The sequence below is a fragment of the Rutidosis leptorrhynchoides genome, chromosome 4 (assembly GCF_046630445.1).
Source record: "Rutidosis leptorrhynchoides isolate AG116_Rl617_1_P2 chromosome 4, CSIRO_AGI_Rlap_v1, whole genome shotgun sequence".
In the NCBI taxonomy this organism is placed as follows: Eukaryota; Viridiplantae; Streptophyta; class Magnoliopsida; order Asterales; family Asteraceae; genus Rutidosis; species Rutidosis leptorrhynchoides.
In genome coordinates, this window is record NC_092336.1 from 611,885,257 (window position 1) to 611,954,707 (window position 69,451).

Genomic DNA, 69,451 nt, shown 5'->3' on the forward strand with positions numbered 1-69,451 from the left:
TCATGCAAAATTCTGGTTCTCTAAGACCAACGCTCTGATACCAACTGAAATGTCCCGTTCATATTGATTATAAACGTTCTATATTAATTGATTTCGTTGCGAGGTTTTGACCTCTATATGAGACGTTTTTCAAAGACTGCATTCATTTTTAAAACAACCATAACCTTTATTTTATCAATAAAGGTTTCAAAAGCATTACGTAGATTATCAAATAATGATAATCTAAAATATACTGTTTACACACGACCATTACATAATGGTTTACAATAGAAATATATTACATCGACATATGTTTCTTGAATGCAGTTTTTACACAATATCATACAAACATGGACTCCAAATCTTGTCCTTATTTTAGTATGCAACAGCGGAAGCTCTTAGTATTCACCTGAGAATAAACATGCTTAAACGTCAACAAAAATGTTGGTGAGTTATAGGTTTAACCTATATATATATCAAATCGTAACAATAGACCACAAGATTTTATATTTCAATGCGCATCCCATACATAGAGATAAAAATCATTCATATGGTGAACACCTGGTAACCGACATTAACAAGATGCATATATAAGAATATCCCCATCATTCCGGGATACCCTTCGGATATGATATAAATTTCGAAGTACTAAAGCATCTAGTACTTTGGATGGGGTTTGTTAGGCCCAATAGATCTATCTTTAGGATTCGCGTCAATTAGGGTGTCTGTTCCCTAATTCTTAGATTACCAGACTTAATAAAAAGGGGCATATTCGATTTCGATAATTCAACCATAGAATGTAGTTTCACGTACTTGTGTCTATTTTGTAAATCATTTATAAAACCTGCATGTATTCCCATCCCAAAAATATTAGATTTTAAAAGTGGGACTATAACTCACTTTCACAGATTTTTACTTCGTCGGGAAGTAAGACTTGGCCACTGGTCGATTCACGAACCTAAAACAATATATACATATATATCAAAGTATGTTCAAAATATATTTACAACACTTTTAATATATTTTGATGTTTTAAGTTTATTAAGTCAGCTGTCCTCGTTAGTAACCTACAACTAGTTGTCCACAGTTAGATGTACAGAAATAAATCGATAAATATTATCTTGAATCAATCCACGACCCAGTGTATACGTATCTCAGTATTGATCACAACTCAAACTATATATATTTTGGAATCAACCTCAACCCTGTATAGCTAACTCCAACATTCACATATAGAGTGTCTATGGTTGTTCCGAAATATATATAGATGTGTCGACATGATAGGTCGAAACATTGTATACGTGTCTATGGTATCTCAAGATTACATAATATATAATACAAGTTGATTAAGTTATGGTTGGAATAGATTTGTTACCAATTTTCACGTAGCTAAAATGAGAAAAATTATCCAATCTTGTTTTACCCATAACTTCTTCATTTTAAATCCGTTTTGAGTGAATCAAATTGCTATGGTTTCATATTGAACTCTATTTTATGAATCTAAACAAAAAAAGTATAGGTTTCTAGTCGGAAAAATAAGTTACAAGTCGTTTTTGTAAAGGTAGTCATTTCAGTCGAAAGAACGACGTCTAGATGACCATTTTAGAAAACATACTTCCACTTTGAGTTTAACCATAATTTTTGGATATAGTTTCATGTTCATAATAAAAATCATTTTCTCAGAATAACAACTTTTAAATCAAAGTTTATCATAGTTTTTAATTAACTAACCCAAAACAGCCCGCGGTGTTACTACGACGGCGTAAATCCGGTTTTACGGTGTTTTTCTTGTTTCCAGGTTTTAAATCATTAAGTTAGCATATCATATAGATATAGAACATGTGTTTAGTTGATTTTAAAAGTCAAGTTAGAAGGATTAACTTTTGTTTGTGAACAAGTTTAGAATTAACTAAACTATGTTCTAGTGATTACAAGTTTAAACCTTCGAATAAGATAGCTTTATATGTATGAATCGAATGATGTTATGAACATCATTACTACCTTAAGTTCCTTGGATGAACCTACTGGAAAAGAGAAAAATGGATCTAGCTTCAATGGATCCTTGGATGGCTCAAAGTTCTTGAAGCAAAATCATGACACGAAAACAAGTTCAAGTAAGATCATCACTTGAAATAAGATTGTTATAGTTATAGAAATTGAACCAAAGTTTGAATATGATTATTACCTTGTATTAAAATGATAACCTACTGTAAGAAACAAAGATTTCTTGAGGTTGGATGATCACCTTACAAGATTGGAAGTGAGCTAGCAAACTTGAAAGTATTCTTGATTTTATGAAACTAGAACTTTTGGAATTTATGAAGAACACTTAGAACTTGAAGATAGAACTTGAGAGAGTTCAATTAGATGAAGAAAATTGAAGAATGAAAGTGTTTGTAGGTGTTTTTAGTCGTTGGTGTATGGATTAGATATAAAGGATATGTAATTTTGTTTTCATGTAAATAAGTCATGAATGATTACTCATATTTTTGTAATCTTATGAGATATTTCATGCTAGTTGCCAAATGATGATTCCCACATGTGTTAGGTGACTCACATGGGCTACTAAGAGCTGATCATTGGAGTGTATATACCAATAGTACATACATCTAAAAGCTGTGTATTGTACGAGTACGAATACGGGTGCATACGAGTAGAATTGTTGATGAAACTGAACGAGAATGTAATTGTAAGCATTTTTGTTAAGTAGAAGTATTTTGATAAGTGTATTGAAGTCTTTCAAAAGTGTATAAATACATATTAAAACACTACATGTATATACATTTTAACTGAGTCGTTAAGTCATCGTTAGTCGTTACATGTAAGTGTTGTTTTGAAACCTTTAGGTTAACGATCTTGTTAAATGTTGTTAACCCAATGTTTATAATATCAAAAGAGATTTTAAATTATTATATTATCATGATATTATGATGTACGAATATCTCTTAATATGATATATATACATTAAATGTCGTTACAACGATAAACGTTACATATATGTCTCGTTTCAAAATCATTAAGTTAGTAGTCTTGTTTTTACATATGTAGTTCATTGTTAATATAATTAATGATATGTTTACTTATCATAATATCATGTTAACTATACATATAACCATATATATGTCATCATATAGTTTTTTTACAAGTTTTAACGTTCGTGAATCACCGGTCAACTTGGGTGGTCAATTGTCTATATGAAACCTATTTCAATTAATCAAGTCTTAACAAGTTTGATTGCTTGACATGTTGGAAACATTTAATTATGTAAATATCAATCTCAATTAATATATATAAACATGGAAAAGTTCGGGTCACTACAATATATATCAAAGTATATTCAAAATATATTTACAACACTTTTAATACATTTTGATATTTTAAGTTTATTAAGTCAGCTGTCCTCGTTAGTAACTTACAACTAGTTGTCCAACGTTAGATGTACAGAAAAAAATTGATATATATTATCTTGAATCAATCCACTACCCAGTGTATACACGTCTCAGGCTAGATCACAACTCAAAGTATATATATTTTTGGAATCAACCTCAACTCTGTATAGCTAACTCCCTCATTACTGCATATAGAATGTCTATGGTTGTTCCAAATAATATATACACATGGGTCGATATGATATGTCAAAACATTTTCATACGTGTATATGGTATCCCAAGATTACATAATATATTAGAATACATGTATAATACAATATAAGTTAGCTAGGATATGATTAATATAGATTTGTTACCAATTTTTACGTTGCTACAACAAGAAAAATTATCCAATCTTGTTTTACCCATAACTTCTTCATTTTAAATCCGTTTTGAGTGAATCAAATTGCTATGGTTTCATATTGAACTCTATTTTATGAATCTAAACAAAAAAAGTATAGGTTTATAGTCATAAATATAGGTTACAAGTCATTTTTGTAAAGGTAGTCATTTCAGTCGAAAGAACGACGTCTAGATGACCATTTTAGAAAACATACTTCCACTTTGAGTTTAACCATGATTTTTGGATATAGTTTCATGTTCATAAGAAAAATCATTTTCCCAGAAGAACAACTTTTAAATCAAAGTTTATCATAGTTTTTAATTAACTAACCCAAAACAGCCCGCGGTGTTACTACGACGGCGTATGTCCGGTTTTACAGTGTTCTTCGTGTTTCCAGGTTTTAAATCATTAAGTTAGCATATCATATAGATATAGAACATGTGTTTAGTTGATTTTAAAAGTCAAGTTAGAAGGATTAACTTTTGTTTGCGAACAAGTTTAGAATTAACTAAACTATGTTCTAGTGATTACGAGTTTAAACCTTCGAATAAGATAGCTTTATATGTATGAATCGAATGATGTTATGAACATCATTACTACCTCAAGTTTTCTGGATAAAGGTACTGGAAATGAGAAAAATGGATCTAGCTTCAAAGGATCCTTAGATGGCTTGAAAGTTCTTGAAGCAGAATCATGACACGAAAAACAAGTTCAAGTAAGATTTCCACTCGAAATAAGATTGTTATAGTTATAGAAATTGAATCAAAGTTTGAATATGAGTATTACCTTGTATTAGAAAGATATCTTACTGTAAATAAGAAAGATTTCTTGAGGTTGGATGATCACTCTACAAGATTGGAAGTAAGCTAGCAAACTTGGAAGTATTCTTGATTTTATGAAACTAGAACTTGTAGAATTTATGAAGAACACTTAGAACTTGAAGATAGAACTTGAGAGAGATTAATTAGATGAAGAAAATTGAAGAATGAAAGTGTTTGTAGGTGTTTTTGGTCGTTGGTGTATGGATTAGATATAAAGGATATGTAATTTTGTTTTCATGTAAATAAGTCATGAATGATTACTCATATTTTTGTAATTTTATGAGATATTTCATGCTAGTTGCCAAATGATGGTTCCCACATGTGTTAGGTGACTCACATGGGCTGCTAAGAGCTGATCATTGGATTGTATATACCAATAGTACATACATCTAAAAGCTATGTATTCTACGAGTACGAATACAGGTGCATACGAGTAGAATTGTTGATGAAACTGAACGAAGATGTAATTGCAAGAATTTTTGTTAAGTAGAAGTATTTTGATAAGTGTCTTGAAGTCTTTCAAAAGTGTATGAATACATATTAAAACACTACATGTATATACATTTAACTGAGTCATTAAGTCATCGTTAGTCGTTACATGTAAGTGTTGTTTTGAAACCTTTAGGTTAACGATCTTATTAAATGTTGTTAACCCAATGTTTATAATATCAAATGAGATTTTAAATTATTATATTATCATGATATTATGATGTACGAATATCTCTTAATATGATATATATACATTAAATGTCGTTACAACGATAATCGTTACATATATGTCTCGTTTCAAAATCATTAAGTTAGTAGTCTTGGTTTTACATATGTAGTTCATTGTTAATATACTTAATGATATGTTTACTTATCATAATATCATGTTAACTATATATATAACCATATATATGTCATCATATAGTTTTTATAAGTTTTAACGTTCGTGAATCACCGGTCAACTTGGGTGGTCAATTGTCTATATGAAACCTATTTCAATTAATCAAGTCTTAACAAGTTTGATTGCTTAACATGTTGGAAACACTTAATCATGTAAATAACAATTTCATTTAATATATATATATATAAACATGGAAAAGTTCGGGTCACTACAATATGAATGGGACATTTCAGTTGGTATCCGAGCGTTGGTCTTAGAGAACCAGAAATTTGCATTAGTGTGTCTAAGCGAGTTTGTTAGGATGCATTAGTGAGTCTGGACTTCGACCGTGTTTACTTGAAAAACGATTGCTTAACATTTTTTTGTTGAAAACTATATATTATTAACATGTAAATATTATGTGATATATTAATCTCTTAATGTGTTTGATATTGTGTGATATATGTCTACCTCTAGTACAAATTCCATTGACTCACCTAATAATAATGAAGAGTCAAATATATATTGGGAAGACTCACAAATTCTCGAAGAGGAACCGGAAGAAGAGGAACCGGAAGAAGAGGAACCAGAAGAAGAGGAACCGGAAGAAGATGAACTGGAAGAAGAAGAGGTTCCGGAGGAGGAAATATTAGAAACCACTGAAAAATAGATAAATAAAAGAAAACCCTCAACCAATGGACCAAAATTAATAATGGTCAATGGTGTTTCCACCGAGGAAGCAAAATATTGGGAAGACTACCAATTTTCCGATGAATCGGAACCCGATGAGGATTCCGATGATGTTATAGAAATTATCCCGACCCAATTTGAAAAGGCAAAAGAAAATAATAAGGAAAAAGGCATCAAAATAGAGAAACCTAATTCCAACCTCGATGACCTCTATGTTAACATGAAATATCCCGATGGAAAATACCGTCAACACCCGTATTTCTTAAGTTTTAGCTATAACCCGGGAACATCTAAGCCACCAGGTTTTTCTAGACCATTTGTGAAAAGAACGACTCGTATTAGGGGAGCATTATATCCCTAGGAAATTAGCGAAACAAACCAAGTCCGAAGAAGAAGAAACAAGTGAGTCGGAATAAAGAGTTGTAATAATGCGATGTAATATAAGTAATATAGTGTGCTTGTGCTTTTATGATATATGTAAAAATTGCTTGTATTATTTGTTAAGTATCTTTTATGAATTTAACTCTCGTCTATTTTTACAGTATAAAAACACAAAATGGATGTTAAGGATAGACAACCAAAAATTTTAGAAGACCTACCCGGGGATATGATTGATGAAATCTTGTCTAGAGTCGGTCAGAATTCGTCGGCACAATTATTTACGGCAAAATTAGTTTGTAGAACATTTGAAGAATGGTCCAGGCATGCCTTAGTTTATAAAAGGCTTTCTTTTGAAAGATGGGGTATATCACATTGGGGAGACCTTAAGTTACGCCGTGTTTTCTTTAAAGCGTTAAATGCGGGGAACCCAAGTGCAATTTTACGCTACGGGTTAAGAACCTATTTTGACTCAACATATCCCAACATAGGACTTCTTGCTTTAGAAAGAGCTTCTAACATGCAACATAAAGAAGCATGTTATGCTTACGAGTTATTGATTTTTGCTTCTCACCAAAGTGAGAAAAAGAACATCGGATTACAACTTTTAAATAAAACCTTCCCACAAGTGACGGATTCGGTAGTTAGGGTGAGAAACAAGGTTTTTATATTGTAATGGGGCTGTTGGGCATTACGAAACCCTCGTCCTTTTGACGACGTTACAACATACTGCCTAGCCAATGGTCACAATGGTTATCTTCCACATAACCAAGGATGGGAAATAATATTAGTGCAACCAGAATGCATGACTTGTTTCTGGACCTATGAATTACGTATCTTTATTGCTTTAGTGGAACGACTTGCGTTAAACTAGAATTGTCTTTGCAATTACCTTGTATCAATGTTATTGTGTGCTATATTTCATGCTATACGTAAAATAGCGGTATTGTAAGTTTGTAAAATATTGTATAAAAGTTTGAACGTGAGATATTATTGTAATCAGTTTCTCATATAGAATTGTAGTAGTTGAATTGTATTTTAGCTATTAAGTATGAACTTAACGGGTAGGTACTACCCGAATTAAAACTTATAAAACGCTAATATGAAGAAAAAGCTTTTATAAATAAGTTCATATTATGCTATGAAATACTATTGACTAATCTTAATATTCTATATGATTAACTCATTTCTTTTGGCTATTTTTGAAGGAAATGACACCGACTACTCGACACACCATAAATATGAGTGAAGAAGAATTCCGTACCTTTCTTGCTGCAAACATAGCCGCAGTGCAGGCCGTAATGCAAAATAACAATAATAACTCTGGTTCTAGCAGTGGAACTAATTCCATAAGAAATCGTGTAGGATGCTCCTACAAAGAATTCACTGCCTGTAAACCTCTAGAATTCGATGGAACCGAAGGACCAATCGGATTGAAACGGTGGACCGAGAAGGTCGAATCGGTGTTTGCCATAAGTAAGTGCACTGAAGAAGACAAAGTAAAGTACGCTACGCATACCTGCACAGGTACTGCGTTAACATGGTGGAACACCTATCTCGAGCAGGTGGGACAAGATGCTGCTTACGCACTACCGTGGTCAACATTCAAACACTTAATGAACGAGCAGTACCGTCCCAAAAATGAGGTCAATAAGCTCAAGGTAGAGCTTAGAGGGTTACGAACACAAGAGTTTGATATTACCATGTACGAACGATGATTCACAGAATTGTGCCTATTGTGTCCGGGAGCGTTCGAAGATGAAGAAGAGAAGATCGACGCATTTGTAAAAGGGTTACCAGAAAGAATTCAAGAAGATGTGAGTTCACACGAGCCCGCCTCCATACAAAAGGCAAGTCGAATGGCTCATAAACTCATAAATCAAATTGAGGGAAGAATTAAAGATCAGGCGGCCGAAGAAGCCAACACGAAACAAGTCAAGAGGAAGTGGGAAAAAACAGTGACAAAAGTCACCAACACAACAACAGTAACTATCGCTTCAACAATCAACACAACAATCACAACTACAATCGCACCAATTTTCGCAACAATAAACGCAACAACAATAATCCCAACAACAACAACCACTACAACCATCGTCCCAACAATAATAACAATCGCAACAACAACCATCTCAATAATAACAATGGCAACAAAAACTAGAAAATTCCGTGCAAAAGGTGTAAAGGGTACCATCCGGATATTTATTATTCGGTAACATATACCAAGTGTAATAGAATGGGGCATAGTGCGGCAAAGTGTGAAGTTTACGGACCAGGGAATAAAGGAACAGAAAATGCCAACATTATTTGTTTCGGATGCGGAAAGAAGGGCCACTACAAAACTAGGTGCCCAAATCAGGAAAATAAAAATGGTGAAGGACGAGGATGAGTCTTCAACATTAATGCGATAGAAGCGCAAGAAGACCCGGAGCTTGTTACGGGTACGTTTCTTATTGACGATAAACCTGCTTATGTTTTATTTGATTCGGGTGCAGATAGAAGATATATGAGTAGAGATTTTTGTGCCAAATTAAGTTGTCCATTAACGCCTTTGGATAATAAGTTTTTACTCGAATTAGCAAACGGTAAGTTTATTACGGCGGATAAAATATGTCAAAACCGATAAATTAAACTGGTTGGCGAAACATTTAAGATTAATTTGATACCAGTAGAGTTAGGAAGTTTTGATGTGATAATTGGCATAGACTGGTTGAAAAAGGAGAGAGCAGAGGTTGTATGTTACAAAAATGCGATTCGCATTGTACGAGAAAAAGGAAAACCTTTAATGGTGTACGGAGAAAAGAGCAACGCGAAGTTAAATCGTATTAGTAGTTTGAAGGCGCAAAAACTAATAAGAAAAGGTTGCTATATTATTCTAGCACACATCGAGGAAGTCAAACCCGAAAAAAAGAACATAAGTGATGTTCTCGTTGCAAAAGAATTTCCCGATGTATTTCCGAAAGAATTACCAGGACTACCTCCACATCGATCCGTTGAATTCCAAATAGATCTAGTACCCGGGGCTGCACCGATAGCTCGTGCGCCATATAGACTCGTACCTAGCAAAATGAAGGAACTCCAGAGCCAATTACAAGAACTTTTAAAGCGTGGTTTCATTCGACCAAGTACATCACCTTGGGGAGCTCCTGTTTTGTTTGTCAAAAAGAATGATGGTACATTCAAGTTGTGTATCGACTACAGAGAGTTGAACAAACTTACCATCAAAAACCGTTATCCACTACCGAGAATCGACAACTTATTTGATCAACTACAAGGCTCGTCGGTTTATTCGAAGATCGATTTACGTTCCGGGTATCATCAAATGCGGGTGAAGGAAGATGATATTCCAAAGACTGCTTTTAGGACGCGTTACGATCATTATGAGTTTATGGTTATGCCGTTTGGATTGACTAACGCACCAGATGTGTTCATGGATCTCATGAACCGAGTGTGTGGGCTATATCTTGACAAGTTTATTATTGTTTTCATCGATGACATCCTTATCTACTCAAAGAATGAGCAAGAACACGAAGAACATTTAAGAAAAGTGCTAGAATTGTTGAGGAATGAGAAACTGTATGCTAAATTTTCAAAGTGTGCATTTTGGTTGAAAGAAGTTCAATTCCTCGGTCACATAGTGAGCCAAGAAGTTATTCAAGTTGATCCGGCAAAGATTGAAACTGTTGAGAAATGGGAAACCCCGAAAACTCCGATGCAGATATGCTAATTTTTAGGATTGGCTGGTTACTACAGAAGGTTCACCCAATATTTTTCCAAAATAGCAAAACCCTTGACAGCATTAACGTATAAAGGGAAGAAATTTGAATGGAAGGATGAGCAGGAGAAAGCGTTTCAATTGTTAAAGAAAAAGTTAACTACGGCACGTATATTGTCATTGCCTGAAGGGAATGATGATTTTGTGATATATTGTGACACCTCAAAACAATGCCTTGGTTGTGTATTAATGTAACGAACGAAAGTAATTGCTTATGCGTCCAGACAATTGAAGATTCACGAACATAATTATACGACACATGATTTGGAATTAGGCGCGGTTGTTTTTGCATTAAAGACTTGGAGACATTACTTATATGGAGTCAAAAGTATCATATATACCGACCACAAAAGTCTCCAACATATATTTGATTAGAAACAGCTGAACATGAGGCAACGTAGGTGGATTGAACTATTGAACGATTATGACTTTGAGATTCGATACCACCCGGGGAAGGCGAATGTGGTAGCCGATGCTTTGAGTAGGAAGGATAGAGAAAATATGCGGGTAAAAGCTATGAATATAATTATTCGTACTAACCTTACTACTCAAATAAAAGAGGCGCAGCAGAGAGTTTTAAAAGAAGGAAATTTGAAGAAAACACCTCAACCGAGAGTATGAACCAACCGCACTTCATCTACGGAAGAAAAGATTGATGCATATAGTTATGCACCTGAAAACACTCGGAACCTGTGTAAACGTTTAACACGCATCTGTGCTAGCTTCTTTGGCATTGTTATTACCGAAAATAACATTGCAATTCTTTTTCAAATTAGCCAATTTTGTCACACCTCCAGCAAATCAAATTCGATTTTCATTTGGATTAGCCTTATTATAACTTGAAATATAAGTTGCCTTTCGTCATCATTATCGGAGAATCGTTTATATTCTACCACATTAGCAGAAACTTACCAACAATTTCATTACTTATTGGCTTAAGTCGCTCCGAAGAACCATTATATTTGTTCATTAAAACCCTATCATATACTCATCCGCACCTTGTAACGAGAGTTGCCATACCAATTACTAGAAAAGCAATCAGTATTTTGAATCTCGCAGTGTTTCTACATCAACCGATACATATAACATTTACCTCTTAGAATTATGATCTTCCATTCTAAAAAGCACCCAGTCTACAAATCAATACTCGAAATACTGAAAAAGTTGAATGAAGCAACAAAAACTGTAAACGACCTTAACAGTCGAAAGTGATGATAAAGAATAGTATGTTGGCAAAGCTTAGAAAAGTTGGAACAGGAAAATGGATTGAGCAAACCATGAAGGAGACTCTGAACAAATCACAAGGACTAAACTTGTACATAAAGAATCCTGATGATTCTGTTTCTGATGAAATCTTTAGTGAATACCTTACTCCTTAATCGCTCTAAATCATCGTGAATGAATTTCTTCATCACAATTTGATTATGAAATTCTAAGATATGGGGTAACTCATAAAATCTCAACCGCTTATCATCCACAAACAAGTGGACAAGTTAAAAATACAAACCAAGCTTTAAAACGTATTCTAGAGAAAACCGTAGGATCAAATCCGAAGGAATGGTCCATGAAATTAGAGGATGCACTCTGGACTTTTAGAATAGCCTACAAAACTCCAATTGGTACCACACCTTTTAAACTCGTTTACGGAAAAGCATGTCATCTTCCAGTAGAAATTGAGCACAAAGCATTTTGGGCTTTGAAGACATGTAATCTTGATTTGCATGAAGCCGAATGTCTACGGTTAAGTCAACTAAACTAATTAGAAGAATTAAGACATGAAGCATATGAAAATTCGTTAATCTATAAAGAAAGAATGAAGAAATGGCATGATAAAAGAATCAGAAGTTCAAAAGAATTTAAAGAAGGAGGCCAAGTTCTTCTTTTCAATTCACGATTCAAGCTATTTCCTGGAAAATTGAAATCAAGATGGTCTGGACCATTCATAGTCAAAAGAGTTTTCCCATACGGAACAATAGAGTTAATAAATTCAAATGGGATTGAATTTAAAGTTAATGGTCACAGAGTTAAACATTACATACATGGTCCGATGGAAGTTGACAATGAAGATATTCACAATTTCGACACCACAGCTAACTAAGTGTGGGAAGATTCGAGTCTTTTAAGGATAATATGTATTTCTGTTAGAGTTAGATTTTCTATTTTCGTGTAGTTCTCGAAAATGGAATCCACATGGTCTTTCCCTAGCAGACCCTAAAGAACTATTATTCCCCCATTCTGAATTTTTATTTCTTTTAGGTTTTACGAGATGAATAATTCCTTTGATCTGAACCATGGTCTACTATTACACGCGATGATTACTAAACGTAATAATGACACCCTTCCGAGTGAATTGGTATCATTCATAAGAGGCAAAATGGGCGGAGTAAGAAAAGAACTCAGGAACAATCATCATAAGATACATTTTGGTAAAGGAAAATCAAAATTCGCTACAAAAAGAAGAGCACGACACCTTGAAAGATGTTATAAATGCGGAAAATGGTCACACGAAGGTAAATGTTCAAACAATCAAACATATTCAAATACCGAATTTGTTACTCTATGCAGAGAAGGACCGTTCATATGTTTAGAAGAAAAGATATTGAAGAATCGAGGTTACTCTTATGTAGCTATGGAAAACCAAATCACACGACTCTCCTATGAGTCAGCTAAAGCAGGTCTCTGAGAATTCTTTCTCACAGGTAAGTATGTACAGTTTTTATTTGTTTTTATTTATTGCTTTTAACCTTTTGATAATAAATGCTAAATCGTTCGCTATAAAGTATTAAATTGATATTCAATAAAATTAGGTATGAGAAACCGAAATTATTGATATCGTACAAAAATTTATTACATCACTGCGAAATTTACCGTTTATTCTTAAGGTATAAATATCTTTAATCAATCAACCCAAAATATTTCAAAAATTCGTCATGAGTAAAACTAGGTTATGGAACCGAAATTACTTTACCCAAAAGAAGGACGTATATTTTTGATAATATTTGATTGATTAAAGTGGGATAAAAGACCAAAAAGATTTTTAATTTTAATTTTTACCTTGTTTTTAAAATTAATATATAAATATTAAATTATTAATGTAAATTTTTAAAACCAATATTATTAAGTTTTTAAATATTTTAAAAAAAAATTAATATTTTTAATATAAGTTTGCAAAATTAATGTATAAAAATATTAATGATATTTATATGAATTTTTAATTTTACACATTTTAAATTTAAGTTTGGTGTGAATTTAAAAATAAAAATTTACTTTATTTCATTAAGTTAAAAATTTGATATTTAAAATTCGTCGTGAGTTGAAGACTAGGTCGTTGAACCGAAATTGCTTTACCCAAGGGAGGGACGAGAAATTTTGTTATCATTATTTTTAATCTTATTGATCTAAAGTATGCTAAAAACATTGAAAAACCCAAAAATCTTTGCTTTTAAAACGACGCTGAAAGAGTGACAAATTTTAAAATTTTGTCGAGAGACGAATTAGGACAACGATCCGAAACGCCCTCATTCTTAAAAAAAAATTTTAAAAATTAATTAATATTTGTTTTATGAGTTAAGATTTTTATATATAAAAAAAAACCACTTCAAGATCGCGGAGCTTTAAGGGCATATGCCTTCGAGATCGCGGAGTTGCCAAAATTCAGAAAGGATAAACTGGTCGATAGACCAGTTTCTTCACACACACCACACATATTCTGCGAAAAAACCCACGAAAAAAACACCCCAAAAATCGCAATTTTACACCGTTTTTCATCAAATTTGTTGCTATATAATGATGTGGAGATTCCTACCTAGAACCCTTTCAAGAAGAATGGTAATTCCTACATCCAAATACCCTTTAATTTCGAATTTGTAGTGTTCTTGATAGAATTTTTACCTAATTTGAATTTGATGATTTCTAGCTTGATTATAGTTAAATTGCTTGTATATTATAGTTGTATAACCTGGATTGATGCTATTGAACATGATTTGAAGCCAAAAACTTCAAAATTTTTAGAAATCTAGGGTTTGTGTTCTTGAGTAAAATTGGAGCTTTTTGATATAAACGAGTTATGGTCGATTTTTGTTATGAATTGATGCTAAATTAAGTAGTGTAACATGTTTGAGGTGTTAATTGATCCAAACTTTGATTACAAACATGATTTTTGAGCCAATTTGTTGACTTTTTAAGTCAAAATTGAATGAATTTGATTAATTTGATATGAATGCCAATTGGAACTCGTTTAATTGTTATAATGATTCTTTTTGACATGTTTTAGAAGTTACATGCTTATGGACATTGTATACATTCTCATATTTGTTTATTTGAAAAAGTATAGAATTGATAAAAATATGAAAATGTGTATAAATTTGATTCTAATTAAACATGTCATTTTAGTTATTTTTATTTGTTATTTTGCTAACACCAATGCATTTTTGGATGCACAAATTCTTTTTTGTTTAATGTGTTTTGCAGAATGAACGAGGTGAATCTTCATCCGCGCCACAAAACTTTAATACTTATAATGAAGATGACGAGGATCAAGATTTCAGTGAACAATACAAACAAAATCAACCGCACCCTTTTATTCCATTGTCACGTGCAGTTGAAGCAAATCTACACCCGAACTTAGTTTTTGATAGATTTTGGACAGAGTATCCAAAATTCCAGTGGAACTTAAACATTCTGCAACCCAAGAGTGTTGAAGTACCCAGGTTAATAGATTGGGCACCGTTAGAAACAGTGGGATTGACCGAGCCAATAAGAGAATTACTTACACAAAGGTATGGTAATTCTACTTTCAATGATTGGATTAGTCTATTCACTATACGTAGACCTGTGTATAAGGAATGGTGCGTTGAGTTATTAAGTACTATTGAACTAAATGATGAAGTAACTAGTTTAACGGATAGAAGTTTTATTAGATTCTTATTAGGAGGAATAATGTACCACATGTCTTTATTAGATATGGCTGAAGCTTTGTGTATTTATACGCCTGAAGAACTATTAACTAACGATTGTAGACAGTTCATAAGTAATGGTAGAAGGGTTGATCAGGATTTTGATATGAATGAGTTGTGGAGTAGAATGACTAGCCATAATCATTTTCGTGGAGGTCAATATTCTTATATTGATATAGATAGAGCTGAGCTTAGGGTAATCCATAGATTCATTTCCAACTCTATTACACAAAGGGGTAGAAATAAAGATAAAGTGAATGAAAATGATTTATTTTATCTGATGTGTATTAGAGACCCACAGAGCTTTGTAAATATTCCTTATTGTGTGGGTTATTATTTGTCGGAAATGATAAAGGGAATCCAAAACAATAGTATTATAGGAGGTGGTATTTTGTGACTTTAATTGCCGAATCACTCGGTGTGGATATTACTCGGGGAAGGGAGTTAGTACAAGTACCCCTTCCTCATGATCAGATTGATATGCGGGTATATGCTGGTGCAAAGGTTTTATTGAAAAGAAATAATGTTAAACATCCATATCAAGGGAGTCATCCACAGGTCGAAAGAGTTCAACAGCAAGGTAATGCAGGAGGGGGGAATCAGATGACAAAAATGCAAATTTTTATGGCTCAACATGAGTATGAAATGGCTAGACAACGAGCATTTCAAGATTGGCAGTATCATCAAAACCAAATCATAAGTCATTGTGCACACATAAATACAAACTATATTCCTACTCCAATGCCCGTATTTCCTCCCTGGACTATGCAGACCAGACCACCGTACCCTACATATGACCCAACTCAAGCATTCTACAGCATATACGGCTATGAATGCGATCCCTACTGGCACCATCCTCATCAACCCTAATTTTATTTTATGCATATTTATATTTATTTGGTAACTTGTAATTTTATACTTTTAATATTTCTTTTGATACTATAATATTTTTTATAATTTTCTAACTTTTATTATTAGATTTTAATAATTTTTGAAAGTGGGGTGATATACCCAACTTCAAAAATATGTATATATATGTTTGTAGTTTATCTCATGTACAAAACAGAGTAAAACAACGCATTTTCAAAGACTGGCATTAAGTTCAGCAAAAGCAACTAATTTTGACCACAAGATGCAAAATATATGAGAAATAACAACAGATGGAATGAACAAATGAAGTGCACCATTTATCATTGAAAGCATACAACAATACATTTGGAAACTTTGATAAAATTTAATCATTTTTCTACACTAATCACACTCAATAATTTAAATTATTACTGATTTTTTACAAATGAGGGCATTGCAAGATCTTAAGTGTGGAAAGGGATTAAATTCTTTCGGATTTTTAAAATTTTAAATTTAAACACTTGGTTACCATTAAAAATACTAGTAACGCAGTAGTTATATTAGAATCTAGTTCTCTCTGATAATAAAGAACAGCCCTAGTCTTATATACTGACTACCCAATTCTAGTAAAAAATTTCAAAAATTTTCAATTAAATGAACTCAAAATCATGTTTATACATATTTATGAACGATAAAACTAGGTGTTAACACCGAAATTATTGTTACCTCGAAAAGGACATAAATTGAGAAACAATCCAAAATGTTAGAATTCATTTAAAATGGAATAGAGGAAAATAAAAAGGCAAAGAAAGGAAAATAAAAGCCAAGTGTGGAAAAAATTTACCAAGTTATTTAAAACATATATCACATATTTTTGTACAAATAATTAAAGATACTTTTGTTTTGGACGATATTAATCGGTTTTACCCAGTTTATTGTAATATATATAGAATTTATAAGGAAGTAAAGTTTTCCGAGAGAAAAAGACACGCGCTTCTTGATTTAGGTCAGGAAGTTGTCGTCCAGACCAGCTGTAGGTTGACGAAAAACCTTGAAAAGTTTTCTCGAAAATCAGCTGGAAATCCACGGACCTCAGCATCAAACAGGGTCGCCAAGTGGTCAGACTTATCCTAACCATGAGAGGATCTATCTCGTACAATGGGGGGCACCGTGCAAATTAGGTTATAAGACTAATGAATCAGATCCCCAGAAAGGATAATCTCCTTAAAGATCAAAAATCAGATTTAAAAACTGATATTACTCAATCCTTGAGATTAACCTTAAAGAATGAGAATTACAAACTCATGGAATTCAATGATATCTAAACTCGAGCTTGAACGAGAAAATATTTTGATCAAAATTACAAACCGATTTATTTTCTGAAAACCCATTTTTAATTCGTTCATTACCATTGAACGTAAAATCCTAGGAATTCACCTGGAATTCATTAGGTCACCTGAACCAAATCGGGTGTCAACCGTAAGAACGGTGGTTGCATAGCATGGTCAAAGACAGGACCTTGTGCCAGACCGAAAAAATTATAGGGTGATCTTTACTATTGCTCCTACAAAGGATAGTAATTGCATCCGATACGTTATAGACCATAATCAAAAGCATGTCACGGGACATTGCCTTAACAGTTGCTTGTTCAATGCTTTCCTTTACAACCGGACGGTAGTTTACTGAAAGGTAATATACGGAGCAAGTAAACTGGACGTGTTGCTTTCCCAATACAAGGTTAGCAAGTGGGTGACACAAAACCATAAGTTTTGAGCTAAAACTTTCAAATCTGAAACCCACAAAACCTACAAAAACATTTTGCAAACACCAGTGAAGGGTTATTCCGGAAAACTTATCTAGGGTAAAAGCTAGATTGAATTTTCAAAAAGATCAAATGTTTTCATAAAGATCCAATTTCCTAAAGGATCTAAATTTTTATAGTCATGTGGGACTGTAAACCACATCGTTACTATCATTGTTCACACTGCCGTATAGAAATCACTGATGTACAAAGCGTGAAGAATAAAGAAGTGATTCAAGTATGTTTTTATTTCAAGACTATATTGCTTGAGGACAAGCAATGCTCAAGTGTGGGAATATTTGATAATGCTAAAAACGAACATATATTTCATAGCATTATCCCTCAAGAAAGACAAGCTTTTAGTTGTAATTGTTCTATTTACAAGTGATATTCGTTTAATTAATAAAAGGTGAAAACAAAAGACAGATTCGACGATTTGAAGACGCAAACGACCAAAAAGCTAAAAAGTACAAAGTACAATCAAAGTGGTTCAAGTTATTGATGAGAAACGTATAAAAGTTACAAGAATACAAGACGCGAAACGCAAAGTACAAGATATTAAATTATACGAAAAGGCGTTTGAAAATCCGGAACCGAGACATGAACCAACTATTAAAGTGCAACGCAACGAACAAAAAATTACAAGTCAACTATGCACAAGAATATAATATAATATATAATTAACTATATATATATTATATTATAAAATATTAAGCAGCCCACGTTGAAATTACCTGGATGAGCTGGATACAAGAGCTCCGCGATCGCGGAGATATAAAGGAGAAAAGCTTCGAGATCGCGGAGTAAACCAGGACACAATTGGCCTATAAAAGCTCGAGCATTCTGCCAAATCCTTTACCCCTTTCTCTTTCTTTCCTCTTACGTAAAAATATATATATATAATTTTAATTTTAATTTTAATTTAAGTTTAATAATAATAAGGTTATGTTAGCGAATGTTTAAAGTTTCTAAATTGAAATTCTGCCCGTGTAACGCTACACTATTATTAATCATTGTAAGTTATGTTCAACCTTTTTAAATTAATGTCTCGTAGCTAAGCTATTATTATGCTTATTTAAACCAAAGTAATCGTGATGTTGGGCTAAATATTAAGTTTGGGTAATTGAGCTTTGTACCATAATTGGGGTTTGGACAAAAGACCGACACTTGTGGAAATTAGACTATGGGCTATTAATTAGCTTTATATTTGTTTAATTGAATGATAGTTCGTTAATTTAATATAAAGATTTACAATTAGATGTAATTATAAATAACCACATACACTCGATCGGACACGATGGGCGGGATATTTATAAGTACTAATAATCGTTCATTTGACCGGACACGGGAATGGATTAATAGTCAATGGACTCATTAAAACAGGGGTGGATTACATGCAAGGACACTTGGTGTAATTGATAATAAAGTATTAAAACCTTATTATAGTTTAAGTCCCCAATTAGTTGGAATATTTGACTTCGGGTATAAGGATAATTTTACGAGGACACTCGCACTTTATATTTATGACTGATGCACTGTTATGGACAAAAACCATATGGACATATTGAATAATCTAGGACAAAGGACAATTAACCCATGGTAATAAATTAAAATCAACACGTCAAACATCATGATTATGGAAGTTTAAATAAGCATAATTCCTTTATTTCATATTTTATCGCACTTTTATTTACTGTCATTTTATTTATCGCACTTTTAATTATCTTACTTTTTAATTATCGCACTTTTAATTTATTGTCATTTTATTTATCGCACTTTAATTTATCGCACTTTAATTATTGTCATTTACTTTACGCTTTAAATTAAGTTATATTTATTTTTAATACATTACATTAGGTTTTAACTGCGACTTAAGACATAAAATCGACAAACCGGTCATTAAACGGTAAAAACCCCCTTTTATAATAATAATAATACTACTTATATATATATATATTTATACAAATATAGTTTTTAAAAATATAGCGTTAAACTTGACTAGTTCCCTGTGGACGAACCGGACTTACTAAAAACTACACTACTGTACGATTAGGTACACTGCCTATAAGTGTTGTAGCAAGGTTTAGGTATATCCACTCTATAAATAAATAAATAACTTGTGTAAAATTGTATCGTATTTAATAGTATTTCGCAATAAAAATATAACTATTTCATATACACCTCTGCGAAAATCAGGCCGTCTTGAGTCTCGCTTAAATTTGGACAATCTTCTCAGTTGTTTCATGGACTATCTCGGGTCCGGTGATTTGCATTTCGCCTACCTCGGCCCAACAAATAGGAGATCGGCACTTGCGGCCATACAATGCTTCAAAAGGTGTGGCATTAATACTCGAATGATAACTGTTGTTGTAAGAGAATTCGGCTAGTGGTAAATGCCTTTCCCAAGCCATTCCGAAATCAATGACGCATGCACGCAACATGTCCTCCAAAGTCTGAATCGTGCGTTCGCTTTGCCCGTCGGTCTGTGGGTGATACGCAGTACTCATGTCGAGACGAGTTCCCAAGGCTTCTTGCAAAGAACGCCAAAATCTGGAAGCAAAACGGGGATCGCGATCTGAGATGATCGATAAGGGCACACCATGACGAGATACAACCTCTTTTATGTATTGTTGAGTGAGTCTTTCCATCGTATCCATTTCCTTCATGGCTAAAAAGTGTGCAGATTTGGTAAGACGGTCAACAATAACCCAGATGGTATCGTATCCTCCCACCGTCTTTGGTAACTTCGTAATGAAATCCATTGTTATCCTTTCCCACTTCCATTGCGGGATTTCTGGTTGTTGAAATAACCCAGAAGGCCTCTGATGTTCGGCCTTAACTTTCGAGCAAGTCAAACACCTACCAACATAAGTTGCAACGTCCTTCTTAAGATTAGGCCACCAGTACTGTTCCTTAAGATCGTGGTACATTTTACCGGCTCCTGGATGAATTGAATATCTCGACTTGTGAGCTTCATCTAATATAAGGTTCCGTAGATCTCCATAAAGAGGTACCCAAATCCTTCCGGCAAAATATCGAAGTCCCGTCTCCTTAACCTCGAATCGTGAGATGAGAATGTTCAAGTATTCATAAGATAGATTCTTCTCCTTGAGAGCCTCATCTTGGGCTGCTCGAATCTGGCTATTAAGATTCGAATGAATGGTGGTGTTCAGAGCCCGAACACGAAGAGGTGTCGGCCTCTCCTTTCGGCTTAAAGCATCAGCTACAACGTTGGCCTTTCCAGGGTGATAACGAAGTTCACAATCATAGTCGTTCAGCATTTCGATCCATCGACGTTGTCTCATATTTAGTAGCTTCTGATCAAAGATATTTTGGAGGCTTTTATGATCGGTGAAAATGGTGCTCTTAGTCCCATATAGGTAGTGTCTCCACAGCTTTAATGCAAAGACAACAGCTCCAAGCTCGAGATCGTGAGTAGTGTAATTTTGCTCGTGAATCTTCAGTTGTCGGGAGGCGTAAGCGATAACCTTTGTGTGTTGCATCAGTACACAACCAAAACCACTTTTCGAAGCATCGCAATAAACGAAGAAATCGTCACTGCCTTCAGGAAGTGATAAGATAGGTGCGGTGGTTAACTTCTTTTTCAAGTTTTGAAATGCAGATTCTTGTTCGGGTTCCCAAATGAACTTCTTCCCTTTGTGAGTCAGTGCGGTTAATGAAATGTCCCGTTCTTATTGATTAAAAACGTTCCATATTAATTGGTTTCGTTGCGAGGTTTTGACCTCTATATGAGACGTTTTTCAAAGACTGCATTCATTTTTAAAACAAACCATAGCCTTTATTTCATAAATAAAGGTTTAAAAAGCTTTACGTAGATTATCAAATAATGATAATCTAAAATATCCTGTTTACACACGACCATTACATAATGGTTTACAATACAAATATGTTACATCGAAATCAGTTTCTTGAATGCAGTTTTTACACAATATCATACAAACATGGACTCCAAATCTTGTCCTTATTTTAGTATGCAACAGCGGAAGCTCTTAGTATTCACCTGAGAATAAACATGCTTTAAACGTCAACAAAAATGTTGGTGAGTTATAGGTTTAACCTATATATATCAAATCATAATAATAGACCACAAGATTTCATATTTCAATACACATCCCATACATAGAGATAAAAATCATTCATATGGTGAACACCTGGTAACCGACATTAACAAGATGCATATATAAGAATATCCCCATCATTCCGGGACACCCTTCGGATATGATATAAATTTCGAAGTACTAAAGCATCCGGTACTTTGGATGGGGCTTGTTGGGCCCGATAGATCTATCTTTAGGATTCGCGCCAATTAAGGTGTCTGTTCCCTAATTCTTAGATTACCAGACTTAATAAAAAGGGGCATATTCGATTTCGATAATTCAACCATAGAATGTAGTTTCACGTACTTGTGTCTATTTTGTAAATCATTTATAAAACCTGCATGTATTCTCATCCCAAAAATATTAGATTTTAAAAGTGGGACTATAACTCACTTTCACAGATTTCTACTTCGTCGGGAAGTAAGACTTGGCCACTGGTTGATTCACGAACCTATAATAATATATACATATATATCAAAGTATGTTCAAAATATATTTACAACACTTTTAATATATTTTGATGTTTTAAGTTTATTAAGTCAGCTGTCCTCGTTAGTAACCTACAACTAGTTGTCCACAGTTAGATGTACAGAAATAAATTGATAAATATTATCTTGAATCAATCCACGACCCAGTGTATACGTATCTCAGTATTGATCACAACTCAAACTATATATATTTTGGAATCAACCTCAACCCTGTATAGCTAACTCCAACATTCACATATAGAGTGTCTATGGTTGTTCCGAAATATATATAGATGTGTCGACATGATAGGTCGAAACATTGTATACGTGTCTATGGTATCTCAAGATTACATAATATACAATACAAGTTGATTAAGTTATGGTTGGAATAGATTTGTTACCAATTTTCACGTAGCTAAAATGAGAAAAATTATCCAATCTTGTTTTACCCATAACTTCTTCATTTTAAATCCGTTTTGAGTGAATCAAATTGCTATGGTTTCATATTGAACTCTATTTTATGAATCTAAACAGAAAAAGTATAGGTTTATAGTCGGAAAAATATGTTACAAGTCGTTTTTGTAAAGGTAGTCATTTCAGTCGAAAGAACGACGTCTAGATGACCATTTTAGAAAACATACTTCCACTTTGAGTTTAACCATAATTTTTGGATATAGTTTCATGTTCATAATAAAAATCATTTTCTCAGAATAAAAACTTTTAAATCAAAGTTTATCATAGTTTTTAATTAACTAACCCAAAACAGCCCGCGGTGTTACTACGACGGCGTAAATCCGGTTTTACGGTGTTTTTCGTGTTTCCAGGTTTTAAATCATTAAGTTAGCATATCATATAGATATAGAACATGTGTTTAGTTGATTTTAAAAGTCAAGTTAGAAGGATTAACTTTTGTTTGCGAACAAGTTTAGAATTAACTAAACTATGTTCTAGTGATTACAAGTTTAAACCTTCGAATAAGATAGCTTTATATGTATGAATTGAATGATGTTATGAACATCATTACTACCTTAAGTTCCTTGGATAAACCTACTGGAAAAGAGAAAAATGGATCTAGCTTCAACGGATTCTTGGATGGCTCGAAGTTCTTGAAGCAGAATCATGACACGAAAACAAGTTCAAGTAAGATCATCACTTGAAATAAGATTGTTATAGTTATAGAAATTGAACCAAAGTTTGAATATGATTATTACCTTGTATTAGAATGATAACCTACTGTAAGAAACAAAGATTTCTTGAGGTTGGATGATCACCTTACAAGATTGGAAGTGAGCTAGCAAACTTGAAAGTATTCTTGATTTTATGTAACTAGAACTTGTAGAATAAATGAAGAACACTTAGAACTTGAAGATAGAACTTGAGAGAGATCAATTAGATGAAGAAAATTGAAGAATGAAAGTGTTTGTAGGTGTTTTTGGTCGTTGGTGTATGGATTAGATATAAAGGATATGTAATTTTGTTTTCATGTAAATAAGTCATGAATGATTACTCATATTTTTGTAATTTTATGAGATATTTCATGCTAGTTGCCAAATGATGGGTCCCACATGTGTTAGGTGACTCACATGGGCTGCTAAGAGCTGATCATTGGAGTGTATATACCAATAGTACATACATCTAAAAGCTGTGTATTGTACGAGTACGAATACGGGTGCATACGAGTAGAATTGTTGATGAAACTGAACGAGGATGTAATTGTAAGCATTTTTGTTAAGTAGAAGTATTTTGATAAGTGTATTGAAGTCTTTCAAAAGTGTATAAATACATATTAAAACACTACATGTATATACATTTTAACTGAGTCGTTAAGTCATCGTTAGTCGTTACATGTAAGTGTTGTTTTGAAACCTTTAGGTTAACGATCTTGTTAAATGTTGTTAACCCAATGTTTATAATATCAAATGAGATTTTAAATTATTATATTATCATGATATTATCATGTATGAATATCTCTTAATATGATATATATATATATACATTAAATGTATTTACAACGATAATCGTTACATATATGTCTCGTTTAAAAATCATTAAGTTAGTAGTCTTGTTTTTACATATGTAGTTCATTGTTAATATACTTAATGATATGTTTACTTATCATAGTATCATGTTAACTATATATATATCCATATATATGTCATCATATAGTTTTTACAAGTTTTAACGTTCGTGAATCACCGGTCAACTTGGGTGGTCAATTGTCTATATGAAACATATTTCAATTAATCAAGTCTTAACAAGTTTGATTGCTTAACATGTTGGAAACATTTAATCATGTAAATATCAATCTAAATTAATATATATAAACATGGAAAAGTTCGGGTCACTACAGTACCTACCCGTTAAATAAATTTCGTCCCGAAATTTTAAGCTGTTGAAGGTGTTGACGAATCTTCTGGAAATAGATGCGGGTATTTCTTCTTCATCTGATCTTCACGCTCCCAGGTGAACTCGGGTCCTCTACGAGCATTCCATCAAACCTTAATAATTGGTATCTTGTTTTGCTTAAGTCTTTTAACCTCACGATCCATTATTTCGACGGGTTCTTCGATGAAATGAAGTTTTTCGTTGATTTGGATTTCATCTAACGGAATAGTGAGATCTTCTTTAGCAAAACATTTCTTCAAATTCGAGACGTGGAAAGTGTTATGTACAGCCGCGAGTTGTTGAGGTAACTCAAGTCGGTAAGCTACTGGTCCGACACGATCAATAATCTTGAATGGTCCAATATACCTTGGATTTAATTTCCCTCGTTTACCAAATCGAACAACGCCTTTCCAAGGTGCAACTTTAAGCATGACCATCTCTCCAATTTCAAATTCGATATCTTTTATTTTAATGTCAGCGTAGCTCTTTTGTCGACTTTGGGCGGTTTTCAACCGTTGTTGAATTTGGATGATCTTCTCGGTAGTTTCTTGTATAATCTCCGGACCCGTAATCTGTCTATCCCCCACTTCACTCCAACAAATCGGAGACCTGCACTTTCTACCATAAAGTGCTTCAAACGGCGCCATATCAATGCTTGAATGGTAGCTGTTGTTGTAGGAAAATTCTGCTAATGGTAGATGTCGATCCCAACTGTTTCCGAAATCAATAACACATGCTCGTAGCATGTCTTCAAGCGTTTGTATCGTCCTTTCGCTCTGCCCATCAGTTTGTGGATGATAGGCAGTACTCATGTCTAGACGAGTTCCTAATGCTTACTGTAATGTCTGCCAGAATCTTGAAATAAATCTGCCATCCCTATCAGAGATAATAGAGATTGGTATTCCATGTCTGGAGACGACTTCCTTCAAATACAGTCGTGCTAACTTCTCCATCTTGTCATCTTCTCTTATTGGCAGGAAGTGTGCTGATTTGGTGAGACGATCAACTATTACCCAAATAGTATCAAAACCACTTGCAGTCCTTGGCAATTTAGTGATGAAATCCATGGTAATGTTTTCCCATTTCCATTCCGGGATTTCGGGTTGTTGAAGTAGACCTGATGGTTTCTGATGCTCAGCTTTGACCTTAGAACAAGTCAAACATTCTCCTACGTATTTAGCAACATCGGCTTTCATACCCGGCCACCAAAAATGTTTCTTGAGATCCTTGTACATCTTCCCCGTTCCAGGATGTATTGAGTATCTGGTTTTATGAGCTTCTCTAAGTACCATTTCTCTCATATCTCCAAATTTTGGTACCCAAATCCTTTCAGCCCTATACCGGGTTCCGTCTTCCCGAATATTAAGATGCTTCTCCGATCCTTTGGGTATTTCATCCTTTAAATTTTCCTCTTTTAAAACTCCTTGTTGCGCCTCCTTTATTTGAGTAGTAAGGTTATTATAAATCATTATATTCATAGATTTTACTCGAATGGGTTCTCTGTCCTTCCTGCTCAAGGCATCGGCTACCACATTTGCCTTCCCCGGGTGGTAATGAATCTCAAAGTCGTAATCATTCAATAATTCAATCCACCTACGCTGCCTCATATTCAGTTGTTTCTGATTAAATATGTGTTGAAGACTTTTGTGGTCAGTATATATAATACTTTTGACCCCATATAAGTAGTGCCTCCAAGTCTTTAATGCAAAAACAACAGCGCCTAATTCCAAATCATGCGTCGTATAATTTTGTTCGTGAATCTTCAATTGTCTAGACGCATAAGCAATCACCTTCGTTCGTTGCATTAATACACAACCGAGACCTTGCTTTGATGCGTCACAATAAATCACAAAATCATCATTCCCTTCAGGCAATGACAATATAGGTGTCGTAGTTAGCTTTTTCTTCAATAACTGAAACGCTTTCTCTTGTTCATCATTCCATTCAAATTTCTTCCCTTTATGCGTTAATGCAGTCAAGGGTTTTGCTATTCTGGAAAAGTCTTGGATGAACCTTCTGTAGTAACCCGCTAGTCCTAAAAACTGGCGTATGTGTTTCGGAGTTTTCGGGGTTTCCCACTTTTCAATAGTTTCTATCTTTGCCGGATCCACCTTAATACCTTCTTTGTTCACTATGTGACCGAGGAATTGAACTTCTTCCAACCAAAATGCACACTTTGAAAACTTAGCGTACAATTCTTCTTTCCTCAATACTTCTAACACCTTTCTCAAATGTTCACCGTGTTCTTGGTCATTCTTTGAGTAAATAAGTATGTCATCAATGAAAACAATGACAAACTTGTCAAGGTATGGTCCACACACTCGGTTCATAAGGTCCATGAACACAGCTGGTGCATTAGTTAAACCAAACGGCATGACCATAAACTCGTAATGATCGTAACGTGTTCTGAAAGCAGTCTTTGGAATATCATCTTCTTTCACCCGCATTTGATGATATCCGGAACGTAAGTCAATCTTTGAATAAACAGACGAGCCTTGTAGTTGATCAAATAAGTCGTCGATTCTCGGTAGTGGGTAGCGGTTCTTGATGGTAAGTTTGTTCAACTCTCGGTAGTCGATACACAACCTGAATGTACCATCTTTCTTCTTGACAAACAAAACAGGAGCTCCCCACGGTGATGTGCTTGGTCGAATGAAACCACGCTCTAAAAGTTCTTGTAATTGGCTTTGCAGTTCTTTCATCTCGCTGGGTGCGAGTCTGTAAGGAGCACGAGCTATTGGTGCAGCTCCTGGTACAAGATCTATTTGAAATTCAATGGATCGATGTGGGGGTAATCCCGGTAATTCTTTCGGAAATACATCGGGAAATTCTTTTGCAATGGGAACATCATTGATGCTCTTTTCTTCAGTTTGTACTTTCTCGACGTGTGCTAGAACAGCATAGCAACCTTTTCTTATTAATTTTTGTGCCTTCAAATTACTAATAAGATGTAGCTTCGTGTTGCCCTTTTCTCCGTACACCATTAAGGGTTTTCCTTTTTCTCGTATAATGCGAATTGCATTTTTGTAACAAACGATCTCTGCTTTCACTTCTTTCAACCAGTCCATACCGATTATCACATCAAAACTCCCTAACTCTACTGGTATCAAATCAATCTTAAATGTTTCGCTAACCAGTTTAATTTCTCGATTCCGACATATATTATCTGCTGAAATTAATTTACCATTTGCTAATTCGAGTAAAAATTTACTATCCAAAGGCGTCAATGGACAAATTAATTTAGCACAAAAATCTCTACTCATATAGCTTCTATCCGCACCCGAATCAAATAAAACGTAAGCAGATTTATTGTCAATAAGAAACGTACCCGTAACAAGCTCCGGGTCTTCCTGTGCCTCTGCCGCATTAATATTGAAAACTCTTCCGTGGCCTTGTCCATTCGTGTTCTCCTGGTTCGGGCAATTTCTAATAATGTGGCCTGGTTTTCCACATTTATAACAAACTACATTGGCATAACTTGCTCCGACACTACTTGCTCCGCCATTACTCGTTCCGACACCATTTGTTCCTTTCGTTCTATTAACCCCTGGTCCGTAGACCTCACACTTCGCCGCGCTATGACCATTTCTTTTACACTTGTTGCAAAATTTGGTGCAGAACCCCGAGTGATACTTTTCACACCTTTGGCATAGCTGCTTCTGATTGTTGTTGTTGTTGCGGTTATTATTGTTGTTGGGATGATTGTTGTAGTTGTTGTTGTTGTTGTTGTTGTTATTGTTGTTGTTGGGTCATTTGTTGTAGTTGCGATTGATGTTGCGATTGTTGGGATAATTGTTGCGATTATTGTTGTAATTGCTGTTGTTGTTGTATTGGTGATTCTTATCACCATTTTCCTCCCACTTTCTTTTGACTTGCTTCACATTGGCCTCTTCAGCAGTCTGTTCTTTAATTCTTTCTTCAATCTGGTTCACTAGTTTGTGAGCCATTCTACATGCCTGTTGTATGGAGGCGGGCTCGTGTGAACTTATATCTTCTTGGATTCTTTCCGGTAATCCTTTCACAAACGCGTCGATCTTCTCTTCCTCATCTTCGAATGCTCCCGGACACAATAGGCACAATTCTGTGAATCGTCTTTCGTACGTGGTAATATCAAATCCTTGGGTTCGTAACCCTCTAAGTTCTGTCTTGAGCTTATTGACCTCGGTTCTGGGACGGTACTTCTCGTTCATCAAGTGCTTGAATGCTGACCACGGTAGTGCGTACGCATCGTCTTGTCCCACTTGCTCTAGATAGGTATTCCACCATGTTAACGCAGAACCTGTGAAGGTATGCGTAGCGTACTTCACTTTGTCCTCTTCAGTACACTTACTTATGGCAAACACCGATTCGACCTTCTCGGTCCACCGTTTCAATCCGATCGTCCCTTCGGTTCCATCAAATTCCAAAGGTTTGCAGGCAGTGAATTCTTTGTAGGTGCATCCTACACGATTTCCTATACTGCTAGATCCAAGGTTATTGTTGGTATGTAGCGCAGCCTGTACTGCGGCTATGTTTGAAGCTAGAAAAGTACGAAATTTCTCTTCATTCATATTCACGGTGTGTCGAGTAGTCGGTGCCATTTCCTTCAAAATAGTCAAATGGAACAAGTTAATCATACAGAATATTAAGAGTAGTTAATAGTATTTCGTAGCATAATATGAACTCATTTATAAAAGCTTTTTCTTCATATTAGCGTTTTATAAGTTTAAATTCGGGTAGTACCTACCCGTTAAGTTCATACTTAGTAGCTAATATACAATTCAACTACTACAATTCTATATGAAAAACTGATTATAATAATATTTCGCGTTCAAACTTTTACACAATATTTCACATACTTACAATACCGCTTGTTTTACATATAACATGAAATATAGCACACAATAACTTTGATACAAGATAGTTGTGAAGATAATTCTAGCTAGTACACAAGTCGTTCAGCAAAGGCAATAAAGACACGTAATTCATACGTCCAGAAACAAGTCATGCATTCTGGTTTTACTAGGACTACTTCCCATCCTTGGTCTTGTGGAACATAACCGTTATGGCCGTTGATAAGACAGCGTGTTGTAACCTCGTCAAAGGGACGAGGGTTACGTAATGTCTAACAGTCCCGTAACAATCTAAAAACCTCATTTCTTACCCCAATTACCGACTCCGTCACTTGTGGAAATGTTTTTTTTAATAGTTGTAGCCCGATGTTCTTGTTCTCACTTTGGTGAGAAGCGAACATTACTAATCCGTAAGCATAACATGCTTCTTTATGTTGCATGTTAGCCGCTTTTTCTAAATCACGAAGTCCAATATTCGGATATATTGAGTCAAAATAATTTCTTAACCCATTGCGTAAAATAGCATTTGGGTTCCCCGCAATATATACGTCAAAGTAAACACATCGTAACTTATGGATTTCCCAATGTGATATCCCCCATCTTTCGAACGAAAGCCTTTTATAAACCAAGGCATTCTTGGAACGTTCTTCGAATGTCTTACAAACTGATCTCGCCTTAAATAGTTGTGCCGAAGAATTCTGACCGACTCTAGACAAGATTTCATCAATCATGTCTCCGGGTAGGTCTCTTAAAATATTGGGTTGTCTATCCATTTTGTGTTTTTATACTGTAAAATAGACAAGAGTTAGATTCATAAAAAAAATACTTATTAATACAAGCAATTTTTACATATATCATAAAGCATAAGCACACTATATTAAATATATTACACCACACGAATACAACTATCTTATTCCGACTCGCTTGTTTCTTCTTCTTCGGTTTTGGTTCGTTTTGCCAAGTTTCTAGGGATATATGATGTTCCCCTAATACGAACCGTCGTTTTCCACATTGGTTTAGAAAAACCTGGTGGTTTAGAGGTTCCCGGGTCATTTTTACAACTTAAGGACTTCGGGGGTTGACGATACATATAAAGTTCATCGGGGTTGGAATTAGATTTCTCTATTTTTATGCCCTTTCCCTTATTATTTTCTTTTGCCTTTTTAAATTCAGTTGGGGTAATTTCTATAACATCATCGGAATTCTCGTCGGAATCCGATTCATCGGAGAATTGGTAATCCTCCCAATATTTTGCTTCCTTGGCGGAAACACCATTGACCATAATTAACCTTGGTCGGTTGGTTGAGGATTTTCTTTTACTTAACCGTTTTATTATTTCCCCCACCGGTTCTATTTCTTCATCCGGTTCCGATTCTTCTTCCGGCTCCGATTCTTCTTCCGGTTCCGACTCTTCTTCCGGTTCCTCTTCGGGAACTTGTGAATCAGTCCACGAATCATTCCAATTTACATTTGACTCTTCATTATTATTAGGTGAGTCAATGGAACTTGTTCTAGAGGTAGACATCTATCACATAATATCAAACGCGTTAAGAGATTAATATATCACATAATATTCACATGTTAAAAATATATAGTTTCCAACAAAATTTGTTAAGCAATCATTTTTCAAGTAAACACGGTCGAAGTCCAGACTCACTAATGCATCCTAACAAACTCGATAAGACACACTAATGCAAAATTCTGGATCTCTAAGACCAACGCTCGGATACCAACTGAAATGTCCCGTTCTTATTGATTAAAAACGTTCCATATTAATTGATTTCGTTGCGAGGTTTTGACCTCTATATGAGACGTTTTTCAAAGACTACATTCATTTTTAAAACAAACCATAGCCTTAATTTCATAAATAAAGGTTTAAAAAGCTTTACGTAGATTATCAAATAATGATAATCTAAAATATCCTGTTTACACACGACCATTACATAATGGTTTACAATACAAATATGTTACATCGAAATCAATTTCTTGAATGCAGTTTTTACACAATATCATACAAACATGGACTCCAAATCTTGTCCTTATTTTAGTATGCAACAGCGGAAGCTCTTAGTATTCACCTGAGAATAAACATGCTTTAAACGTCAACAAAAATGTTGGTGAGTTATAGGTTTAACCTATATATATCAAATCATAATAATAGACCACAAGATTTCATATTTCAATACACATCCCATACATAGAGATAAAAATCATTCATATGGTGAACACCTGGTAACCGACATTAACAAGATGCATATATAAGAATATCCCCATCATTCCGGGACACCTTTCGGATATGATATAAATTTCGAAGTACTAAAGCATCCGGTACTTTGGATGGGGCTTATTGGGCCCGATAGATCTATCTTTAGGATTCGCGCCAATTAGGGTGTCTGTTCCCTAATTCTTAGATTACCAGACTTAATAAAAAGGGGCATATTCGATTTCGATAATTCAACCATAGAATGTAGTTTCACGTACTTGTGTCTATTTTGTAAATCATTTATAAAACCTGCATGTATTCTCATCCCAAAAATATTAGATTTTAAAAGTGGGACTATAACTCACTTTCACAGATTTCTACTTCGTCGGGAAGTAAGACTTGGCCACTGGTCGATTCACGAACCTATAACAATATATACATATATATCAAAGTATGTTCAAAATATATTTACAACACTTTTAATATATTTTGATGTTTTAAGTTTATTAAGTCAGATGTCCTCGTTAGTAACCTACAACTAGTTGTCCACAGTTAGATGTACAGAAATAAATTGATAAATATTATCTTGAATCAATCCACGACCCAGTGTATACGTATCTCAGTATTGATCACAACTCAAACTATATATATTTTGGAATCAACCTCAACCCTGTATAGCTAACTCCAACATTCACATATAGAGTGTCTATGGTTGTTCCGAAATATATATAGATGTGTCGACATGATAGGTCGAAACATTGTATACGTGTCTATGGTATCTCAAGATTACATAATATACAATACAAGTTGATTAAGTTATGGTTGGAATAGATTTGTTACCAATTTTCACGTAGCTAAAATGAGAAAAATTATCCAATCTTGTTTTACCCATAACTTCTTCATTTTAAATCCGTTTTGAGTGAATCAAATTGCTATGGTTTCATATTGAACTCTATTTTATGAATCTAAACAGAAAAAGTATAGGTTTATAGTCGGAAAAATAAGTTACAAGTCGTTTTTGTAAAGGTAGTCATTTCAGTCGAAAGAATGACGTCTAGATGACCATTTTAGAAAACATACTTCCACTTTGAGTTTAACCATAATTTTTGGATATAGTTTCATGTTCATAATAAAAATCATTTTCTCAGAATAAAAACTTTTAAATCAAAGTTTATCATAGTTTTTAATTAACTAACCCAAAACAGCCCGCGGTGTTACTACGACGGCGTAAATCCGGTTTTACGGTGTTTTTCGTGTTTCCAGGTTTTAAATCATTAAGTTAGCATATCATATAGATATAGAACATGTGTTTAGTTGATTTTAAAAGTCAAGTTAGAAGGATTAACTTTTGTTTGCGAACAAGTTTAGAATTAACTAAACTATGTTCTAGTGATTACAAGTTTAAACCTTCGAATAAGATAGCTTTATATGTATGAATTGAATGATGTCATGAACATCATTACTACCTTAAGTTCCTTGGATAAACCTACTGGAAAAGAGAAAAATGGATCTAGCTTCAACGGATCCTTGGATGGCTCGAAGTTCTTGAAGCAGAATCATGACACGAAAACAAGTTCAAGTAAGATCATCACTTGAAATAAGATTGTTATAGTTATAGAAATTGAACCAAAGTTTGAATATGATTATTACCTTGTATTAGAATGATAACCTACTGTAAGAAACAAAGATTTCTTGAGGTTGGATGATCACCTTACAAGATTGGAAGTGAGCTAGCAAACTTGAAAGTATTCTTGATTTTATGTAACTAGAACTTGTAGAATAAATGAAGAACACTTAGAACTTGAAGATAGAACTTGAGAGAGATCAATTAGATGAAGAAAATTGAAGAATGAAAGTGTTTGTAGGTGTTTTTGGTCGTTGGTGTATGGATTAGATATAAAGGATATGTAATTTTGTTTTCATGTAAATAAGTCATGAATGATTACTCATATTTTTGTAATTTTATGAGATATTTCATGCTAGTTGCCAAATGATGGGTCCCACATGTGTTAGGTGACTCACATGGGCTTCTAAGAGCTGATCATTGGAGTGTATATACCAATAGTACATACATCTAAAAGCTGTGTATTGTACGAGTACGAATACGGGTGCATACGAGTAGAATTGTTGATGAAACTGAACGAGGATGTAATTGTAAGCATTTTTGTTAAGTAGAAGTATTTTGATAAGTGTATTGAAGTCTTTCAAAAGTGTATAAATACATATTAAAACACTACATGTATATACATTTTAACTGAGTCGTTAAGTCATCGTTAGTCGTTACATGTAAGTGTTGTTTTGAAACCTTTAGGTTAACGATCTTGTTAAATGTTGTTAACCCAATGTTTATAATATCAAATGAGATTTTAAATTATTATATTATCATGATATTATCATGTATGAATATCTCTTAATATGATATATATATACATTAAATGTATTTACAACGATAATCGTTACATATATGTCTCGTTTAAAAATCATTAAGTTAGTAGTCTTGTTTTTACATATGTAGTTCATTGTTAATATACTTAATGATATGTTTACTTATCATAGTATCATGTTAACTATATATATATCCATATATATGTCATCATATAGTTTTTACAAGTTTTAACGTTCGTGAATCACCGGTCAACTTGGGTGGTCAATTGTCTATATGAAACATATTTCAATTAATCAAGTCTTAACAAGTTTGATTGCTTAACATGTTGGAAACATTTAATCATGTAAATATCAATCTCAATTAATATATATAAACATGGAAAAGTTCGGGTCACTACAGTTAATGGGAGTGCAATTAGAGAGAAACCTTCAATAAATCTTCGATACTAACCGGCGAGACCTAAAAATTGGAGAATGTGAGTTGGAGTAGTGGGGGTCTCCCACTTGCTGATAGCTTCAATCTTGGCGGGATCAACTTTGATGCCCTGGTCGCTCACAACGTGACCCAGAAATTGGACTTCCTTCAACCAAAATTCACACTTGGAGAATTTTGCATAAAATTGCTCTTGTCTCAAGAGTTCAAGCACTAGACGAAGATGTTGCTCATGTTCTTCTTTGCTTTTGGAGTAGATGAGGATATCATCTATGAAGAAGATAACGAATTTATCCAGGTATGGCTTGCAGACATGATTTATGAGGTCCATGAATACAGCAGGTGCGTTAGTCAATCCGAATGGCATCACGAGAAACTCATAATGACCATAACGAGTTCTGAATGCAGTTTTCATTACATCACTCTCCTTCACCCTCAACTGGTGATAACTAGATCGCAAATCGATCTTAGAGTAAACGCTCGATCCTTGCAGCTGATCAAAAATATCGTCAATACGGGGAAGAGGATAACGATTCTTGATCGTCAATTTGTTGAGTTCACGGTAGTCGATATACATGCGGAATGATCCGTCCTTCTTCTTCACAAATAAAACAGGTGCGCCCGAAGGCGAGAAACTTGGTTGCATAAATCCACGGTCTAGCAGTTCTTGTAATTGGCTCTGCAACTCTTGCATTTCGGAAGGTGCGAGTCGATAAGGTGCGTGAGCTACACGTGCAGCTCCTGGCACTAAATCGATCTGAAACTCTACTGCTCTCGGTGGTGGTAATCCAGGCAATTCTTCCGGAAAGACATCGGAAAATTTGTTCACAATTCGTACATCATCCACGCTCTTCACTTCGGTTTCTAATGCTTTCACATGTGCTAAAATAGCAAGACGTCCTTTCTTCATGATCTTTTGCACTTTCAAGCAACTAATGAGATTCAGTTTCGAACTACATCTCTCTCCGTAAATAATCAGTGGCTCACCGTCTCCGTGTGGTATATGAAGAGCTTTATCTCCACAGATAATGTCAGCCCTTATCTTGGTCAACCAGTCCATACCGACAATAACATCAAAGCTTCCCAACTTAATGGGTATCAAGTTAATCGCGAAATCCACACCAGCTATGTTGATAATAGCTCCTCGGCTAATTTGGTCAACTTTCTTAAGTTTTCCATTGGCTACTTCTACAAGCATACTCTCCTTTAAAGGAACTAACGACCAATTTATCTTAGAGCAAAAGTGTCTACATATATAACCTCTATCGGCACCAGTATCAAACAGAACAGAAGCTAATAGATTGTTGATAGTGAATATACTTGTCACCAAGTCGGGGTTCTCACGAGCATCCCTTACATTTACATTGAAAGCTCTGCCACGCAGTGGTCCGCCGTCCTTTCGCTTGTTGGGACACTCATTTCTGAAGTGGCCCGGCTATCCGCATTCATAACACTTTCTCGGTCCATTGGGGTTCGACTTCCAATTCATGGTGGTGATCTTGCAGTCTCTGCCAATATGCCCGATCGTTTTGCATTTTTCACAAACAACGTTACAGTACCCGGTATGGTGCTTGTAGCACCTCTTGCACTGTGGCAGACTGCCCTTGTAGTTGGGGTTCGAGTTGGTGTTCGGATTGGGGTTTCTTCCATCATTGTGCCTCTTAGCGGGGGTTTGATCATAGGCTCTCCCCTTGTTGTTGTCCCACTTACGCTTATCACTGCTACCCGATTTGGATTTAGCCTTTTCCCGTTCATCGCTGATAACTTGGTTCATTAAGGTGTGCGCCATGCGCATTGCTTCCGGGACATTAGGTGGCTTAGAGGAGGTGACATTTCCCTTAATGGACTTAGGAAGTCCCCACAAGTACCTTTCCATGTGCTTAAACTCCGGGGTAACCATGGTAGGACACATCAGGGCTAATTCCAGATACCTACGGTTGTAACCATCGAGATCGTTTTCCACAACCTTCAACTGCATAAACTCAATCTCCATTTTCTGGATCTCTATCCTAGGGCAATATTCTTCTATCATGGCCCCCTTAAATTCTTCCCATGGAGTGGCATACGCCTCGTCAATACCCTTTGCTTGAGCCAATGTGTTCCACCAAGTTAGCGTGCCGTCAAACAGCGTACATGAGGCATACTTTTTTTTGTTCACCTCTGAGCAGTTGCTAACTCGGAACACAGATTCTAATTTCTCAAACCACCTAGTGAGACCAACTGGCCCCTCAGTTCCGCTAAAGTTGTGGGGTTTGCAGCTTTGAAACTCTTTGTATGTGCACCCATTACGAATGGACTGAATGACCGATGGAGCTTGGGGGTTCATTTCCGCTAAAGCTGTGGCAACACGTTCAGTAATCATTTCTTCAATTTGGGGTGCTGTGGGTGTTGATCTTCCGTTGGCCATTAATGTTCTAAACAAAAATTTTGACTCAAGTCAAAATCCAGCACTTAATAAATAATAATACAGTATATGGTAACCAACATGGAATCGACACATCACATGTTTATTTAAGTAATGCAACTAGATACAAGTACCACGATTCATCATACAGTAACGTAAATAGAATACCGTGCAAGTATTAAACAACACAAAGTTCCATTCATTAATAATAAGTTGCATACATCCGCATAGGTTCGTACAATACATAAGTAATACATGAAACTAAAACGAGATTACATAATGAAATCTAAATACAAAAGCCCTACAGTGACGGTGGGTGAAGGATGGCTAATACGTGGGACATCTGGTCCTCGAGCTCAGTTACCCGAGCACGGAGGATCTCCACCCCCCTCGTCAGTTCCTCGACAGAGGGAGAGGCTGGTGGAGCAGGCGGTGCTAATGGTGCAGGTGGTGCCGGTGGTGCAGACGGTTCGGCTCCAGAAGTAGACAGTGCGTAACGGGGAGCCTTACGCACGAGTGGGTCAGCAGGGTACGGCACAAGCTGCTTACGGGCGGTAACCCTAACCCGCTGACCATGTGCGTCTATGAATGGTCGACCTCTATTAATCCCTGGAATGACGGTACCATTGAAACGGTACCACTTCTTCGGCGAGGTGGAGGGTGGCTGCACAGGTGCCTCATCGGGGTCCTCATCGGAATCCTCGTCACTGGAGTCGTCAGAGGATGAGTCGTCGGATGAAGAGTCGGCGAATGATGGGTCATCTTAATCATGTGGGGGTGGCTGCACGGGTGGCCCTGCTCGGCCGGCCATCATCTGTCGGTATCTGAAAGGTGGGATCGGAACGAGACGTCCATCAGGAAGGCGTCGACACCAATGGTTATGCTCATTACAGATCGGACCTTCCCCAAGTTCCGCGGAAATCACAGCACCACCGGAATGGTGATGTGGCTCCGAGGGTCCTGGGACAAGTGGAGCTGGAATCTCCTGTAGGTCCTCGGCTCCGTCTGAGGTGATCACAGGGCCGGGTGCATGGCTACTGGCTCCGGAGGATGAAGCACCAGAGTCACTGGAGGGTGTCGATGACGGGATCTGAGAATCGGCAACAATGGCAGGCGAGGTGGAGGATGAGTCTGAGTCGCTCTCCAAAATGATAACAGGTGGAATATCCGACATCTGAACAAGGAAAAATAACTTTTTCCATGTCAGTAAGTCATAAAGCAAGCATGTATTAGGCAAAGTAACTACGACAGTCTAGTTCATCTATAGCAGTAAGTAGCATGGCAATAACGACAAGTATCATGCAATTGAAAGCAGATAGTAGCATGTAGTAGTGAAATCACGTAGTAGCATACGGCATATAGCAGTAAAAGTAAGCAGCAGCATGCAGCAAGTTTTGCAGAAACATGTAAACTAGCAAGTTGTAGATTAGTCCTATTAGTGAATCCTACTCGGGTCGGTCCAGACTCACTAATGCAACCTAATTCCCTACAACCAATGCTCTGATACCAAATGTGATGCCCCGTACAAAACCATCGTGTATGAATCATCAATAGAATCATTACATGGTCAAATACTATATGCGGTTTCAAAATAAGTTTGCATTCATATTAAAAGGTGACGTCATAACCAACGTCAAATGTTTAACAACCAAAAGTATGCTTCTACGAATAGCAAGCAATAATAGTACGTGACCCATAGGTCATTACAAATACATCGTTTCAAAAGTAATATAGTTTGAATGCAAAATAAGCGTTTCATGCGGTGACATCTCTAATAAGCGCAGCGGGTGTCTACAAAGCATGACTAGTACAGTGGAAGCAAGCAAACCTTAAGCACCTGAGAAAAACATGCTTAAAAACGTCAACACAAAGGTTGGTGAGCTATAGTTTAAGTATAACAGTAATGTAAGGTAGGCCACGAGATTTCAGTGTTTCAACGACATTTCAAAACAGTATGAAAAGTATATGTATAACCGTGGGCACTTGGTAACTAACTTAACGTAAATAACATCCCCTAAAAGTACACCTGGCGAGTGCGTAAGTTTACGAAGTATTAAACACCCATTAAATGCTAGCGCTACTAGCCCGAGTGGGGATGTCAAACCCTATGGATCCATATCTAAGATTCGCGTTCACCGGTTCAAAGACCAATGACTAAACGTTACCGAGCTAAGGGGAAAGTTTATGCCGTTGTATAACCCACACATATATAAAGTTTAAGTACTCGTGCCTAGTATGTAAAACGTAAAATACGCATGTATTCTCAGTTCCCAAAATAGTTAAAGTAAAAAGGGATGCTATAACTCATAGTGGAAAGTAGTAAAAGTCGATACGCGGGAATAGTAAGCAAGTAGTTTGGTACGGAAGGTCCTCAACCTAAGTCAAAAGTTAATAAGTCAGTAAATCATTCCCAAAGGTTTAAAAGTATGTAAATTAGGTCTTAAGTACCATCATCATTCATCATTAAACAAAAAGTGTAAAGTAAGTTTTAAGTCAAGACTAGGGTTTAAAACAAAGGCTGACTTCGTTCAGTTGCCACGGCCTCTATACAAACTGAAATGAGGTGAGACCAGTGGCCATGGCTCCGTATATGAGTCCCCTAGATACTAACCAATTTCCAGAACTAAACTCATCTTCGTTTGACCCTGGTGACGGTTTAAGTGCGAATAGGTCAGAAATTTCAGCACAACGTTAATAGGGTGTAGTGACTTTCGGGAGGCCATAGATCCTAAATCGTAACTCGGATTAAGACGAGGTCTAAACGGAAAATCATATAATCAAACCGAAATAACTGAAAATAAACTTTCCAGTAGACCAGGTAGTCTGATCAGTTCCAGAAATAGTAAGTAAAGGTGTTCCGGTGGGTTCTCGGTGCTTGATGCTCATCACGGTTCTCATCCTTGATGCGTATAGCTTCAAGTGTACAACTCGTTGATGGGTTTGCATTATCTTAACCAAGGTTTGACCATAATAACACTAGTATAAGTCTAAGATAAGTTGCACAACTCAATTAAGAGTCGTATGTAGTTTGATGAACCAAAGTTACATCAAGATCTTAGATCCGACACATACATGAGTTATAAAAGTAATATAAAGCTATAAACTTGAAAGTAAACTTATATAAACAAGATCTTAAGTTGTAGAACATAGTTCTTAGTTAGATCTTGAAGATCCTAGACCCAAAAGTCTAGATCTAAAGTTCTTAAGTTAAACCCTAAGTTATATAACTTGGATCTTAACTTTAATGAAACCATAAGTCATGAAACCTTGGTTTTAATCTTGTAATATGTATGTAAGCTTATAAGCTCTTGTTTACAACAAAATTAGAAGACCATAAGCTATAGAAACTTAGATCTATCAAAAGTTTATGAAGTTATAACTAGAAAGTTATACTTCCATGCTCTTGAACTTACAAAGTTAACTTTAGTTTCAAGAAAAATGAGATCAAGATTAACTAGTAATTCTTGACCAAATTAACAACATCACAACTTTAAATAATTAAAATGAAGAAATAAAGTAAAGTTACAAGTATTATGTTCATGTTTGTTTCACACTTGAGAAGATTCAAATCAAAGTTTAGATCTTAAGAATTCAAGTCTACAAAACATGAACATAAAGAAGATCATCAAGTTTATGAACCTTAGATCTTGAAAATATTTAAATGTAGAACCATAAACTAACAAGTTTAGGTTCTTGTTCTTGGTTCTTCATCAAACAAAATATTGAAGAAAGCAAGATTACATGAAGATTCAAGCTAGATAACTTGATCCTTAACAACAACAAACAATCAAACAAGTAATTGATGATGATATATGATGATATATATTTCGGTTTTCATGGAAGAAAAAGAAGAAAATTAAAGCTTGTTACTTACAAGTTTGAGAGAGAATATTGAGAGAAAATGAAGTGTTGTATGTATGTGTGTGTAAAGGAAATGAAATGCAAGTAAATAAGTAACAAAGTTTGAAAGAAAAAAAAAGAACTCCCTTGCCTACTAGCAAGCTCACGGTTTTGGTACAAAAAGAGGGAAGTCAAATGGTGCTTTCAAGTGTGGGATAATGGTGTTAGCTAGAAGAAGTAATAAGTTAAAAGAACTCTTGCATGCTTGAGACAACTTGGTCTCCTAATTAGTTTAATTAATCCTAGTTTAACCTTAATGTAATACTAGCTTAATACATGGGCTTACAAGTCCATCAAGAGTGTAGGGTGGGCTTCCAAGTCCAAAACCATAAATAAAAGCCCAAGTCCAAGTAAGTATGCAATTAAATAAATAAAGCCCAAGTAATTAACTACTAACCTTAGTTAATTAAAAATGATTAATAATAAATAATCATGAATGTAAATAATATTCAAAATATTATTCGTGAAAAGTATGTGTGTCACAAAGACAAGTCGGGCCATGAAAAGTCAAATACGGTAACCAATAAATGTACAAAAATACATTTATTAATGCGCAAGTATTAATAATAAATATTAATAAATAAACGTTGGAAAATTCCTGGTTGTTACACAATGAGCATCCCTCGAATTTCTTTTTGCATTCAAAATTCTTTTATTTTTAAAAAAGTGCAATCGTCATCCCTCTGTCAAACTGTCATTATAAAAGTCAATTAAATCTTGACATGTGCATTGCATGTGAGGATATTTTTGTCTTTTTACCCTCCATCTTCATATGAATCTAAAGCCCACGTGCTCAACTTGTTATTTGAAATGTCCCGTTCATATTGATTATAAACATTCCATATTAATTGATTTCGTCGTGAGGTTTTGACCTCTATATGAGACGTTTTTCAAAGACTGCATTCATTTTTAAAACAACCATAACCTTTATTTTATCGATAAAGGTTTAAAAAGCATTACGTAGATTATCAAATAATGATAATCTAAAATATACCGTTTACACACGACTATTACATAATGGTTTACAATAAGAATATATTACATCAAAAATACGTTTCTTGAATGCAGTTTTTACATAATATCATACAAGCATGGACTCCAAATCTTGTCCTTATTTTAGTTTGCAACAGTGGAAGCTCTTAATAATCACCTGAGAATAAACATGCTTAAAACGTCAACAAAAATGTTGGTGAGTTACAGGTTTAACCTATATATTATCAAATCATACTAATAGACCACAAGATTTCATATTTCAATATAAATCCCATACATAGAGATAAAATTCATTCATATGGTGAACACCTGGTAACCGACATTAACAAGATGCATATAAGAATATCCCCTATCATTCCGGGAAATCCTTCGGACATGATAAAAACGAATTCGAAGTACTAAAGCATCCGGTACTTTGGATAGGGTTCGTTAGGCCCAATAGATCTATCTTTAGGATTCGCGTCAATTAGTAGATCGGTTTACTAATTCTTAGGTTACCAAGAAAAAGGGGCATATTCGGCTTCGATCATTCACCCATATAATGTAGTTTCAATTACTTGTGTCTATTTCGTAAAACATTTATAAAACTGCATGTATTCTCATCCCAATAATTTAGATTTTAAAAGTGGGACTATAACTCACTTTCACAGATTTTTACTTCGTCGGGAAGTAAGACTTGGCCACTGGTCGATTCACGAACCTATAACAAATATTTACATATATATCAAAGTATGTTCAAAATATATTTACAACATTTTTAATACGTTTTAATGTTTTAAGTTTATTAAGTCAGCTGTCCTCGTTAGTAACCTACAACTAGTTGTCCACAATTAGATGTACAGAAATAAATCGATATATATTATTTTGAATCAATCCACAACCCAGTGTATACACGTCTCAGACTAGATCACAACTCAAAGTATATATATATTTGGAATCAACCTCAACCCTGTATAGCTAACTCCAACATTACTGCATATAGAGTGTCTATGGTTGTTCCAAATAATATATATACATGGGTCGATATGATATGTCAAAACATTTGCATACGTGTCTATGGTATCCCAAGATTACATAATATATTAGAATACATGTGTAATACAATATAAGTTAGCTATGATATGATTTGTATAGAATTGTTACAATATTTCCCGTAGCTACAACAATCAAAAAAAATATCCAATCTTGTTTTACCCATAACTTCTTCGTTTTAAATCCGTTTTGAGTGAATCAAATTTCTATGGTTTCATATTGAACTCTAATTTATGAATCTAAATAGAAAAAGTATAGGTTTATAGTCAGAAATATAAGTTACAAGTCGTTTTTGTAAGAGGTAGTCATATAGTTTTTACAAGTTTTAACGTTCGTGAATCACCGGTCAACTTGGGTGGTCAATTGTCTATATGAAACCTATTTCAATTAATCAAGTCTTAACAAATTTGATTGCTTAACATGTTGGAAACACTTAATCATGTAAATATCAATTTCATTTAATATATATAAACATGGAAAAGTTCGGGTCACTACATTATTCCCCAAAATTACAAACCCTAATTTATAAGATATGAAAAACACTCGAATTCTATGATATCAAGAATACTAATACTTAAATTACGCATATACAAGAGCTTATTTTAATTCCGAAGCAAAATCATCATAATTTAAATCCTTGTCTATCATCTATTAGTAACCCAAAACCAATATCACAAATAACTATAAGGCCAAATGCAATGGTGTGTGAGTGACCACTGTCACCCACCGCCACCAGTTAACCATCACCACCAGCAAATTGTTAACGACCTCGCCAGTGAGTCCTGCAACGTGAGTAATGGGACGAAATGTGGGGTCCACTGCTTTTTTTCCCAACGGCTAGAATTTGATTTTTTTTCTTTTACATATTACTTATTTACTTATTACACTATATATGCATACACATACTACACAAACTAGCTTATACTACACTCTCAATCTCAATCTTTATTCAAACACAAACATAATCACACTCATACACTCTCAATCTTTCAATTCAAACAAAAATGTCTCAACCAAATGACGATTTCTTCAACCATATGTTAAACAATCCAATCCCGTCACCAAATCATTAATCATCGAACCAAGCTAGCAATTCGTCTCTAAGCGAAACTAGTTTTTCTCAACAAAAAAATTTTGTTCCATCACAACAACTACCACCATTTCAACAACAATTACAATTTGTTCAACCACCACCACTACCATTTCAACAACAATTACAATATCAAAACATGAATACATATTATTCACAACAACAATTTCCTATTAACCAACAACAATTCTTTTCACAATCACAACAACAACAACAACTTCCATACATACAACAACATTTAACACAACCGACGCTTGAAAATGTACCTGAAACACAACCTGAGATCGAAAAACAAAAAACTAAAAACAAAATGAAAAAGGTAAATTAGTCGAAGGAAGCAAAAAGCCGAAACATCAAATTATGCATGGACTCCGGAAAAAGAAGAAATTTGGCCGAACGTTGGCTTGATGCCACGAAAAATCCGAAAATTGGAACTTCACAATCGGCCGATTCTTTTTGGAATACGGTTGTATCCAACTATAATTAAGTCGCCGATCGATAAAGAAACAACGATCAAATAACCGGGAAATAGGCGAAAATGGCTAGAGATATCAAATTTTTTATTGGTATTTACAACCAATTAAAAAAAATTGGCAAAGTGGAACAAATGACTCGGATGTCATTGAAGCGGCACGTGAAGAATATCGGAAGCGTCAAAGTGTTCCGCTTACGCATTACAAAGCATGGCACGTACTTAAAATATGTCCGAAGTTTTGTGTCCCGGATGGCGTAATGACATCCCGTAGGCGTCCAATACCGGAGTCACCGATCACTTTGGGGGACGATCAACCTTTAAGGGTTGATGAAAACCCCGATCACACTACTTTATTCGGGGAAGACGCAATCCGGCGTCCATCGGGTCGACTAGCCGGTAGAAAAAGCCGAAAGAGTTAGGCTTCGTCCGCCGCCGCCTCGTCTTGTTCATTCGAAGAAGTTCATTCTCAAATCTTGGTCGCCCAACAAGAAATTGCTTTAACTCAAAAACAAAAACGGAAATTGGCTTTAATGAAAGTAATAAATCGCACCTTTCGAATTTTCAACACAACCGTCAACCCGAACTTGCCAAAGAAAGACCAACAAATTCTTCAAAAGTATCGACAAAAAATGAAGACGATCTTGTTAACCTACGAAGACGAAGAAAACGAAGAACAACAAAATGAAGACGAAGACGACGACCCGACACCTCTCGAGTAGCTTCGTTTTTTTAATAATAAGTTCGTATTTTTTTATTTATTATGTAACGGTTTTTTTATGTATTGTCTTTTATTTTTAATTATGTAATGTTTTTAAATTTTAATAATGTAATATTTTTATTTTATTTAATAAAATGTTATTGGTATTTATTTATTGTATTTAAATAATTATTTAGAATTGGTTAAAGTTTGAAATGAAGTGTATGATAGTGAGTGTTTAGTGAAAGAAATGTTATAGTGTTTGTGCTGATGTGGCGCTGATGTGACAGGGAAAATGTATGTTAAAGTCTTGAACCATTGTATGTAGGAATGGCAATGGATCGGATATGGATCGGGTGAAGCCATATCCATATCCATTTAGTTTTTGTTCATCCATATTCATATCTATATCCATTTAATTTCGGTTCATCCATCCATATCCATATCCAATGGATTAAGCGGGTTAATGGATATCCATTGGATATTCAAAAAATGCTACAATATTTTCTTATATGTGATAAAAACAAAACATAATATACGAGAACGTGTATTCTTTGTCGATGATATAACATTAATTGTTAAATTTTTATAACACATAGACTACGATAAACTAAATGTGTAACTTGTATGTTCATTTTATTAAATGTATGTGTTTAGTCGTAATATATCATAGTTAAATAACTATATGGTTGCAAGCAAAATGTTTATGCAATGGTAAATGCATTTATAATAACAAATGTGTTTGCATATATCTATATTTATTTATTTATATATGTATTTCGGGTGATAATGGATATATCCATAGATGAAAATTTTCATCCATATCCGTATCCATATCCACTTAAGTTCATCCATATCCGTATCCATGTCCATTTAAATTATCCATATCCATCATGAAGTGGGTGGATCGGATGGATATCCGCTGGATTGGGTGACCATTGCCATCCCTAATTGTATGTGGCGTAAGTGAAAAAAAAAATCAAGTATATACCTATTTGTCTGGCTTCAAAATCAATTTCTTATAATGCTAAGTCTATCATTTTATTAAAAACGTGATACATGTATTTTTCAAACATGTATTCAAGTTAGTATCAAACTAATGCATCCCTTCGTAATTCCATTCTACTTTTAGAGTTGAATCCTGAATAATTTCCACAACTTTCTCAACGCTTACGAATCACGACACTTAAATATACATTTTAATTTTTCAATAATTACATAATTACATGATGAGCAAAAAAAAGCAATTAAAATTATACCCTCTAAATCAACGGTGATGTGAGAAGAATGAGACGCTACTCAAGCCCTAACTTTTTTTCCCAGGAATTACGATAAGCAGAACAATTATGTTGGTCGATCAAGTAATCTTCATTGTTGTTAGGTACCTCAAACGTGTTGGAGCTAATCGGTTAGGGTGACCCACATAAGAGGTAGAAAGAAAAATATGTAGACATATAAGGTACTTGGGAACCTCTTTCTATTACCAGTTGGTTTTAGAGAAAAGAGGGACCCATAAGCTTATATGCATAGCATGTTGGTGGACCTAAATCGATCTTACAAATGGTATCAGAGCGGGTGGCTCGGGTGTAATCATTGTGGCAGCGGCGGTTCATATCGGGGTGACTGTAGACGTGACCAGGGAAGAGGTCGGGTGTCCAGAAAAGTCGAGATGTAAATGAACGGGTCCGAGATAGAAAGCCATGTTATATGATACGAGTGCATAAGCAAACCGGTTAAGGGGGTGATTGTTGGAGCTAATCGGTTAGGATGTCCCACATAGGAAGTAGAAAGAAAAATACGTATGCATATAAGGCACTTGGTAACCTCTCTCTATTACTAATTGGTTTTAGAGAACAGAGGGACTCATAAGCTTATATGCATAGAATGTTGGTGGACCTAACTCGATCCTACAAAACGTACATGATTTTCCTGCGAATTGTTTTGATCACCTTGGTACAGAATTTGAAGCATCATTATTCATACCATCGATGTTGTCTAACATATCTAATCGGCGGTGGTTAAGGGTTTCGTCGGAGTTCATAAGGTGACTGCTGGAGCTCGGTATCTTCGTCGGAGTGACTGTTGAATGATGGTAGTAAGCGTGGTACCAATTCCTTCGAATCTACTTCAGATCATGATGGTGGAAAGCATCCTTATGATGTATGTTGCTTTTAAATAGATTTGGGTTATTTAGGTTTTAAGGATGAAATTTTTTAAAGATGAAGATTCAGTAGGTTATCTGTTGGATTTCAGAGTGTGTTAATGTGTGTGTTGATTTAGGTTTAGTTTTTGTTTATAATTTAGTTTTGATTTAATTTTTTTTAATATAAATTAGGGTTTGTAATTTTTAAGAAGAACAAGTTGAAAAGTGAGCTTCATATTCATATGAAGATGAAGGTAGAAAGACTAAAATATCATCACATGCAATGCACATGTAAAGACTTTTCAGAATTTTTCTAATGACAGTTTGACTGAGAGGTGTTGATTGCATTTTTTCGAAAATAAAAGGATTCTAAATGAAAAAAAATTCAAGGGACGCTGATTGCAATATGAGGTATATAATAGAATGACCAACGGAGCAAAAAAGTCAAACTTTTACATGTCTCTTTTATTTATTTCTTGGAACCTAAACAAACTACCACATGGTATGTCACCGACGACATACCATCGATCAGAAGCATTAGAGGCGATTAACGTCTAAAATGATTCTAAATGTTTACTTCACATCTGTTAAATATGTATACATCAGATCTCCCTCTATTATTACTTTTCATGGCCAATTTTGGTAGTTGGTGAAATTGGAGTTTCATGTTTCGGCAAATGGCCCGAAAAAATAACGTAAGTTACACAATTTCCCAATAAAGGTAATATGGGTTTTGTTGATGTCCGAAAAGGACTCCGTACTTCAATTTGGCACATAAAAGGACTATGATTTGAGAAAACGTAAAATCGAGGTAATGTTTTCAAACTCACTAACGACCGTTAATCAAATTCTATTAAATGCTCAAACTCCGTTATTTTTGTTGTTAAATCTACTCATGTGCCAGCCGCATGAAACTAAAATTGTCTTTTCGTTTTTCTTATTTTGAAGACAAATTTGTTGAAATGGTCTCTGTAATTTGTATCAAAATACTGATTTTGTCTATGTGGTTTTTTCTGATGGACTTCGTCCTTGTGGTATGTCAATGTTGCTGATTTAGTCTCTATTTTTGATGGACGTTTAAATTAGCCGTTAGATGGAGGCATGTGAGAAGCACGTAATGGGTAAAATCGGTATTTAACTTTTCCCTTCATCGTGGTCCATGTTTTTCATCAATATGAACTTGTTGTTGTTCATCGATTTGAAGAGGTGAGATATGAAGCTAATTTCAATTTTTATATCACCATCATCACCATACTATTTTTAGATCCAATTTTTAGATATGATGAGTCTGCTACTTTTAATCATCGATTGTTGTTGCTGTTGTTCACCGTTTTCTGATGCTATTCTTAGATTTGAAGGTGCACTTATTCATCGGGTATGATGATGAATTAAATTATTTAATAAAAAATTGAGTTTGGTGGTGGTGGTGGTTGAAGATTAGCGGTGGTGGTGGATTTTGGAGAGATGGAAGAAAAGTGTTGAAGATGGAAGATGATATGTTTGGGTGATTGAAGATGGAATAAACGGTTTTAAAAAAAGAAAATAGAGGAAAAATTGACTAAAATACCCTTAGGGAAAAATTAAATGCCGATTTTACCCATTACGCGCTTCTCACATGCCTCCATTTAACGGCTAATTTAGACATCCATCAGATATAGAGACTAAATCAGAGACATTGACATACTACGAGAACGAAATCCATCAAAAAAACACAGGGACCAAATCAACATTTTGATAAAAAAAAAAAAAAAATCACAGGAACCATTTCAGCAATTTTGTCTTTTTAGAAAATAAAATTTCTAATACATGCTTGACAAAATATACCATTGACCTTTTATCATCTTCATCCCCGGCCTCTTTCTTTTTTTCTTCTATTCTCTATGAACAATTCCCAGAAACTACTACATCAATTTCATTATGATTACGATTAATACACTAAAGCTAAAATGGTGACCCATTTTAAAACCAACCCACTTGACGGAGATAGATGACGGTGGTCGATGAGTTTTGTCGACCAAAAACACAACATTATTTCTTCTTTTTGCTCTGTTCATCTTTTCAAATGGGGAACCCTCTTTTTCTACTCGCATAACATCCACTTCAGGCTTTTATTACAAAGTTAATTTGGGGTTTGATGTTCGTAATGAGATTTTTGATTTGAAAAAACAAAACAATTAGACTTATAGTTTTTCGATGGGTGGTGGTGCGGCCGTCTTCAACCACCACCACCGCCACTGTCACGAGTGATTTAACCAACAGATCCGGCGGTGGTGTGACCACAGATGCGCCACCACCATTTTACTCGGTTACGTATTCCGGATCTGGTTCGTTAAACCTTTCTGGCAACAACATATGTTCGACGGTGACCTGAAATCTTTCAGAATGCTAACGTAGCGGATAATAGGTTTCTTCTCCGCTGATAATTCTTCTCCAACGGACGGTTTTTACTCCGAAGGTTTCTGAATTTATGTTTATTAATTTATTTACGGTGTTTATTCAAATGAGCACGTTTGTTTGATTTGTAAATTTTCATTTCTGGGTTTGTAATTTAACTTGTGAATATATGGATTAGCAGAGACACAACATCGTCTTCATTTTAGGGTTTATGACTGACTATGGTTCTTGTTTGTGGATTGTATAATATGGGATTTTCTTAATTGTGAGTGATTAGATTTTAGTTGCAATTCTGTTTCGATCACATGATCAAATTAGGGCTTATGATGAAGATTGAAAGTGAAAAAATTAATTAAGAAAAAGAAGTGAAAAACATTAAAAAGACAAAAATACCCTCATGTGATTATTTAACGGAATTTGATTAACGGTTATTAGTGGGTTAGACAACATTACCTCAATTTTACATTTTTTCAAATCATCGTTCTTTTCAGTGCCAAATTGAAGTATAGTCTTTTTCGGACATCAGCAAAACTCATATTACTTTTATTAGCAAATTGAGTAACTTACATCATCTTTTCAGACAATTTGACCTTTATGTTTTGGCGATTTTCTATTACATCTCATGCGATTGTTTAAGTCTCCTCTAAATATACAAGCCTCACGAATGATCAGCGTCGAAGTACAGGTTAAAAATAGCTTACATACATTCAACTAGTAAAGGTAAATAAGGTTCGTTTCAAGGAGAGTTTGTGGTTGCGGTCAAACAATTTCAGAGTTTATTTTGTTTTTTAAACTAATTGCAACTAATTAAAAGGCACAAACAAATTATTAATTTAAGTGAGTACACAGAAACAAGTAATCAAACAAGAGTTTTGATGAAATAATAAATAGAATATCCCTTTCGAATCCCAATTTAAAAATAATAATTCAAACAAATATTATGTTTATCAAATTGTCATCTAAATCACATAGACATAATTTCTTAAATTGGTCAAAGGTGTTATATTAAGTAAAAACTATGTAAATTACACAATTTATCTTTATTTTCTTTATATACTAAATGACCACCAGGTTTTTGTCGTATCCTCAAGGTCAAAACGACAATTTAAAAAATTTTACAAACCACCCCTCAAACTTATCCTCTAGGTACAACTTCATCCCCCAACAAAGGGGGGGTAAAATGTAAACACAAAAACTAATTAATAAACTAAAAAAAAACTTCACCAAAATTTTTAACGGGTCGTATTTTTTCACTCACTTCGAGTTAAATTTTTTCGACTTCACCGTTCAACTCGAAATAATTTTATGAACACAACGCAACTAGCTATGCGCGAAACGGACTACTTTTAAAAAATTTTAAATATTTCAGACTACTTTTTATACATATATACATACACGTATAACAAACAGCTTAAACTAATCATCTCATATCAATGGTTATGTTCCCTTTATTAAGCAATTTTCCTGGCTTAAAAAACGCGCAGTACATTAGGCATACTAGCTACTAACAATGTGCTTTCAAACATACCGTAGCAACGAGTTTTAAATTCTGTAAATGCATAACGTTACGTTAAATATGAATATGCAACCCGAAAGGCCCCGCCGCATTGTGCCGGCCGGTGTTTTTCTAAAATTAACACTATGTCGACTTGGAAACTTTTGAGGTGTCGTGATATTGTTCATAAATTCATGGTTTATAAAATTGGTGATGGTACTACTGCTATGGCTTGGTTTGATGTTTGGTGTAGTGCTGGTCCTCTTGTCGATTTTGTTTCTTGGCGGGACATTAATGCTGCTGGTTTTGGTTATGATGCTAAGGTTAAAGATTTGATCTCAAATAATAGCTGGGCATGGCCTGAGTTTTGGTTGGTTAAATATCCTGTGTTAGCCAATATTCAAATCCCTATACTAACCGATTCTAGTGATCAACTTCAATGGAAGGGGAATGATGTGTATGAGTCGGTGTTCTCTGTTCACAATGCTTATGAAGCTATTCGCCCTTCAAAACTGACGGTTACATGGTTTAATAGTGTTTGGTTCTCCAATTGTATCCCTCGTCATGTGTTTGTTCTCTGGCTTCTTATGGACCAAAAGTTAAAAACCCAAGACAAGATTCAGAATTGGGAGGTTCATCAAGGCTAAATTCTGGTTTGCTCGTTATGCAAGGTTTGCTCCGATTCTCACAGCCATTTATTCTTCGATTGTAGCTTTTCTCGAATGGTATGGCAGAAAGTGCAATTTTATGCGCCTTCTTTAAACAGCTTCGAGTGGTCTGTTGTGTCTAGTTCTTTATCCTTGTCTCCAGCTCAGAAAAGTGTGGGGTTCCTTGTTGCAAGTTTATTGTTCGCTGCTACTGTTTACTTTATATGGAAGGAAAGAAATAACGGGTTTTTTAAGAAGAAATTTCGGTCTCCGGAAAGTCTCTTTGAAGCCATTTATGCTACTGTTCGTTTAAAGCTTATGTCTGTTCGCTTCATAGAGTCTCATCAGATAAATCTCTTTCGGATCGCCTGGAAGCTAGTCTAGTGTGGGGTTCCTTGTTGCAAGGTTTTGTTTTGTTTTGCTAGTTGTGGCTTGTTGTTTTTCTGGGCTTTTAGACTCCCTAAAAGCAGTTGTTTTGTAATGTCATTCTTTCTTTTATTAATTTTTAATAAAAGTTCATCGGGGTATCCCTTTACCAAAAAAAAAAAAAAAATAACCTAATCGATTCAATTTCAATAATTCATAAAAGCTAACGACTTTATCAATAAAAATCATAAATCACATTAATATTTGAATAAAATAATATTCTATCAACTGTTCATCGAAAGATATAATAAATGACTTAGCCACGTGCGATCGTCGTGAAGAACTCTTCAATATATGATGTGAAAATTTTGATTGGGGAGCTTGGAATCAAAGAACTTGAGTGAATGAATGCTAGGTACGGCTTGGGAGCAAAAGCTGAATGATGCTACGTAACTTTTAATTTTCGTGCATGTTAAGTTAAAGACCCTATTCTTGAAGTTACACATGACTATTATGATAAAAGAGTTGACTGATTGAAAAATGTATCCACCGTATACATGGCCAGGCGTATACATACTTTGGCCTGTCACCAGCGTACCAACTTAGCGTATAAGACGTTCAAAAAAAATCTGCTGGTTTAAATCTTCACAAATTCTTTCTTCACCGTATACGTACACTGCTTCTACCGTACACAATGGAGATTCGTCTTTTAGTTTATTTGATCACGAAATATTTAGCAACGAATTAAAGAGTGGAAGCAGTATTAAACTTATCTCATCTAGACACCATGATTATTACACATAATTTATGCTTTGATTTTTTTTTTTTTTTTTTTTTTCTGAAAGACAAGTTGTCGGCATCACTAGACGGGAATTAACTACCTTCGCGATCATTTTCCATGCACCCACTTTCAGGAAGAAACCCGAATCGCATTATAGGAACCCGATCCTTAAACCATCCCGAGGGGCAGACCGGGTTTGAATCATGAATCAATCCGGGTAAAAAACCCCTGAAGATCAATCTTGAGCTCCATATTTCAGGCAGATTAATTAAGAGGGTCAGCTGAGCGAGACTCGAACTCACGACCTCGACCTCTACCTCGACCTCAACCTCAACCTCAAGCACAAGGAATGGGGATACCACTCGACTAGAAGCGCAGTGGTTAATTTAGGCTTTGATTAATACACGATATCATCATCCATCTGTACATCTACAAGTGTAAACTTGCAAAGTTGCCCCTCAACCCCTTCTAATGAGAGAATTATATATCAGTTATATTTTCAAGTTATTAAATTGGCTTTATATGTCGTTAATTGGGAAGTTATAAGAGTTATTAATTTGCAAGTTATAAGAGTTTGTGCAAACAATAATAGAAAGTTTATTGCTTACATCATTTTTATTACAAGCTGTGGGAAAAGTATAACAGTAGAAAATAGCTAGATATAGTAGCACATAGCTACATATAGAAGCACTTTTAAACTATTTATGGAGACTGCATACACGGATAACTGATACAGCTCTTAGCAAACTATATATTAAATGACCATATATACAATAATTATTTAAGATATATGTGGGTGAATACGGATAGGAAGTCCCTTGGCTGGTTTGGGTAGCGGGTTGTATATAATTTGTTCATCAGTAAATATTTTCTCCCATTTGAATTTGTTACAAGATGATGCATGAACACAAGTATTGCCAGTCGAGCATACTCCATTCCTGGACACATATGAGCTCCTCCTCCGAAAGGCACATAGGTATAAGGTTTGGGACCATTGCCTTCGAATCTTGATGGGTCAAATTTTTCGGGTTCTGGAAAGAACTCTGGGTTTTTGTGAGTCGAGGCTGCAGTCCAATAAATCTATAACAATAAAAATGAGTATAAGTAAAATATACATGATCAACCTAATGAATGATACAACAGTTATGAAAGATATATAAAAAGCTGATTAATTACCTTCCAGCCCTTGGGGATATAGTAGCCATTGTATGTGAAATCGGCGATGACTTCTCTATAACTTTGGGCCGCTGGGGTTAATCTTAGAACCTCGCATGCAACTTTCCATGAGCATTTCATCTTCGATAGATCCTTCCACTCCAACAATTCTGCAGGTGCTTTAGACTTTGCAATTTCATTTTGTTCTGCATATGTTCATTGTATATTATATTATACATAATAAACATTGATATATGCTATATTTAATAAGGTGTTTTGCGCAAGCATAAACACATTTGATTAGGTTACTACCGTTGTAGACTCCATTATAGATCTCAGGCAACCCAGCAAGTGATTTTATAAGAGAAACACAAAAAGAGCTCAAAGTATCATGGCCTCCAATCAACAACCCTTGTATCTTGTCAGCAATTTCATGTTCCCCCGGGAAATTGCCGTTTTCATCGCTACATACAATCATATGTGACAATATGTCTTGGGTTGGTGTTGCTTTCCTTTCATCTAAATCAATTTTCCTTTGTTTCGCTATGGCTACAAGCTCTTTTCGTATAAACTTGGCTGCATTGATCGCTCTTCTATACGGTGTCATAGGAAAATCAATTGGGATTGACAGAATCCCTGTAAGGATGCTCTGAAACGGGCCAGATAAATATCTGATCTGTTCCGGATCATCGATACTAAGAAAGATCTTGCATGCAAGCCCAAAAGCAAAGGTTCTTGCAACTTCATAAGCCATAATTTCTTTCTTCCCGTTCCATTCAGATTCAAAATATCGTTGCGTAACATTATCCATAATGGGTACATATTGTTGCAACGCTTCCGTCTTAAGACCGTTGACAACAAATTTTCGAAACTTAGTATTAAATGTCTTATAAGATTCTGCAATACCTGGAAAGATTTTGACTACCGAAGCTGGTAACCAAGCTTGCATAAGCTTGTTCTCATTTGAGAAAACGAATTTATTACCTTGAGGACCACATAAAACCGCAGCTTCCTCTAGCAGTAGAGAAGTTCTAAAAACTAGAGATGAATACTTAGACATGCGATCATGTATGAAATTTTCAGGATAACCTTTCCATCCGGCAGCAAGAAACTCGTAATTCTCTCCAATTACCGGCCACCCTTTACTACCACGCAGAAGTAATTCTTGATTATTGAAAGGCTTCGAACTATAGACGAGAAAATGAAGGTAAAAGTAAATGACAAGAACAAGAGATAGAAGAGAAGCAAAAGTATACAAGATATCCATTTTCAAACTTAATTTGTGACAAACTGTTTACGGTTATGTGAGTTATATAAATACTTAAGTAGGGAGAATGAGTTTATAAAATAAAGCGATCAAGTTTTACACATTCAGAGTAGCATAACCTGTGTAATTCATGACATAATTCTCTAAAAAACCTGAAACCCACTATTTTAATTAATTCAAATAACTAATTTTATTTTATTTAAACTCTATAGTTTAAAGATATGAAAATATAAATTTAAATTATTATTATTATTATTATTATTATTATTATTATTATTATTATTATTATTATTATTATTATTATTATTATTGTTGTTGTTGTTGTTGTTGTTGTTGTTGTTGTTGTTGTTGTTGTTGTTGTTATTATTATTATATTATTATTATGAGTATTAGATTATGGGGGATGATTCTCACACACACTTTTTTGATCCTCACACACCTATTTAACCCTTTTACTCTTCTAATAATACTCAATTGGTGTGTAACGATCAAAAAAGTGTGTGTGAGAATCATCCTCCTTAGATTATTATTATTATCATTGTTATTATTATTATTATATTATTATTGTGTAAGTGGAAATGGATATGGATGATAAGCGAATATGAATACGGATGATATGAAATTTAGTGGATTGAGTATGAATGAAAATTTATCATTAATAGATATATCATTAATAGATATATCCATGAATACGTAATGCTTACATCATGTTGATGTCATGCTTACGTTATGTTTATGTCAGCATGACATCAGCCGAATTACTGCTCAGGACAGGTTTTTTATTAGTATATAGTATAGTTACTAATTGTGTCGATATGGATAAGGCCGAAATTATGTTCATGACGTGTTTTATATTACTATAGTATATTATACTATATATCATTTGAAAACATGACATTCACTGTTCATCTTCGTTTTTATCAAAAAGATATTTTCGTCATTTCACACCATTGAACAAAGGTATTTTGGTCTTATCGTGGTTCAGAACTCCATATAATCATTAGTCAAAATTACATCAAGAGCTTCATGAAGAACCGATCAATATTTGATTTAGAAATCTTGATTGGGAAGCTTGGAATCAAAATACTTGAATGAATAATTGTTAGGTTGCGGCTTGGGTGCAAAAATTTTTAATAACCCGTCCTAATCCATCCGGACGAAGTCCATATCGATTATAAACGAATCACAATAGTTGGTTACATCGCGAGATACTTGACCTCTATATGATACATTTTACAAACATTGCATTCGTTTTTAAAAGACATCCTTTCATTACATCAAAAGTTGACATGTATGCATACCATTCCATAATATCCAAACTATAAATGACCTAATCTGTCATTTACTTAATAATAATCTTTAATGAACTCAACGACTTGAATGCAACGTCATTTAAAATATGCCATTAATGACTCCAAGTAATATCCTTAAAATGAGCAAATGCACAGCGGAAGATTTCTTTAACACCTGAGAATAAACATGCTTTAAAGTGTCAACCAAAAGGTTGGTGAGTTCATTAGTTTATCATAATCATTCATTTTCATCATTTTAATAGACCACAAGAATTTCATTTCCAGTTCTCATAAATATACGTCCCATGCATAGAGACAAAAATCATTCATATGGTGAACACCTGGTAACCGACATTAACAAGATGCATATAAGAATATCCCCTATCATTTCGGGAAATCCTTCGGACATGATATAAACGAATTCGAAGTACTAAAGCATCCGGTACTTTGGATGGGGTTCATTAGGCCCAATAGATCTATCTTTAGGATTCGCTTCAATTAGTAGATCGGTTTACTAATTCTTAAGCTACCAAGCAAAAGGGGTATATTCGGCTTCGATCATTCAACCATATAATGTAGTTTCGATTACTTGTGTCTATTTCGTGAAACATTTATAAAAAATTGCGCATGTATTCTCAGCTCAAAAATATAAAGGGTAAAAAGGCAAATGAAACTCACCATACTGCATTTCGTAGTAAAAATACATATAACGTCATTGAACAAGTGCAAGGTTGGCCTCGAATTCACGAACCTAAATTAATTATACATATTTATATGTTGGTCAATATTTGTCTAACAAATTTGGTCAAGTCATAGTGTACCACAATCCTAATGCTCGAGTCTAGTATGCAAAAGTCGACAAAAGTCAATTTGACTCAAAAATGGTTTCAAAAATTTATACATGATTATTATATAGTTTAAATATCGTCGTTTTATATTTTTAAATAATTTTAAAAGATTTACTAGAGTAAATAATATAATTCTTTTATTAATAAATATAATTTTTTTAAAAAAAATATATTTTTATATATTTTAAGTAATAAAATTTATAAAGTTCATTTGATATCATAAAAATATTACGATAGGTTTTATTAAGGTAATTATATTGCATATTTATTTGATAAAATAACATTGGTAATAATAATAAGTAAAAGTTGTATTATTTTGTAATAATAATGATTATTATCCTATTAAAAAAAATATTAATTTTTATATTTACTAAAAATGATGTTATGATGAAATGATAGTTCTAATTCATAAAAATAATGAAATTTTATATTAGCAATGATATTCCTCTTAAAAATAATAATTTTTGTAAAAATGATATTTTTAATATTTATAATACTTTTAATAATAATAGTGATAAAAATAATGAAAAACGATAATTTTATCCATATCAATGTCTTACAATATTTTAAATTTCATCATGATACCCATACTCATTATTTCCTAATCGATTTGTTAGTAACTTTTAAATCGTCTTTCATATCGCGTTCATTTTAATGATAATAATAGTAGTTATAATAATTAAGTGTTACTTAATATTATAATACTAATAATAATAAATGTTATGATAATGATATTACTAATAACTATTTTAATGATTAATAATAATAATAATAATAATAATAATAATGCTAATTATAACTTTAACAATAGTAATAATAATAAAAAAATAAAATTTTTTAATGATAATACTTTTTATTGATAATAATAATAATAATAATAATAATAATAATAATGATGATGATAATGATAATAATAATTTGATAAAAACTAGAACGACGATAATAACGACGATGAAAATAATCATTTTTAATAATAATATCAAAAATTCAATTGACTATAACTTCTAATCCTTCATCGAATCCATTCGACATCTAAATGAAAAGTTCTTAATTTTTCGCTAGCTTTCCAACGACATGCATATCTTATACCTTATCTCAATCACATGTGTAACTAATTCGAGATTCAACATAACCTAACTAAGGGCAATATCAAAAGTACAAGTATGCATAATCCTAAATACTCGAGCACTAGTCAGGGATACACTATTATTATGTAAAAATTAATTTACGAGTACTCACGTATCAATATTAAAATTCAATATTGCAGGAAAGGTACGTAACGCAACGGAGATGACCAACACTAAATTTGATCTTACGAGCATACCCATGAACCATACCCATCACCTCCGTAGCTATAACCCATAATTTCCTTAGCTCTATCCCGCTCATAAACCCGTTTTGAAAAACATGCGAGCAGAACCTCGTCGTAGTATTTTATGTATAATACTAATATTACTACTAATTTAATATCATAAAATTAATAATAATCTTTAATAATAATATTATAAAATAAATAAATAATTAAAGTAAATAATACGGAGTATCATAGATATCATAGAGAGATAGAGAATTTTTGAGAAATGAATGAATTTGGCACAGATGACTCGAGCTTTATACAATTTTCAAGCAACCACACCCCATGCGATCGCATGGGGTTTGTAGATTCATATCATGCGATCGCATGAAAGCTTTAGACAACTGGTATCCACTTCTTCTCTACCGACACTCATAATTCACACATTCTTAATTCTTACGTAAAAGATAATTTTATATATATTATTTAATATATAATATATTTAATCTTTAGGATTAATTAAATATTATATTATATTTACGTTAATGGTAAAAATATAATTTTTACAAAAATGACACGGACGTGGTCTCACGACTCATGTACCACTTTCGGTTTTTCGAGTGCACTTTCGTACGTTTAGAAAACTAGCCTTTTACGTTTAGTGACTCGTACCCTTATAAAAATAATAGATTTAAATAATGAAAACAATCCCACTCAAAATGTAACTTTATTCATTTAAGCGTTTTGGTCATTTACTTCTATAAATCAGTGACTCATTGTTTATCAAAATATTTTATTTTAAATTAAGACGTTTTATGACGAGATCAATATATATATATATATATATATATATATATATATATATATATATATATATATATATATATATATATATATATATATATATATATATATATATATATATATATATATATATATATTTAGAAATATAAATTTTGTATCCAAAATCTTTCATCTAACTATGTAACATTTAGTTTTTCAAAACTATTTATTTTTCAAAGTTTATTTTAATTTCATTTAGGAAAATAGTTTAGCGCGTAACGTTTTATTTTTAAGAATTTAAATGGATACAAGTACTAATCGTTTTTAAATATCAATTTAGTCACTAGGCGGGTGTTACTACCGTATACTTAATTTGAAAACATATATATTTAATGAACACGTTTTAAATACACGTTACAACCAATATTTCAACTTACGTTTATTTATTTAAAGGCAGTTTAGATAGACAAGTCCTGTTATATGAAAAAGTGTTTTCTTACAGTTGAAAACTACATCAATTGATTACTATGGAATTTCATCGACAAACATATGGAACCAAATACTATATTGTAAAGTATTTATACTTAATATTTCATTAACGTTATCAAGTTATAATATATACACATATACATATATAATCATATTCGTTCGTATAATGGTTCATGAATCTTTGGAATTTGGTTGAGGTTAAATGAATGTATGAACACAGTTTAAAATTCTTTAGATTCAACTTACAAACTTTGCTTATCGTATCGAAATAACATAAAGATTAAAGTTTAAATTTGGTCAAAAATTTTCGGGTTGTCACAGTACCTACCTGTTAAAGAAATTTCTTCCCGAAATTTGAGTGGAAAGGTCGTGAATGATAATAAGTATGTTTTCATGATGCATACGGGCTGAAAATTAGAGTTTTATCATCAGCGAAAATTTGGATAAACAAACCATTTATATGAAGAGTACGAATGAAGCTAACATAGAAGAGTGAAATGAGTAAGTGTAGATTCATCTTATCATTTGACGTAGATAAAATTGATTTCCAGATTTCAAGGGATTTGAAGAAAATCTTCGTAATAAGATTTGATTCTCCGGTAACCAAGGGAATTAGGATTCGCTTTAAATGCGATCGTCCATTTTAATTGTTCTGTCGGGGATTTTCTTATAAATTCACCTCCTTCGTTTCCTTACAACTCACACCTTCTGTTGATGCATTTTATGCAAGTCCCTAGACATCTACCCACGTCCATTGCAGGTACAACAGTTTACAGGCCACCATGATCGTTCGTTATAATCCTATCCGTATTTGCATGTGGTTACAGAAACTACAGGAACGAGATTTGGATGTTTGGCTATGTTAGACTTAGTCAGACATACGAGGGAAGCCTCACTCGTTCGGCTGACAGGCTCATACGCACGGTTGATGCTGAGCTAAGTCACAATTACAACCTAAATGAGAAGACAGGAGTGAGTGATCATTCGTACGGCTGATGAAGCCAACTCGTACGTGTGATGGATGAATCGTACGGGTGAGTCAACAGCAGGGGTATATAAAGTCTTATGTTCTTCATTTTAAGTTAAGCCTCTCATTTGTTACACACACTCAGATCTGGTGAGTTCCTCCGATTTTCTCTCAGCCCAAATCACCTAGGTGGTGAATAATAGCTCTAGATGTTGATCTAATCATACTTGATTTAGTTGTGGTTTGACTAAATTAATCCCAAAAAGCTTAACCTATTCACTAGAGGGTTTGATTCGCTTATTCTGCCATTGTGTGAGTTAAATCTGTTGATTTCTAAGTTCCTAGTCATGTTTCATCACCTTCTATTCTTTCTCCCTCAACTCATATTTTAAAGTATTCATCAATATGCTCCATCTAGTTCTGATTCTCGATATACTTCTAACTTTCATATCGGTCATTCTTCTTTTTCATCTACCGCAGAAAAAATCTATTTACTTCTACTATACTCTTGGGTTTATAGTGTTTTTAGTTCTCCCGTGTCTTTATATTGTTATATGCATCGACATATACGGTTTATAATTTCTGGGTGGTTGTTGGGTTTTATATCTTCCCTTATTTTTCGATGTCCCTGCTTCTATCTTCCATAATCATTGTCATCTCCAGTTAATGTTTTCTTTTATTTGCTGCGATTTATACCTCAATTTCTGTTTCGGAGCTTTGTCCTTTTGTTTCTTCTTCTTGTGGTTAAGCACCGCTTGTAATGGTACAGAATTCGCAGATATGAATTTCAGAATGAACATTGTTAATGTTCTAGGAAGGAAATTGTAACGGCACGATCTTGACTTGTCAAATTATCAGAATACCTCGAAAAGATAGAATTATCAAGAAAATATTTTCTTGATATTTTTAGAGATTAAGTAGAATACAAGAGTCGTGTAACATGGCACATGATGACGGTATGGTCTGTGAATCATCATGTTTCATTAGAAACTCAGCATGAATTACTGTAATATAATCACGTTGATCAAGTGTCATTATATTATACTAACTCATGCTTCAGCTCTCAACACTACTTCAAAAATATTTCTATTTTAAACTTGAATGTTTCAGAATTTAGAAACTAAAATAGTTTCTTTTATGATGTAATACAGATAGCGCGAAGAGGTAAATGATTTTAGATAAGAATAATTATGGAAATATCTTCAGAAATATGGATGATATTTATAATGAAAGATACGATGATATCTTAGAATTTCTAATATCCGAGGATGATGAAGGATATTGTCTGCAGGGGTTTAGAGTCAGGAGCAAGGTATTCGATAATGACTTCAGCAGATACTGAATCATTTAGATTCTTTGAAGGCAGGTTCAGCCTTTGTGATTTGTCCACAGCTTCCTTCATACTTTGCTCAATTCGTTTTCCAGTTCCAACTCTTTTCTTTTTCCGAGCTCTGTTAACACACTACTCTTTATTATCAAACTTTTTACTGTTAAGGTCGTTTTATAGTTTTTGCTGCTTCATCAACAATTTCGAGAACTCTTCCGCAGTTTAGGGTCTTTTTCAGAAACTTCACATTCAAGTATGTAAGTCCAGGAGATAGACGTTATATATACACATATAACTGTTGGCGTGGACATGCTGCGAGATTTCAAAATACTGATTGCTAATTCCCGATGATTCGTATGGCAATTCTCGTTACAAGATGCGAATGAGTAAATGATGGGGTTTCGATAATTATACTGATTCTTCGGATGGTCAAAGATCAGTAAAGTTGTGAATAAATTTATTGCTAATGTGGTGAAACATGAAAGGTTCTCCGGTAACAAAAGGGTAATCATATATATCAAGATTATGATAAGGCTACACCGAATGAAAAATCGAAGTTGTCTTGCTGGAGCTGTGATAGAATTTGCTACTTTGAAAAGGAATTGCAAAGTTATTTTTGCTAATAAATGCCAAAGGATCTGACACAGATATGTGTTGAATTATGACTTTGGTTTCGAGAGCTTTTTAAGTATATAACTGTGGGTAATATATGGTTGGATCATCATCTCGATTGCTCATTATTTGAAGTGTCTTCAGAAATTTTCGAAGGGTTTGAACACAGATGGTAATCATTAATATACATTTGATATTCTAACACAGTTTTGAAGTCAAAGTATAGCTTTGAAAGATGTAGGAATCTAAAAGTGATGGTACCGGTTATATCTCGAATTGAATTCTGAGGTTTCAAAATCAGAATATGTAATTGAGTTTGAATGAGTATGGTTGTTTTGATTTCTATGAAAGAATGTATATTATTGTGAAAGTAGGAAGTATAGTTGATAATTTGCTTAATCTGATTCGAAGAATGTAACATATTAATTGTGAATATATATACATATATATATATATATATATATATATATATATATATATATATATATATATATATATATATATATATATATATATATATATATATATATATATATATATATATATATATATATATCGGGTATTACCTACCCGTTAAAAAAATTTCGCAATTAATATTTTGTACATAAGAATTTTATTACAGTCTTTATGAAAATATATATGTATATATTCTCCTCAGATGTAACATAGATTTTAATGAGTTAATACTAAATTAAACTCATTCGATTTACGGTTGGAACTAGAATTGAATAATCCCTTGAAGGCTTTAGAGATTACATAAGTATTTCTTCAATAATATTGAAATTATGAATCAATACTTCGTTATTTGTTGAGGCGTGATGTTGGTTTTCGTTGATTTCTTGTGAACTTCACAAAGTACGAATGATGTTATCTGAAAAGTTTCGGGTACATCGATGATGAAAGTATAAAATCAAATATATACTTGATTTATTATGAATTGGAATTTGTTTGAATTGAGACAGAGATTGTAGTTGACGCTGGTTAAGTTACGGGCAAAAGACGTACATTATTGCATATTTGTAATATGAATTAACCAAGTAGTTAAGATTCATACACAATAGCTTAGCACGGAAAGATTTATTTATTATTTTTTTTAATATATATATGTAAAATATACATATAATTTCTTCAGAGGGAATGAGTTAATTCTTCATAACTCGCTAATACAATATATGCGTTATTGATTCGTAATGATGTCCACAATGATTCTTGAATTGAAGGAGTTTGTAATGTTATAGATGTTGTTGATTCTGATGTTGACTACACTAACGATGCTGGTGACGCTGACGTTACTGATGATGCTGTTGGTAAAACAAGTTTAGCTGGTTAATCACACACCATTTTTGTCAGGGTTTCTACTCTTCCTTCTATCATTTCGGTTTGCTTAACTGCTTTATGGTTAGGGCTAGATTAGATAATCTCTAAGACTTTAGAGATTACATAATCTCCGCGGAATGTTTCTCCAATGAAGTTATGAATTAATACTTCGTCGGTTATTGTTGTTGGTATTCCTTGGTATCTATGGTGCGTATGACATTGATGCTCGTGGGACAGATTGTGAAGTTGAGGGTTACGACGCGGTTGTGATTGGAGGTGGTAATGGTACTGTTAGCGTTGATGATGGTGGTACTGGTTATGCTGCTGATGGTGTTTGTAATCTTTGTACCATATTCTTCAAAGCCACTAACCGAGCACGAAACTCATTGACTTCTTCTATTACACCGGGGTGATTGTCGGTTCGGATGAGCGGATAAATAAAATCTAGAATTTGATGTAGTATATAATCGTGACGAGATACTCTGGAAATGAGAGAGAAAATGGTATTTCGAACAGGTTCGCTGGTAAGTGCTTCAAGTTCTTCGCCAAGAGGACAATGTGGTGGATGGAAAGGATCACATTCTTCTTGTCTTCAATGATTGAGGAGGCTACGAACCCATCCCCAATTCATCCAAAATAGGTGATGACAGATTGGTTGATCCATTCCAGTCACACTGCTTTCGGAGCTTGAGTGGGATTCCATTTCGAAATTTGAGGGACTTGAATTGATGACGAATTCCATTTCGTACAATTGGATAAAGAATTTTTCGATATGAAATGATTTCCGGCTATCGGATAGTATTCTAATTACATAGAATATCTATATATATAGAGCAAAAGATTTCGTAGATTACGGAAGGATTTACGGAATATGTCAGGCAAAGTTTACAGTGACAGATACGTTAAGATATGATTTTTGTATATACACTATTCATGCAATCAATGCAGTAAGACGTGTCTAGACTAGGAATGATGAGCAGGTAATTTTCTGAGGATGATAAGTAGGTAATTTTTGAAACAAAATTATAAGCAAAACTTTTGACATGCAGACACGGTCGAAGTCCAGACTCACTAATGCATCTTAACAACTTATCAGTTAGACACACTAATGCAGACATGGTTCGCTAAGACCACCGCTCTGATACCAACTTTAATAACCCGTCCTAATCCATCCGGACGAAGTCCATATCGATTATAAACGAATCACAATAGTTGGTTACATCGCGAGGTACTTGACCTCTATATGATACATTTTACAAACATTGCATTCGTTTTTAAAAGACATCCTTTTATTACATCAAAAGTTGACAGGTATGCATACCATTCCATAATATCCAAACTATAAATGACCTAATCTGTCATTTACTTAATAATAATCTTTAATGAACTCAACGACTTGAATGCAACGTCATTTGAAATATGCCATTAATGACTCCAAGTAATATCCTTAAAATAAGCAAATGCACAGCGGAAGATTTCTTTAACAACTGAGAATAAACATGCTTTAAAGTGTCAACCAAAAGGTTGGTGAGTTCATTAGTTTATCATAATCATTCATTTTCATCATTTTAATAGACCACAAGAATTTCATTTCCAGTTCTCATAAATATACGTCCTATGCATAGAGACAAAAATCATTCATATGGTGAACACCTGGTAACCGACATTAACAAGATGCATATAAGAATATCCCCTATCATTCCGGGAAATCCTTCGGACATGATATAAACGAATTCGAAGTACTAAAGCATCCGGTACTTTGGATGGGGTTCGTTAGGCCCAATAGATCTATCTTTAGGATTCGCGTCAATTAGTAGATCGGTTTACTAATTCTTAGGCTACCAAGCAAAAGGGGTATATTCGGCTTCGATCATTCAACCATATAATGTAGTTTCGATTACTTGTGTCTATTTCGTGAAACATTTATAAAAATTGCGCATGTATTCTCAGCCCAAAAATATAAAGGGTAAAAAGGTAAATAAAACTCACCATACTGCATTTCGTAGTAAAAATACATATAACGTCATTGAACAAGTGCAAGGTTGGCCTCGGATTCACGAACCTAAATTAATTATATATATTTATATGTTGGTCAATATTTGTCTAACAAATTTGGTCAAGTCATAGTGTACCACAATCCTAATGCTCGAGTCTAGTATGCAAAAGTCGACAAAAATCAATTTGACTCAAAAATGGTTTCAAAATTTTATACATGATTATTATATAGTTTAAATATCGTCGTTTTATATTTTTAAATAATTTTAAAAGATTTACTAGAGTAAATAATATAATTCTCTTATTAATAAATATAATTTTTTTTTAAAATATACTTTTATATATTTTAAGTAATAGATATCATAAAAATATTACGATAGGTTTTATTAAGGTAATTATATTGCATATTTATTTGATAAAATAACATTGGTAATAATAATAAGTAAAAGTTGTATTATTTTGTAATAATAATGATTATTATCCTATTAATAAAAATATTAATTTTTATATTTACTAAAAATGATGTTATGATGAAATGATAGTTCTAATTCATAAAAATAATGAACTTTTATATTAGCAATGATATTCCTCTTAAAAATAATAGTTTTTGTAAAAATGATATTTTTAATATTAATAATACTTTTAATAATAATAGTGATAAAAATAATGAAAAACGATAATTTTATCCATATCAATGTCTTACAATATTTTAAATTTCATCATGATACCCATACTCATTATTTCCTAATCGATTTGTTAGTAACTTTTAAATCGTCTTTCATATCGCGTTCATTTTAATGATAATAATAGTAGTTATAATAATTAAGTGTTACTTAATATTATAATACTAATAATAATAAATGTTATGATAATGATATTACTAATAACTATTTTAATGATTAATAGTAATAATAATAATAATAATGCTAATTATAACTTCAACAATAGTAATAATAATAAAAAAATAACAATTTTTAATGATAATACTTTTTATTGATAATAATAATAATAATAATAAAAATGATAATAATAATTTGATAAAAACTAGAACGACGATAATAACGACGATGAAAATAATCATTTTTAATAATAATATCAAAAATTCAATTGACTATAACTTCTAATCCGTTAATCGAATCCATTCGACATCTAGATGAAAAGTTCTTAATTTTTCGCTAGCTTTCCAACGACATGCATATCTTATACCTTATATTAATCGCATGTGTAACTAATTCGAGATTCAACATAACCTAACTAAGGGCAATATCAAAAGTACAAGCATGCATAATCCTAAATACTCGAGCACTAGTCAGGGATACACTATTATTATGTAAAAATTAATTTACGAGTACTCGCGTATCAATATTGAAATTCAATATTGCAGGAAAGGTACGTAATGCAACGGAGATGACCAACACTAAATTTGATCTTACGAGCATACCCATGAACCATACCCATCACCTCCGTAGCTATAACCCATAATTTTCTTAGCTCTATCCCGCTCATAAACCCGTTTTGAAAAACATGCGAGCAGAACCTCGTCGTAGTATTTTATGTATAATACTAATATTACTACTAATTTAATATCATAAAATTAATAATAATCTTTAATAATAATATTATAAAATAAATAAATAATTAAAGTAAATAATACGGAGTATCATAGATATCATAGAGAGATAGAGAATTTTTGAGAAATGAGTGAATTTGGCACAGATGACTCGAGCTTTATACAATTTTCAACCAACCACACCCCATGCGATCGCATGGGGTTTGTGGATTCATATCATGCGATCGCATGAAAGCTTTAGACAACTGGTATCCACTTCTTCTCTACCGACACTCATAATTCACACATTCTTAATTCTTACGTAAAAGATAACTTTATATATATTATTTAATATATAATATATTTAATCTTTAGGATTAATTAAATATTATATTATATTTACGTTAATGGTAAAAATATAATTTTTACAAAAATGACACGGACGTGGTCTCACGACTCATGTACCACTTTCGGTTTTTCGAGCGCACTTTCGTACGTTTAGAAAACTAGCCTTTTACGTTTAGTGACTCGTACCCTTATAAAAATAATAGATTTAAATAATGAAAACAATCCCACTCAAAATGTAACTTTATTCATTTGAGCGTTTTGGTCATTTACTTCTATAAATCAGTGACTCATTATTTATCAAAATATTTTATTTTAAATTAAGTCGTTTTATGACGAGATCAATATATAGATATATATATATATATATAGATATGTAGATATTTATATAGAAATATAAATTTTGTATCCAAAATCTTTCATCTAACTATGTAACATTTAGTTTTTCAAAACTATTTATTTTTCAAAGTTTATTTTAATTTCATTTAGGAAAATAGTTTAGCGCGTAACGTTTTTCTTTTTAAGAATTTAAATGGATACAAGTACTAATCGTTTTTAAATATCAATTACGTCACTAGGCGGGTGTTACTACCGTATACTTAATTTGAAAACATATATATTTAATGAACACGTTTTAAATACACATTATGTAACGACCCGTCAAAATCGCTATTGACGCGGCACGTTAATCATTGATTCCACAGTGAGGTTTTAACCTCTATATGATACGTTTTGATAAAATATTGCATTCATTAAAATAAGTGACTTTCTAAACATAGAAAGTTATAAACATGTGGGCGAGTGCTTAGGTATAAGCAAAACCCCGAAATACATAAGTCTTTAATTTACAGGTTGACATCACAGTCCAATTATTTATTACACAACGCAGTTTTATTTTGAATGCAATAAACTTTGTACAAAGCATGAGAGACTCCATGCAGGCAACAAGCACATCACAGCGGAAGCATTCTAAGGACCTGAGAATAAAACATGCTAAAAAGTTAACACGAATGTTGGTGAGTTATAGGTTTAATTGCTCGAGTCATAAACATATATAAAGATAGACCACAAGATTTCATCAAAA

General features: G+C 33.8%; 1 pseudogene; it reads right to left on the reverse strand.

Moving 5' to 3' along the window:
• Positions 1-53,908: 53,908 nt before the first annotated feature.
• LOC139904051 (beta-amyrin 28-monooxygenase-like) lies at positions 53,909-55,549 on the reverse strand (annotated as a pseudogene).
• Positions 55,550-69,451: the final 13,902 nt, after the last annotated feature.